This window comes from Mauremys reevesii, linkage group 5 (assembly GCF_016161935.1).
Source record: "Mauremys reevesii isolate NIE-2019 linkage group 5, ASM1616193v1, whole genome shotgun sequence".
Taxonomy (NCBI): Eukaryota; Metazoa; Chordata; order Testudines; family Geoemydidae; genus Mauremys; species Mauremys reevesii.
In genome coordinates this window covers 81,754,393-81,826,481 of record NC_052627.1, presented here as the reverse complement: position 1 = coordinate 81,826,481, position 72,089 = coordinate 81,754,393, and positions in this window count along the sequence as shown.

The window sequence follows — 72,089 nt, the reverse complement described above, 5'->3', positions numbered from 1 at the left end:
GATATTTACTTTTGTGGTTTACTAGCCCTACTCCCAGTTTGCTTAGGACTTTGGGAACTTTGTTTTCCTTAGAATACTGTATCATTTGAGATATGGCCCACTACTGCTAACACTGAGGCTATATCTTCACTGTGGAGTTAGCCTGGGCTCCGCATTTAACACCTCTCTTATCCACACCCTAAAACCTCTCCCTCAAGTTTAGTGGCCCTTTCAACGCTGTCTAGCCTGCCTAGCTGGGGTGCAGGTTACAGCCAAGATTTCCCTCTCACTCAGGCTGGTAACCCCCCCACTTTGCAGTGTTGACACAGGCTAAATCACCTGAGAGTATCAGGGGGTAGCCATGTTAGTCTGTATCCACAAAAACAACAAGGAGTCCGGTGTCACCTTAAAGACTAACAGATTTATTTGGGAATAAGCTTTCATGGGTCTGAAGCTTTCATGCATCTGAAGCTTTTATGGGCATAGGCTTTCATGCATCTGAAGAAGTGGTTTTTTTACCTATGAAAGCTTATGTCCAAATAAATCTGTTAGTCTTTAAGGTGCCACAGGACTCCTTGTTGTTTTTTTGAGAGCTAATAGTCTTCCAGTGCCTTCTCAGAATTATTTCTGTGTGATCAGAAGAAGAGACAGGTTCCCCCCTATTGACTGATAAAGAATCAGAGCAGCTCAGCTTATTACAGCACAAAGAATCATGGGATATGCCCTCAGGAGTGCTAGCAGGGAGTGCAGCACTCCCGATGACAGAGTAACTCGAGTGTGACTAAACAGAACTGGGTGTTGACCACCCAGGCAAACTCTGCAGTGAAGACATACCAATACATGGTGAATTTAACTCATGTGAATAGTTCCACTGGTCACTGTCACAAACAGGATACAGAGCTTGATGGACCATTTGTCTGATCCAGTAGGGCTGTTCATATGTTGTTAAATTAAGTAGTCCCATAAAAGATAAACATATGTGTAAGTGTTTGTAGGACTGGAGCTTTAATTTTAAAATATCCAGTCTGGGCAAACAAATAGCAATAAATTGCAACAGCACAGTAGCAGATTTTTTAATATACAGGACAATATAGACTACCCACCTGAGATCTACACATGTGGGATTAGCTGCTTGTATGACATTTAATTGTTTGCCAAATTAGTGAACAACAAGAAATTTCCACTGGGCATATTGGCATGGACTTTGGGGAAAATTATGCTTTCATTTGGCACACTCGGCTGGAATTAGCATTTGCCTAAAATGGACATTTCTCACTTGGATCCTTATCCAAGTGCGGAATACTCTCAACAATCATTGAATTAAACTGACTGGGAATTGAGGGGTCTCAGCACCTTGTGGGTTTGGAATATTGATCGGCTTTGTTCTGAAGGAAAGGATAGGCATTTATGGATATTGGTTCACCTCTCTCTTATTTTGTTTATGTTTGGAATCTAAGCCTTACAGGTACAGCACATCCCAATATGCAGAGAGGTACATGCATAAATCCTTGCTGAAAGAGATAAATATAGTGGACCTTAAAAGGTATAACATGATTACAGTATACTTCGTGGGAATCTAACAGTTAGAGCATGAAGTATTGTGTAATGCTTTTGCAGAGACTGTCTCAAGAATGTGGAATGTGACAATGTGATAAGCGAGAGAAACTGGCATTTTCTTTATAACTTGCAACATTCTTTCCAGCTCTTGACTTAGCTTCTGGAAATGTTTGCAAATTGCACTACCTTGAAATGCTGCTATTTAAATATGTACCCCTTAAAATTGCCAACTTCCACAGAAAATGAATGGAAAGGCAGCAACTTAAAACCAGCAAACATTTTTATAAGTTAAAAAGAGACACCAGCCTGACTTAAATACGGCATTTCAAGAATGTTAAAAATCGTCAAAAAAGAGAGATGGACAAAACTTCTAAGAAAGCTTTCCCCTTACTATTGCTACTGCTTAATGGTCTTGGGTGGTCTAGTAATGGAGAAAAACTACCATCTTTTCTGAAATCACTAAATTTTTGTTTACATGGAGAGATTATGTTGCACATTGTCAACCTTGTTTGTTTCAAAGCCTTTTTAGACTGAATCATACATCATAATATTTGCTAAGCACAAATTCTAGTTTCAGGAAGGGCATGATGTAGATATCTTATGAATCTTTAAAAAATATTTGCATTATATAAAATGGGCGCTATTAACATTTCATTCCTAAATCTTTTCATACGGACTTGTGATTTTTATTCTCAAAACAGTGAGTTCTATCAGCTGTTTACAAGCATTAAAATAATCAGTGTGAATGAAAATCCAATTGTGTAAGGGCTTCATGGGCTTAGTTACATCCCTTTATAATTTCTATCAGCTGCAGTACTTGGCAATGAGTTTTTTCATTTTCTGAAAAAAGTCTGTGTTTCCACTCAGCACTCATCTGTCCCAGTAAAATAATGGAATTTTGTTTTGGACAAATATACAAGGGCAGACAGTGATATTTGTACGTCTGAAGAGCAGTATAAGCATTTGTTATGCATTTGTATAATTTCACATATGTATGAAACATTTCCAGGTTCCCTGTAGCCTCACTGAAAGATAAAATGGATGACCAGTTGTCAACAGTGCATCTAGTACAGTTTTCCTACAGTAGAATCATAAAATATCAGGGTTGGAAGGGACCTCAGAAGGTCATCTAGTCCAACTCCCTGCTCAAAGCAGGACCAATTCCCAACCAGGGGCGGCTCTAGACATTTAGCCACCCCAAGCATGGCAGCATGCCGCGGGGGGCGCTCTGCCGGTCGCCAGTCCCACAGCTTCGGTGGACCTCCCGCAGGCGTGCCTGCGGAGGGTCCGCTGGTCCCGCGACTCCACCGAAGCCGCGGGACCGTGGACCCTCCGCAGGCATGCCTGAGGGAGGCAACCTGCCTGCTGCCCTCCCGGCGACCAGCAGAGCACCCTCCCCCCCCCCGCAGCATGCCGCCCCAAGCATGCACTTGGCGTGCTCGGGCCTGGAGCCGCCCCTGTTCCCAACTAAATCATCCCAGCCAGGGCTTTGTCTAGCCTGACCTTAAAAACCTCTAAGGAAGGGGATTCCACCACCTCCCTAGGTAACCCATTCCAGTACTTCACCACTCTCTGAGTAAAAAAGTTTTTCCTAATATCCAACCTAAACCTCCCCCACTGCAACTTGAGACCATTACTCCTTGTTCTGTCATCTTCTACCACTGAGAACAGTCTAGATCCATCCTCTTTGGAACCCCTTTTCAGGTAGTTGAAAGTACCTATCAAATCCCCCCTCATTCTTCTCTTCTGCAGACTAAACAATCCTAGTTCCCTCAGCCTCTCCTCATAAGTCATGTGCTCCAGCCCCCTAATCATTTTTGTTGCCCTCCACTTGTCTCTTTCCAATTTTTCCACATCCTTCTTGTAATGTGGGGCCCAAAACTGGACACAGTACTCCAGATGAGACCTCATCAACGTCGAATAGAGGGGAATGATCACATCCCTCGATCTGCTGGCAATGTCCCTACTTATACAGCCCAAAATGCCATTAGCATTCTTGGCAACAAGGACACACTGTTGACTCATATCCAGCTTCTCGTCCACTATAACCCGTAGGTCCTTTTCTGCAGAACTGCTGCCTAGCCATTCGGTCCCTAGTCTGTAACAATGAATGGGATTCTTCCATCCTAGGTGCAGGACTCTGCACTTGTCCTTGTTGAACCTCATCAGGTTTCTTTTGGCCCAGTCCTCTAATTTGTCTAGGTCCCTCTGTATCCTATCCCTACCCTCCAGCGTATCTACCACGCCTCCCAGTTTAGTGTCATCTGCAAACTTGCTGAGAGTGCAGTCCACGCCATCCTCCAGATCATTAATGAAGATATTGAACAAAACTGGTCCCAGGACCGACCCTTGGGGCACTCCACTTGAAACTGGCTGCCAACTAGACACAGAGCCGTTGATCACTACCTGTTGAGCCCGACGATCTAGCCAGCTTTCTATCCACCTTATAGTCCAATCATCCAGCCCATACTTCTTTAACTTGCTGGCAAGAATACTGTGGGAGAAGGTATCAAAAGCTTTGCTAAAGTCAAGGAATAACACATTCACTGCTTTCCCTTCATCCATAGAGCCAGTTATCGCCTCATAGAAGGCAATTAGGTTAGTCAGGCATGACTTGCCCTTGGTGAATCCATGCTGACTGTTCCTGATCACTTTCCTCTCCTCTAAGTGCTTCAGAATTGATTCCTTGAGGACCTGCTCCATGATTTTTCCAGGGACTGAGGTGAGGCTGACTGGCCTGTAGTTCCCCAGATCCTCCTTCTTCCCTTTTTAAAAGATGGGCACTACAGTAGCCTTTTTCCTGTCATCCGGGATCTCCCCCATTCACCATGAGTTTTCAAAGATAATGGCCAATGGCTCTGCAATCACATCCACCAACTCCTTTAGCACTCTCGGATGCAGCGCATCTGGCCCCATGGACTTGTGCTCGTCCAGTTTTTCTAAATAGTACCCCCATTACAGTCTATGATCATTTGATTCTGTACACACCCAGCTTTGAAGCAAAAACAATTGCCAGAGCAATTTTTCAATACGTTGACCTTCATTTTTAAAGTTCCTCATGTACATCAAAAGGGTCTGTAGAGCTAAACAATGAAAAGAGATTTTTGTTGTTGTTCATTTCTATGGAGCTTAGAATATGCATGATTCCCATACAAAATGCAAATAAATGGATCCATTTTGTGATTGCTCAATCATATGAATTAAGCTAACACTTAGCTCTGTATTAACTCTACTCTCAGGTAACCATTATAATTAAAACAGCAACCTTCAGAGCTTCAGAATGTTAAGCTCTTCAGGTGGATTACCATCTGAAAAGTGCTGTTTTCAAAGACCAATTAAGACTGCATTATCATTGCTTTTCACCAAAGAACAATGATAATACCAGCATTATCAAGGTCTAGTCCAAAGCTAATACAAGCTGCAAATTAGGATCTCAACAGATCTCTTAATGTGTATTATAAAAGCAAAGACTCTATGCCCAGACATGTCCTTTTAAACATACTTCATCATTCTGGCAAGGGAATTTAAATGTGTAGCAATAATGATGAAATTTAATTGGTGACATGGAGCTGCAGGTAACTACAATTTTTTTTTTTACTTTCTACTCTGAATGTTTCTTTATGTCACTTATGTCATAAGATTTTTCAGTTATAACTTAGCTACAATATTTTGTCAATTTAAAATATTTTAATTGAACTTCAATTTCCAAAAATATGCCAAGGGCCCTTAATCTGGGTAGAGAAAATGTGGATAAATGAGGATGAAAGTGTCAAGGTGGCAACATTTTCTCCTTCCAAATTCATGTTTATTGGAAATTATCATGTGCTATGGCAATCTACAAATGGAAAATATAAGGGGGCAAATCAAATTCCCAGATCTGTTACTTAGCTGATTTGTATTATGTAGGAGTTAACTTACTCCTTCAAACCTCTCTGAGCTCTGCAGAAAATGTTAGGGGATTTATGTGATTTCACTTACAATAGAACACAGCTGCATTTAGATAGTGTTTTTTTTTTAAAAAAAAACTATATTGTCCAGGTCCTTGTCATTATGCATTGGCTTAAAAGACAGATGAAAATACTATCTGGTTATGATTACCTTTTAACTGTGCCTTCCTAAATAATTATTTGCAAACAAAGACTAAGTGGAAATGGCTTTGTGCAAACTTTAGAATTAGTGGCACAGAAACACTTGTGTCTGTCTCATCCATCTCATGTTGTAGTTTTTCAGTTTTATCTGTTTGGTGTTTTTTTGGGGCGGGGTGGATGCCCTTCCTTCTTTAACTCTACATCTTAACCACTATTGCAGAGATGGGTAAACTTTTTGGCCTGAGGGCCGCATCGGGTTTGGCCTGAGGGCCGCCTGGAGGGTCAGTTAGGGGAGGGGAGTCGTGGCCCGGCTCCCACCTCCTTCTGCCCTCCCCCCCCCAAGACTCCTGTTCCATCCAACCCCCCCCATTCCCTGACGGCCCCTCTGGGACCCCTGCCCCATCTACACACCCCAGTTCCCTGTCCCCTGACTGCCCCCGGACCCCCGCCACCCCATCCAACTCCTCTTCTCATTCCTGATGACCCCCCCCAGGACCCCTGCCCCATCCAATCCCACCCCTTCTCTCTGTCCCCTGACTGCCCCTGGAACTCCTGCTCCGACTTCCCCCTGCTGCCCCATCCAACCCCCCTCCTTCCTGATTGCCCCCTGGAACCCCTGCCCCCATTCAACCCTGTTTCTCCCCCGACCACCATCCACATCCCTGCCCCCAACCATCACCCCGAACTCCCCTGCTCTCTATCCACCCCTCCCCCCCGCTCCCTGCCCCCTTACTGGGCTGCCTGGAGCATCGGTGGCTGGTAGCGCTACAGCCGTGATGCCCAGCTGGAGCTGGGCCACACTGCTGCCGCTGCCACCATGCAGCACAGAGCACTGGGTCAGGCCAGGCTCTGCATCTGGGCTGCCCCCGAAGCTCACATCCCCGTCACCCAGAGGGACAACAGGAGAGGGGCAGGGGCAAGCCTCCTGGGCCAGGAGCTCGGGGGCCAGGCAGGATGGTCCGGTGGGCCGGATGTGGTCTGCGGGCCATAGTTTGCCCACCCCTGCACTATTGGCACAGTTCTGCTAGCAGGAGCAGGTATGAACCATATAGCTAGGAATCCTGTAAGCATCGTGGTCCAGATCCACAGATGAGCAGTAACATGCCTAGGAAATCAGTTGAATAACAATGGGGATCTACAAAGCCTGAGCCTAGGATCCCCATACAATGACTGGTGAGAGATAGGCACCTAAGAATAGGATGCACAAAAGCTAGTATACTAGATGGGGAGCGACTTAAGACAGACAATGGGAGATGCTGACGAGAGTGGTGTTACCTAAGCCTTGCTGCTCCCAGGGAGTTCAGGGCTTAATGCCAGGCTTCAAGAAAGTGCCTATCTCTGCTTGCAATCCATGGTCTCCTGGAGTCAGGTAGTTTAGCTGCTTAAGCTGTTACTTGCAACAGAGAGTTAAGCATGTGCGTGCCTCCACACAAAATGGCATGAGGGAAGAGTGAGAAGGACAAATCTCCCTTATAACCGTTAGTGCCATGATTAGGGTACAGAAAGCAATAACCAAACAGGAGGTTTGTTAAAGAATTTCTTCAGTATGTAGCAGACTTTTTATATGCTGAGCTACTGTAGGTGCTGATATCCAATTTTACATCTAATGGAGATGCAAAGTCAAGAGTTTTTGGTTTTGCTTCTGTCTTTGGTTGCAGCATTCTGGGGACTGGAGCTGTCCCCCATGTTGGTTCCAAGACGCAGATATTGTTTCTGGGCTAGATCTTTAGCCCTCTATCCAAGTACCCTCTGCTGTTCAGGCAACACAAACTGACCTGAAAAGATGGGTATCTGGGGATTCCCCTAGCAAAGGAGAATCTTCAAGACCTGTAGAGCTGTTGTAACTGGTGCTATGCCACCGCCCTAGTGTAGGGGGCATATTGGTGGTTGTCTGGGGCCTGGGTTTTATCAGTCCCAGAGAAACTTTTTTCTGCTCCTTAGATCCAGCACCTCAGTCAGTTTGTGTGGGGTCCTAAGGAGGAGAGTCCTTAATACTACTAAAGAAATATCTGTTTTCTATGGCTTATCTAGTTCAATACAAGTTTTGATATTTTGTTTGTTTGTTTGTTTTGTTTTAAATTGACAGAGAGTAAAGCACCTTGGGACATGTGTAAAAGAACTGTTTGTATTTGCACTGCTTTGTTTACCTGTGAGCAGCAATCAATATTGCATGTATTTCACCCTGTTCATCTACCAAATGTGCTCTTAGAATATCATCTTTCACTATCTTTCCCAAATGGAGATTCTATTGAATCAGATATGAAATCAAATAATAAAAGCACTACAGGAGCCCTTATATTATGCTCTTTTAATATCACGTTATGTGGTCCTCACATTTTCCATTTTTAGTATGCCCCAGATTGTCATTTGGAGGTTTCTTGCTAGATTTGTAATCAGGTTACCAGAAAGGCCAGATCCAAAGCAAATTGATGTTAACACAAAGACTACTGTTGACTTCAGTGAGCTTTGGATCCGGATATTATTGCACTTTCAATTGCCCCTAAATCTGTTATCATATTTCAATCATTTTCTTGAAATTATCATAACTCAGGCATCATTGTTGCTAATATTTCATGAACATAAATGTGTACTGAGAACAGTTATGAAAAAGAGACTAATCCAAAAACCCTGCACTGCTGAACACACAGAAAATCTGAAGAACTATCCCTGGTGGGGGGGGAAGTCTTAGCGCAGAAAGAATAGAGGCATGCGAACGTGCAGAGAATCCTGACCCTCTGGATTTCCATGTGGAATGCCAGGTCCTGCTTCTCCACATGCTATCCTAACCTCCCTCATTCTTGTAACATGGTCAAATCAATGGCTCTGCTGTCATTGGTCCCTTAGTCACTGGCCACATAGTACAGTCCCCTCCAAAGATGGTACAGGCCACAGATACAAAATTCATGCTAAAGCAATATTAATTTATACTACACTTTTCACTGCATAATAGTCCGTTACTGAGGTCAGAATACCACCTAGAGCAGTGGTTCCCAAACTGGGGTTCATAAAATGTTACAGGAGGTTCTCGGGAAACAATTCCCTAATTGCGGACAGAGTTGTCCCTAGGGACCTCGGCACAGGGCCAGCAGCCCGCAGCCCCTGAACTTTCAAGAGCTAAGCAGATCAAAGCAAGCATATCTATCACCCTGAGGAGATTTAAACTTCAAGACTCCTTATAAGAAATGGAAAGGGAGGTGGATATTTTTTGCTGTTTTTAAAATTAAATCGGCAGCTAGTATTGTTTTTAAAATTATTATGAAGAACAAGTTTAAGCTTTGTTGTAACGTGCACTGTTTGCCTGGACTGCTCAAGACCTGAATGCTTGTGTAGGAGGAACTCTTTGAGTTGGCTTCTTAAATACCTTCCTGCTGTTTCACATCTGATACTCCTTGATGACACATAGGAGCCTTGTCTTATAACAGGCTTGTTCAAAGTGATACAAGCTACGAAAGTGAGATCTTGGAAGAGTGTTGCCGTTTTCATAATGTAATAAAAATACTGTAATGATAACTAATAATTAATAGCAAATAGTGTGTCATAGCAAATTTGTCATAAAAACAAATGTTATATTTCCAAGATCACTGCTTTTATAATTTATACTCAAGTAAAGGAGAAAATCCCTGGAAATATTCATTTTTAGGAGGGGGTTCATGAGACTTGACATTTTATTGAAAGGGGTTCACGGGTTGTTAAAATTTGGGGACCACGGACCTAGAGCAACTGACTCGCAGTGCTTCCCCTATCAGCGACTTCCCCCTTAGATTTTGTGGAGATTCAGATGCGTGTTTATGCACAGCAGCAGCATAAAAGGTTGGTTTTTTTTCTAGTCTCCCCCCACTTATCACACCCTGCCTCATTTTTCATGTATTTACTTTCCTCCATGGCTTGCCACAGAATAGAGGGGAGCATTTGGCCCTATATGATCAGAACAGACCTTTCATAGTTTCAGAGTTAAACCTGGGGCTATTATTGAATAAATGTTTTCCCTGGAGAGTTTGGGCCAGATTCTGACCTCATGGACACTGGTGTACATCTTGTGTAATCCCACTGACTTCAAGTGTGTCACGCTTTGTAAAACTGAGATTTGATAATAAATACAAAAGACGTATGAGAGAGAAGGATGTTAGCTAACCTACAACACTGCTGACAGAGACCTTCCAACCCTTGATTTGTGCACAAGAGCCCCGGATACTGTACCTGTTGAAATCAATCGAAAGACTCCCATTGGTTTCAATGGGTGCTGGATCGAGTTCAGATTCACCAGGGAGCTGCCTTGTTTTAAAGTCTCCCTGAGCCGCACCACCTACAGCACTGGGAGATGATGATGTGATGTCTCTCCCAGAATGATTGTTTCCTGTAGTGATTTAATCTAACATGGCCAGGCAAGTCAAGCATCAATTAAAATACACTTCCTGTTGGCTTCTAAGCACACATGTGATTTGCTGAAATTAACTGAAGTTTGCTGCTGTTCAGATGATCTGTCATATAATTATTATTCTAGTTTAAATAGCATAAATTAGGCAACATTTTAGTCAATTTCATATATCTCTTTTAGTCCTGTTTCCTCTGTTTATTTTTATCATTTTATTGTCTCTGCCACTATTGTCTGTTATCCCAGCCCTGTGCCTCGCACTGTCTGCCCATGGCCACCATAACCTTTTTATTTCTAGCACTTAGCTGATCCTATCCTAAATGCCTTTTATCCCTTGCTGAATGTAATCTGACCACTTAACTTCCACATATCTATCCCCTTCTTCTGTCCTCTCCTTTTACAAGGGTATTGACTCCCCAGTGTTTTCCATTTCACTTTTACTATGTGCTTCTTATTTCCTGCAGACTGAAAAAGGCCCCTAGGCAAGCCATAATCTGCAATCATATTTACCATTTCCAGTGTTTGTTTTAGAAATGGTTTTTTATCTTATAGCCAGCACATTGACATTTATTCTTTGTTTTTAACGTTACAGATTTTTTTTTAAGCAAACTGAGATAGCTGGCTTGATGACAAAGAGCAGCCTGTCTGCCACAGGGCTGCCAACAAGGGGACTTAATCTTAACCCTTGGGAAGGGAGCATTCAGGGTCTGTTTCAGATCTCACATACATTGGTAGAAATCAGGAATAACGCCAGCGAAACCAATGGAGTTATGCTGCTGTAAAGCAGGTGAAATGTAAGATTGGAATCGGGCCCTTTGGACGGTTTTGCTGTGCTTATACAAGCCACAAACTAATACCCCTCCTTCCTCATTCATAAACTTCAGGCTCATTGAAGGAAGGTGCAAGTCTAGCCAGAGAAATGTAGAACTCTTAAGGAGGAGAAGGGGCAACCCCAGGAAAGAAAGACTTGGCAACAACTCACAAATAGAAGCCCAGTGAGTAGAGCTTGTTGGAAATGTGACAAAACATCTTTCTGTCAGAAAATTCTGCTTTTTCAAAAGGTAAATGCTTCATGGAGACCTCTCCGTTTTGATAATATTTTTTTCCAGCAGGGAAAAAATGAAAAAACAAACAAACTTTGATAACATTTTCAGAATGAACATTTCAACTTTCCATTTCAAAATGACTTTTCATCCAAATATATTTAAATTAATTTGTATAAGATAACATAAAAATGTTTCCAGTGGCCCAAAACACATTTCTTTCAAAATTTCCTGAAAACCACATTTAAAATGTTTGACTCTGGTCAGTTTTGGAACAGAAACATTTTCAAAATCATGGCATTTCCTATTAAACATAAAATCCTGTTCCTGCCCAGCTCTATGAGGGAGCATAATGGGAGAGAAGGGGAGAGAGTGAAGGCTAAAGGAAAATAACTTTCCTGACTTTTCCATCTTTGAGGAAAGTGGAGATGATTTAATTTTATTACACTCAGATTCAAAAACTTGGGCATTTTTAAAAATGACTGTTAGTTTCATACCAAACCGCAGCACATCCCCTGTGAGAAACTGTGTTCATTTGCTGTAGTGTCCCTCAGATAAATCCTCCCTACAGAGTCTTCTTGTTTGGGGAGAACAGAGTTAAAGTTATATTAAGTGAAGAAACAGACTTTCTGGATTTGTTTGGCAGGAATTATTCATGCACCCTGACACAGCTTAAAAGGTTTGCAAAGTTCTAAAATGAATAATTCTGGAGATGTCTCTTTGGAAGGATTAAGAAGCAGAAAAGATTCAGCTTCAGTTTTTTAATCAGTGAAGCATCATGCACTCCTGCTTTTAGGGACTTCTTGTAATCTGCCTTCTCTTTCTCAATCTTGTTCATTTGGTACAGTGAATCTTTCAGCTCTATTAGTGATAATTTACTTTTTCTCTTCAAACGGCTACCACATTTTTCTCATTTTCTGATGCCCATGCAGGTGCACAGTGTAAATGAAGGGGGGGGACCATGATTCAGCAAGACAGCAACTCATGAAGAGCGTACACTAGTGGCAACAGGACAAGTGTATTTATAATAGTTATGACCTTTGCTCTAGCACAGTAAGCCCTTTTATTTTATTTTAAAAGAGATGGAATATGTATTCCTGCCTAGGTACGAGTTTGTTTTCATAGACCAATGGGAGGTCTTACTGTGGCAAAACTCAGTCAATGAATTCCTTTAATATTCCTGTGCTCAATGGATAAGAGAGAAACTATAATTCTGGCAAATGCCTTGATAGGGTTTTCAATACAAGATGTTTTTTGCAAGAAGTCGCTATATAAAAGTGCTGTCTTTAGAAGAGTGCTCCAGAACATTTAATAAAATATTTGCACATTTCATACCAATCATCCATATTTTTTAGGAACTCATTCAAAGTACTCAGCTACTTGATTATTATAATTACTGTACATTCCATATCTCTGAAGAGCACCATATCCCTAATAAGGAGGAAGAAATCTGTCTAGAGGCATGTTCTAACAAAACAATGGAAAATAGCCCAATAACAATGCCCTTTTCATGGTGCTTACCATGCCTGACTGCTGTGTAAGCAAAAGCACAGCAAACTTTTAATGTGAATTAAGAAAATTAACTTGATACTTGGGAGCTTAGGAGGCCAGAAAGAAAACTTGCCTTGTGAGACAGCTTTGCACATAATTGAATCCACTTATATGTTTGCTGTCAGAACAATGCACCAGCCTACACTTTGTTCTTCTTTAAAGTAATCTTCCTGAAAAAACAAACTGACTTTATTGTTAGTCTTATTGTTCCTGTTGTAATACTTCAATAGAAGTTATAAACTATTTTCCTTTTTTTAATTTTGTGAGTAAAAGATAGTTAACATTACTGTACTCAGAAACTAAATGTTACATTTATATTTTCTTTTGTTTTCAGCAAAAGTTTGCACCCGTAATCAGTCCTTTTATTTCAAACAATATTACAGCAAAAATCCTAACAAGAGATGTGTGTTTTCTGAAGATATTCCTTTTGAGCCTACAGTCCAACTGGATTTTCTCTGAAAGCTTTTTCTTCTTTCTAAAATATAAATGTATTGACGTATGTGCTCAAAAAGGTACTGGATTGATAGTTCTGGAAATGTAATTCCTTTATGCCAAAGAGGGACACAGGAACAGTACAAATTGCCCTACACTGCCACCACCAATTTACTTCAATGCTAACACACACAGCAGTGCAGGGGGGAGCTGGAATGGGGCAGGTGTGTAGCCAGGGGCAGTGGATTCAATGTTATGTGACTCCTCCAGGCCAGTGCCATGTTATGGTCTCCAAAGCCTACTTCAACCAATAGGATACCCAAATATTGAGCCTGGGCACAAACATGAGGATTTGGTTCTTAGTACAAGTTGTTTTTCCATTAGTGTTGTGGGAGTTTTTGAGCTAAGCTCTCTATATTTCCATATTAGAAATTGTACTGAAACCTTTGAATCAACACATATGTGCAACTGAACATAGTAACGTATTTGGTTGCTACCAAAATGGACTGGATTTGAACTGATGTACTAGGTGAAAGGTTCGTTACCAATCCCCTAAGTTATCCAGCCCACAGCTACCTGGAAATGTTGTTAAATGTAATGAGGTATATTCTGCTTTAAGTGATACCTTGAAACCCTGTTGACTTCAGTAGACCTGCAGCTGTGTCATTGTGAGCAGAATTGTGCCCTCTGATTCATCCTAATGAGATATAATTATTTAATTGCCACAAGCAATTTTTTTGTTTGTTTTTACTACAGTCAACTCTACAGATTCAGAGCCACTTTTGCTACAGAGAACTGTATTCCATTCTGTCTTCACATCATCATCATCTCCAGAATAACCAGCTGAGCTTGATTTCCATAATCTTTTATTCCAACAACCACCGCTCATTCTCATTCATAAGGGTACAGACTACAATGCCCTCTCCTGGTGGGGTGGGTAGAAAACAAAGGGAGAAGCCAAGCAGGAGATGTGGGTTGGTAACGGTAGCGGTCACAAGGAGGAATTAGGACTTTGAGTAACAATCATCTCCCAGGCCTGTTGCTGGAGCAGAGCTCAATAGAGTCAATTCCAGGCAGGTTGGTTAAGATTTATAAACATGATTTAATTTGTATCAAAGACCAGGATCCCATTGTACAAACGCAAGACAAAAGATGGTCCCTTCTCCAAAGACCTTATACTCTAAGTAAAACAAGAGACAACAGCTGGATATAAACAAGGGAGCACGAGGAAACTATGAGACAGTACTGGTCAACATGATAGGCAGTAGGTTCAGCACACCAGTGGCCAGTTGTTGATTTTTTTTTATTATTATTATTATTATTTTAGGCATCACGGAAAAGGAGAATTTTAAAGGAGGACAATGAGGTAGCTTTGCAGATATTTCTGGGGAGCTCCTCCTGAGCATGAGAGGCTGCATAGGAGAAAGCACTAATCATTGATGAATTTAGTGACATTTTGGCTACAATCTCATATTTCCTAGCTCTGTGAGCCAAGCTGTGTTGTTTCTAAATCACTTAAGGCCAGATTTTGTCACTCTTTCTCACACGGAATAGTATCTTGCCCAATAAGCAATTCTGTTGATTTCAATGAGCTTTCTTGTACAATTCGCTGCTCATCAGTAGGACTAAGGGGTTCACGATTTAGCCAATATGAGTATGTGTTGCAGAATCAGACCCCTAGTGTTTTTCTAATATTCTTTTTAATATGAATACTGTGCAGAAACTGTAAGATGATGACTTACCAGGACTATATAAATATAGTACAATATTTCTGTTTTAATATTTCCAGCATTTCTAAATAGAAACATTTTGCATACATCAGATGATGTCACTCCTGGGGTAATTATGGATAACATTCTTCTCTTTGATCTGTTATCTGCAATGTGGCTCTCTGTTCCTCATTTTGCATTTTTCCACCTGTGAAATGAATACAAAATGTATAATACAAATTTACGGTAAAGATCAGAGCAGAAGTTTTCCCTTTGTTTTTGTTCATTATAGCTTCAGTTACTTGTCATGCAACCAGGATGAAGAATCACAAACACAGTTGTCTTCTAACACCAAACAAGAAATGTTACTAGAATAAGAAAATAGCTTACTAGAGCTACTTCCTCTGTGTCTGTCTCTCTGTTCTCCTCTTCCTATCTATAGCATGCTTTTGACTGTCTTTATAGATTTAAAGACACATTTCTTAGTACTATTTTCTATTTTATTCTGATGAGCACAGAGGCCCAGATCCTCAAAGGTATTTATGTACCTAACTCCCATTGAAATCCACTGAAGGAGTGTAGCAAAGTGAGACTCAATGGTGCGGTGCCTCCTGCTGGTTATCCTGGGAATTAGCTCTTTTCCAGCTCCAGAGCGCCCTCTGCAGGCAGGTGTCTCGCCTGCCTCAGGCCCCATGTCCCTCCCAGACCCAGGTGCCCTTTACCTCGGGTTTCAGCCCCAGCAGTATCCCACCACACTCTGGGTCTCCCCTCCCAGGGGAACCCCCAGTACTCTCACCCACCTTGCCTCAGTGGCTACTGCCAGTCGTCATCTAGCCCCTGCTCACTGGGGCAAACTGCAGTCTGTAAAGGCCGCTCATCATTGGCAAGGGGGTTGGACAGTTGCCTCTGCCTAAGCCCGGGCTGCAGCATCTGCAACCCCAGTACCTGTTTTGGCCTTTTAGCAAGGTCCACAGCCTGGGGATTTACCAGGCTGGAGCTCCCCAGCTCCTCTTGCCTTTCCCCAGCCCTGCTCTGTTCCCTGTACCCTGAGCTCCCAGGCAGCTTGGTCCTTCTCCCTCCAAGGCTGGAGAGAGCCTCCTCCAGCATCTGGCCCACAGCCCTCTTATCAGGGCCAGCTGGGCCCTAACTGAGCTGGCTACAGCTGTGGCTGCTACTCTAATCAGCCTAGCTTGGCTGTTTTAACCCCTGTTCTCCAGGAGTGGGGCAGCCACGCCACGACAAGGTGGTAGACATGTACCTAACTTTGAGGATCTGGGCCACTGTATCTAGGTGATAACTATATCATATTGTAAATTATGATCAAATATTTGGGGCCATTTCTGCTCACTTTAACAACATGCCACTTCATGGGGCACATTGTTCATGGCAAAGGGTGTTCTGCGTGAAAGCACTGCAATTGTAGACATTTGGAACTAAATTATTCTCCCTTAAGGGGGTGGCCCAGGTATAACGAGAATCAGCATTTGACCATGGATGTTTTCTGAAAGTGCTGTGTATCCTCAGAGTACTCTTTTTCTTTAATAAGGGCTGCTCAGTGGGATAAAAAATATGCAAAAGAGCCTATTAATTAACATTACTCATCTTTGGAATATAACAATATCAAACCATCTCCAAGTAGACTTTTAGTAAATTGAAACTGATATTGTAAACAGAGTGTTTGACAGCAATTAGCAAAGCTCTGTGAAGAATTCAGTCATTGAATGCTATGCCAGTTATTCACTGAAGGTAGACCTCAGATGTCTAACCAGAAAAAGATTATGATGACAAAGTTGAGGATGCGTTAAATTACATCAGAATATCCTACAAAAGTGTGAGAACAAACTGTAGCATTTTGTGTAAACACATTACTGTGAACAAATTATTATTTTGTCTTGATTTTTTTCCCCCACAGACTTTAATGAGCTTAACAAATAATGAGAAGTTAGGTAAAAAATATATTAAAAACACATTTTCCTTGGAGAAGTACAGCAAACAAAATTCTGCTTGTAATAAAACAGACTATGGCTAGCTATTGCGTAATGTTCATTAAGGGCTGCATTTTTAATTGTTTTAATAATGATTTTCTAGATTGTTTTCATGATTCATAATGGGCTCAGTCTTCCAGTTCATGGGCACCCAAAGCTCCTATTGAGGTAAAGAGGAGTTTAGATTATACCGGTATATGGAATGGAGGACAAGGTCTAATATATGTGTTCTCTTCATACTCTTTGCAAAGGACAAAGTCCATACCTTTTCTTTTTGTATCATGATGACCTCTGTATAAACCTCAGTTGGCCCAGTCCCAAACTCCACATTCAAGGTCCAGACCAGCCCCTTATTCTCATGGGGCTAAATCACGTATCTCATGCAGACTCATTGTTTGGAGAAAGAGTAAAGTGCTTCCCCGACCTTGCACAGCCAGTGTAAAGGAGGTCGAGAATCACAGCTTCTGTGCTCAAGGAAATGTAGGGGTTACTATCCAGCTAATCCTCTAGGAGCAACTTGCCAGAAAGGGGGAGACAAGGAGTAAGTGGAGTGATGGCTCCACCCCTTCTAGGCATCAGGCCACAGGCATCAACCTGGCTGCATCATGATGAAGGAGGAGGAGGCAAATTGCTCTCCCTTGGCACACCAGGGAACTCCACAAAGTATTCTGATCCAGGATATCCCCATATAACGTAATAAGGAAATCAGTAATGGGCACACTGGACTGAGCCCTCAGTTCTTGGTTGGCCAAAACTCCCATTGACTTCAAAGGTAGTCACGATGGAACGGCAGGATAGAGCTGAATGCAGTTCTGAAAATTCCATAACTGACAAATGATATTACCTTTCTTTAGCATTGTCAATGGAAAAACAGTCTCAACCATTTGTTTCCTGATCTTTTAGAATTCCTCCTGAATTGTACAAATATGATTTACAGAGAGTAGGGAAAGGGATTCCTTTCCATTTGATAACAGTTCCATAGATTATGCTCCAACGTCTTGGAAAAACCTATGGTATAAGTGGCTGAATAATATACCAGACGGGTTTCTGTTCCTGTGAAACTGAACTACGCTTGACCTCAAAGATAATTTTGCCATATTGTAGCTATTGTGACAACTAGAAGTTTCAGATGAAATTATACTGATGTCTGTGATCTACATAATCAGTCATTTCAAGTTTTATAAATAATTTCTGCTATGCTGTGAGTGTTTGCCACTTTCATTTCACAATGTCTATGGTAAGACAATTAATATTTCTGGAGAGGGGGAACTAGATTAATTATAATTACTCTCCTAGAAGCATGATTTTATTGCTATTTTTTCAATTTAGTGGGTAATTTGCAGGACACATCTTATTTGTAAAAAGAGAAACATGCTCTAAGGGATCCAATAATAATTCCTTTCAAACTAATTGGGGTTAAAAATACATTGATGATTGGTTAGGAGTAATGCTGTTAGTGTAGAATCTGTCAAACAAACGATAAGCAGAGTAAAAATGCTACTAGACCACATGTAGCCTGCATTTTTCACCTCTGTAAATTGTAATTTCAGCATCTGAAACATTTTGAGTACAAATGCCACAGGCAATAATATCTAGCTTAAACTTTTTCATGGTACAGCTGTTTGCAACAATACCTCCATTCATAAGCCTCAAGAAGTAAAATGACAGCTACAAGTGCCTTGAAGGAATATGTGCTCCTCTTTGCATTGTCCTGCAGGTTACTCCTGAAGTGCATTAAATCTGCAGTATGGTAACCTCAATTTAAAAGAGAGCATTATGCAAAAAATTATGTGATGGCATCATGGGATAGTATTATTTACATTTGGAGCCCAATCCTGGTCCCATTGGAGCCAGTGCAAAACTTCAGAAGGAACAGGAACCGGGTCTTGCTGTAAACACTTCGCTTTTAATTAGCACAGTACATGTATTTGTTTAACCAGTTCAAAGCACTCGCTCAAATTCCTAGGACACCGGATGAAACAATATTTGTCCATGTTAAGATGGAGGGCCTGATTCTCCACTGCCTTGCAAGTTGACTCTGCATACTCATTTAATCTTGAGTGCAGCTTCTATTTTGCTGAAGTCCTTGACTTCAGCCCAGCACACTCAAATCACAACTGCCCCCTTCTTCATGCCTTCAGTTTGGTGAGGCAGGTGGCCACCTGCCAAATTCACTTGGCTAGCCTCTGAAATTCACAGATTAAATAGACCTATTCAGTAGGGTCAGTAAGAACAGTACAGAGCTTCTCAGACTCGTTTGTTAGGCATCTCTTAAACAAATGTCTATTAATTTTTATCTGATAGCATAACATCAGAAACAATTCCAGAAATCATGCTAAATTCATTGTTCAGTGATGGATCCAGGTAAGAAATGGGAGGAATAGATTAGTTTCTTATCAAGTCTGATTTTCAGGGATTAACATTTCTAGGGGAAATCTTCTGGGGCTAGAACCTGAGTAGTTTTCAGTATCAGAAGTTATTCTTATTTTTTACGAAAAGAAAAAATAATTAGGGGAGACACTCCTAGTCCTGGTTTATAGGAACTGTTTTTCCCCTCCTCTAACTCAAAAACAGACTTAGTTTTGAAAAGGACATGTGGCAGCAGAACATTGGTTCAGTGTCAACAACTTGCTTTATATTGTTTTAGTATCTTAATAGTAACTGTTCCCTCTCTTGTATGAATGGATATTTTTTCTTGTTAAGGAATTCCTTAATAATACTCACGTGATGCAGACATTTTCGATTCTGAAGACAGTGGTTTAAAACATTATAGTCCCACTAAAGTCATTTGGCAAAATCCTGATTTGCAATGATGGAGCAATCAGTGAAGCTCAGAAAACGAGGATGCAAATGTGATTTTAAGTTTCCTTTTTGGTCCCACAATCCTTGGCCAGTATGTGCAGGGCCAGCTCTCCCATGCTACTTAGAACAGCCAGAAATTGTGCTGGCTGCAAAAAGCCATTTCAACAACTGGGATTTGCCAGAGCACAGGGACACCTTGGCCAAAACCCTTTTCCTTGGCCACAATCCAGGCTGGTTGCAGGATTCACCATTCAATTCACCATCCAAAGAATCCTCCAGGAAATACAAAGAAATTTGCCCTAGCCTAGGGTCTGTCCCAATAGCAATTTGGGCACTGACTTCAGTAAGCATAAGATTTGATCCTGCTATTGTAAGTCCATGATAAAGCAAAGAAAGATGCACTTTAAAAAGTTGCAGAATATGGCTATGGCAGTAAGCACATGGGAGTCAAATCCTGTGCTGTGCTGTGCCAAATCCTGCTCAGTGTTGCATCTGATAAAAGCCACTGAAAAAAGACATTCAGCTGTTGTTGAAGAAATAGGGAATTTTATCACTGACTTCACCAGGTACAAGAGCAGGTCTTAAGTCACCCATCAGAGGTTTTGGTGAACTGCTCAAACATGGAAAATCCACTATCCATCCAGGATCAGACAGCTGTTAGCACATAATCAGCTGCTCTGCCATCCACGCTCATCAAGTTATTTAAACCAGTATTTCTTTAAAGCTCATGTCATCATATTATTTAGCCTCATTCTAAGCAGGATTTGTTCCCAAATGGTCTTCCACAGGTTCTTTTTATCTTTGCTATTTATTTACTTGATTAAGTAGCTTTACTTTTTTCTTATATTTTAATTTTTTTTGTTCTTCATTCTTCTCATCTATTATGTGTCAAAAGCCATAATAATAATAAATACCTAGCTCTTGTATACTGATTTTCATCTATTGATCTCCATATGATGAGTTTCTTTTCAATGAAATCAGTCACTGCTTGTTTGCCGACACTTTTATATGGAAAATGTGAGAACATTTGTAAACACTCTCTGTACCTCTGCAGGTGCTGTGGCCTCTGGTCATTCTTAGGGTACATCTATACTACCCACCGGATCGGCGGGTAGTGTTAGAGGTATCAGGGATCGATTTATCGTGTCTCGTCTGGACGCGATAAATCGATCCATGAATCGACACCCATACTCCACTTCGGCAGGAGGAGTAAGTGGAATCAATGGGGGAGCCACAGCAGTCGACTTGCCGCCATGAGGATGGCCAAGTAAGTCGACCTTCGACTTCAGCTATGTGAATAGCGTAACTGAAGTTGCGTATCTTAGTTTGAACACCCCCACACTGTAGCCCAGGCCTAAGATGATATAATCTTAAAGCAAAATAATGCCAATGTTCAGCAGCCTCTCTACACTTGCCAAAAACACTGCTGAGCTCATTTTCACTTTTTTAAAATATTTTTGTTTTGCAGGCTAGGTATTTTTGACAAAAAGCTGGGTTTGGTTTTAATAGCTGTTATTCATGTAGCCCTACAAAACTGACACCCACTACTTCTAGTTCCAATGTAAGGCCTAACTGAAAGCCCATTGAAGTCAGTGGCGAGATTACCCTGCAGTCCAATGGACTTTCACTCAGGCCCACAAAGCAGTTTTGAGAATTTGGGGGTATTTTATGAAAAGAGATGGAATATTTTAATTTTATCGATAGAACCAGTCTGACTTCTTACATCCAAAAGGAGCAGATAATTTATATATTTGACATCTGGGCCCTGATGCTTAGATCTGGATAGGCTGTGCTTGATTCCGGGCCTGCGTGGGGGAAGGCAAAAGTAGTCATACACTATCTTTGTGCCACCCCAATTCCTAGGATTTCTAGTATCTGGTTCGTACCTGGCATAGATTAGACAACCTTAGGACTTCTCTAACCTCCAGCAGCCTACCAGGGCCATTTGAGGGTATTCTGTAGCATCAGAGAGTCACTGAGCTGCTGTGTGCAGTAGTCACATCCCCTCCAACCTGACATGTCATGCCCTCTATTCCAGGGGCACTACAGGAGCTAGCAATAAGAGTTTCCCCACTGCCAAGGGGTTGCCCAACAAGCAGCTCAGCTTTAAGACTAGCTACCTAAAATGGTCACTTACCTTTTAAAGTTGCTTTGGGTCCCCTGAGTGGTGATGAACTGGTCTCAGAAATGCAAGATTCTTGCTATAAAGAGCAGTCATTTGTAGGGTACAATAACAGCCTGTTCAGATAGCACATAGTAGAGAAGACCAGCTGGACTCAGATCCCAGAATGAAAAAAATTGTGGAGTAAAATTCTCTCAGATCCATGGGGCAGATCTCAGCTTTGATATACTGCTCTCCCTGTTGTACGTGCACACATGTCCAGTGAAATATTAAAATAAAAATTTCCCATGAGAAAGGAAGCTCAGTCAATAAAAACAATTTATATTGCCTTCATCGCGGGATCCAAACACAAAGGTAATCACTTTTTTAAGAGCTTTACAATTTCACTTAATAAAATTCTTCTCCTCTTATAATTTAACAAAAATAACAGGAGTCACTGTCTAAGAACCCTAACATCATTGTTGTCATCATGCAGAAGAAAAACAATTCTCAGATGTAGAAATGCTGGGTCTGATTATTCTCTTACTTCCACCAGTGTAAGTTATGAGTGAAATCATGGAAGACAATAGAATCACACCTGTGTAAAATGGTGGAAAGAAAAAGAAAATCAAACTCACAGTACCTCTCTGCTTGTTTTTCAATTCTTCATTTTCCGTCTTTCAGATAGTGCTGCTGAAATTATATCACCATTAGTTCTATTTTTGACTAAAGTATCTCATCTATATATATATATAGCAATGTATAGTTTATATCCACCCATTCATTTAACTTTTCATATCAGTTTGGACAGAAGTAAACACTTTTCTCTCCATTATCCAAGAATAAAATGACTTAGGCCTTTTCTACACTAAAGGGAAAAGTTGATCTAAGCTACGGAATTTGAGTTACATGAATAACATAACTCAAATCAATGTAGCTTAAATCTACTTACTGCGGGGTTCACACTCCCATCGACTCCCCTAACTCTTCTCAATCTGGTGGAGTATAGGAGTTGATGGAAAAGCATTCTGCAGTCGATTTAGCAGGTCTTTACTAGACCCGCTAAATCAACCGCCGATGCATCATGCGTCGATTTCCTGGTAAGTGTAGACAAGCCCTTAGATTCCATATTTCTCAGCAGTGTTGTTCAATGAAGAGTCACATTATTTGTCTAGAAGTAGCTTTAGTACTTCAAGAACTTTTAGGTATCAAAAAATAGCCTTAGCTACTTTCCATATACATAGACACAAATATGATATGATTAAATGTCCTGTGATTAAGAAAGAAGTAGGAGAGATATGTTCATTAGCAAATATATTGGTGTAAAACTAAATGAAATAGACAGTAGTAGTTAAAGCACAAAAATGCTAGTCAAGACTTCTGAGCTCTTTTCTCAGCTTTTCCACTTATTTATTGTCTGACCTTAGTCTAGGCACTTACTGTCTCTGAGATACCCTTTCTATGGATGGATAAAAAACATAGTAATAACTTCTTCACAGAGGTTTTGTGAATCTAAATATATTAGTTGCAATGATGTTTTTGTGATCCTTGGATGAAAAAGGAACATAAGAATGGCCAAACTGGGTCAGACCAATGGTCCATCTAGCCCAGTATCCTGTCTTCCAGCAATGGCTTGTGCCAGATGCTTCAGAGGGAATGAACAGAACAGGGCAATTTATCAAGTGATCCATTCCCTGTTGTCCAGCTCAGCTTCTGGCACTCAGAGGTTTAGGGAGGTTAAGTGCTGTAACTATTATTATATAGATATGTGACTAAACATATGTGTTACTTTACTGTCATACAATTGTACTCGTATCTAGAGGGAAAAATGCCATTGTACATCTGTGATGTAAATAAAGGACTGTTGCTTTTGAATAGAGGTGTGAACTGGTGCACATTAATACCTGCTATTGTATATATATCATCTTCAGATAAAGCAACAACTCTTCAGTTCAGGAAAATTAAAGGTTACAATATTCAATATATGCAAGATTTGCTTTTTCCAACTGTGCTGAATATTGCCTATATCAAAATGACTTTAATTATAACAGCATCACACTTTTTTTTATTTTGTTGTGACAAGCTCTAGTACAATTCCATATCTTGCAGTCCTAGTCAATTTGTCAGTTTTGCTCCACTATTTGAGTCTGGCCTGTTAAGTGGATGCTTCAAAATATGTTTTTTATGTTTTACTTCCACAAAGAGGCTGCAGTGAAGAACAGCAGCAAATGGGTTATCGTGTGTTTATTAAATGTTACTAATTTTCCATGGTTTGTAATGCATAGTTTTAGTTTCAGCAAGTTATGCACTCACACCAACACACATTATTTTCCTTCCTCATCCTCCTAGTACACACAAATATAAAGGTAATAAGGATAAATGGTATTTCTCTAATAGGAAAATACTAATTTTGCATACTTTAAAGGGTATAGTTGAAACTTATTCTACATTTGACAAGGAGAAGTCTATCCACATGAAAATGAAGGCTCCAAAATGAAGGCTAAAACATGCTTAAAATCTCAGCTGAGTTACCTTTCAGTAATCAATGCATAGGTGTTGCACCATTCCTCCACTCTCCTTGCTATTTTTAGGAAAAGAATATCAATACCTGGCCTACTCATGAAAGCAAAGCTAGAATGGAGAGTGAAGAGACAGAATAATGAATCCACAAGGCAACCCATGTGCCAGCGCTATGTACGTGTTCAGTATTCCAGCTCAAGTTTTGGGATTTAGCAATTCTACAGCCTTTACGCAATGGAAAGCAAGACATAAACACAGATTTGTTTGGTCCATGTGTTTCTATGGTACGGAAGAGACGTGGCGGGAGTGCAGTTAGGCAGAAAAATATGTGTGAAAACAGCTGTGGAACTACAAACTTCCCCTCAGATGCACTGACAGGGGAGATGTGCATATGAAGGAATCTGCATGGGCATGGAAATGCACACTGATCCTGAAAAAGTGTGAAAGAATCAATAGTAGTCCATAGCACATATGAGGGGAGGAGTGTATCTGGCTGCATGGAGATATAAGGGGCTAGGGCAGTGTTTCTCAAACTGGGGTGGCCGCTTGTGTAGGGAAAGCCCCTGGTGGGCTGGGCCAGTTTGTTTACCTGCCCCATCCACAGGTCCGGCCGATCGCGGCTCCCACTGGCTGCAGTTCGCCACTGCAGGCCAATGGGAGCTGCTGGAAGCAGTGGCCAGTATGTCCCTTGGCCCGCGCCACTTCCAGCAGCTCCCATTGGCCCAGAGTAGTGAACCGCGGGCAGTGGGAGCTGCGACTGGCCGGACCTGCGGACAGGGCAGGTAAACAAACCAGCCCGGCCTGCCGGGGCTTTCCCTACACAAGTGGCGACCCCAGTTTGAGAAACACTGGGCTAGTGTGTTTTGGTTGATTAAATAAACACTAGTAATTGCAAGCATGTGGCACAGGATCAATCACTACATAGAGTCATAGATTCTAAGACTAGAAGGGACCATTGTGACATCTAGTCTAATGTTCTATATAGCACAGGCCATAGCACCTTCCCCAAAATAATTCCTAGAGCAGAACTTTTAGAAAAACATCCAATCTTGGTTTTAAAATTGTCAGTGATGGGGAATCCACCACAACCCTTTGAAAATTGTTCCAGTTATCAATTACTCTCATCATTTCAAATATACACCTTATTTCTAGTCTGGGTATGTCTAACTTCAACTTCCAGCCATTGGACTGTGTTGTACCTTTCTCTGCTAGATTAAAGAGCCCTTTATTAAATATTTGTTCCCCATGTAGGTACTTATAGACTGTACTCAAGTCACCCCTTAATGTTCTCTTTGTTAAACTAAATAGATTGAGCTCTTTGAATCAATCACTAGAACGCACATTTCCTAATCCTTTAATCATTCTCATGGCTCTGCTCAGAACTCCCTCCATTTTATCAAAATTCTAGAATTGTTGGTACCAGAACTAGACACAAGATTCCAGCAGTGGTTGCATCAATGCCTAGGGTTACCAGATAGCAACTGTGAAAAAACGGGACAGGGGCTGGAGGGTAATAGGCACCTATGTAAGAAAAAGTCCCAACTGTCCCTTTAAAAATGGGACATCTGTATTTGGCATCTACCAATGCCAAATACAGAGGTAAAATAAACTCTACACCTCCCTGAGATGCATCCCAGAATCACCTTAGCTCTTTTGGCCGCAGCATTGCACTAGCTCATGTTCAGCTGATTATCCACCACAACCCCGCAATTTTTTTCAGAGTCACTGCCTCCCAGGATAGAGCTCCCATCCTGTAAGTATGGACTACATTCTTTTTCCCCAGATTTGTACATTTACATTTAGCTGTATTAAAATGTATGTTGTTTGCTTGTACCCAGTTTACCAGGTGATCCAGATAGTTCTGAATCACTAATCTGTCCTCTTCATTATTTACCACTTCCCCAATTTTTGTGACATCTGCAAACGTTATCAGCAATGATTTTATGGTTTCTTCCAGCTCATTGATAAAAATGCTCAATAGCATTGTGCCAAGAACTGCTCACTGTGGGACTCAACTAGGAACAGAACCCACCCGGTGACAATTCCCTGTGTACAGTTACATGATTGATCCATATGAGATGTGCAAGGTTCCATTTATCTGATTCTCACATTGGACATCAAATGCACCCAGTTGGTATAGGGTTGGTAAACTGCTCAACCCTTGTTCCAGGTAAAGTCAAGCTTCATTATTCTTGCCCTATTGTGACATAACCATATTGTCCTCACCATAGAATTGGGCTATTTCCCCAGCTAAAAATGTAGTTTGGAGAAGCATAAAATGTTATATGATCTTTCCACATCTTTCCTATGTGATTTCAAAGGCAAATGGCTCCTTTCTGAGGATTTGACCTTCCCCTTTACCTGGCCCTCTTCCCTTTTCCCCACTCGTAGTTCTCCATGGCTTTGCAATGCTTAGTGCTTTTTCCACACTTGCCTTGTCTGCCCATGATTTCATTAATCACTGTTTCCCCTGCAGTGCTCTGTCTGCAAATTTCTTTTCCATCCAAATTTCTCTACAATATTTTCCACGTAGTTCATAACATGGGAGCTTCCAGCACTGAGAGTCCATTAAAAATAGCATGCTTAAAGTTCACAGTAGGTTAAATGCTGAGCCTTTCAGTTTGACAGTGACTCCTTAAAGGTAAGATCCATGTAAGGTCTTTCTTTTTTAAATGACATGGACCAGAAGTCATGACAGAATAGAGCCCTTTGTTTAATTTAGTATTCTGTCAGGAAATAGCTTATTATAACATACTGAATGTTCTACCTGGTGGCACACTGTTATGGAGTATTCAAAGTAATGTACTGTTCATTTCCAGTCACTCTAACATTTGATTTTTTTTTATATAAGGTAGACTTTTTGTAAAGGAATTGAGTTGTTGAGCCAGATCCTCAGCTGGTATAATTTTTTGCTGCTTCATTGACTTTCAACCACCTGATCCCAGTTTATATCAGCTGAGGATCTGGCTTGTTGTGTTTTGAGTGTTACCTGGCTTTCACTGAAACACATGTTCAGTCTGAACTCTTTTTAATGTTTGTTTCAGTATAGCATATACCCTAACATATTCCAGTACCACTCCTCCTCTCACATTCTCCCCAAGCTTCATCATAATAAATTGCAATCTTTCTGAGGTGCATCTCATTTCATGGATTCAAACCTTGCTTAAAATATATAGCTACATTCAGCACAACAGACATACCATCATCTCTGGAGAGGAGGACAGAAAGTAACCAATGTTCCATATCATGTTCTGGTGCAGACGGGAGCAAAGAGCATAGGCATGTGAGGTTTCAGCAAGGTAAATTGCTGTGGTGACGATAACCCCAAAGCTGGATTAGCACTACTTCTGGCTGTAAAGAGATCCACGGTGTTAACTCTTTCATTGCCTAACAGCACACACAACGCAATGCACCATAGTCATAATGATTCCATATCTGCCATCTCTTCATGCTCAGAATCCTCTTTGAAGTCAATGGGAGTTTTGCATCAAGGATGACAGCAGGACATGGCCCTCAGGCTGTAGTTTTCTTTGCTTTTCCTTCAGATTCCAATGATTCTGGCTAAGAAAGCAACAGCAATAATTAAGCATGATAGCGTCTTTGACTCCAGACAGTCTTTGTTTTCCAGGCTAATTATATTACAAAACCTCTCTCTCCTATTTAATTTGCCTTGAAGCTTCTCCAGCTGGGCATGTTCTGCACGCATGGCATCAGACGATATAAGTTCCCCCAAATCAATTGGTACTTTCAGTCAGATAGCTTTTTCGTGATTCAAAGCTAACACCATAACCGTTTTCTCATTAATTATAGTAACAAGTTGGAGGGGGCTGTTGCTGAGCTTTGCAGCAGTAGGAACAAGTTAAAATCTTTGAAAAATTACGGTGTGCTTAGAGATCTGTTGTAGTAGCTACTGATTGTCAGGTAAAGAAGATACTCCCCACAGAGGGCCAAATTCTGCCCTGATTTATATAATAGAATCGCATGTTGTGTGAGCAAAAGTTAGCTAAGACTCTTCTTGATTGACTGACAGGTTAGCCACAAAAAAGACCCAAGTTGAAACTTTTGCACTAATTTATTTCCATATAGCTCCATTGAAGCTAGTAAAGTGGTGTGGGTGTAAATTAGATCAGAATTTGGCTGCTGTCTTCTCAACACATCTGTTCATCTAATGGTAGCCATTTCATTTTGGGGTATGTTGGCTAGATCAGAATTTAAGGGCCAAATTCAGATACCCTGAGGAAATTAATGGAGCCTAATTGTATGAGTGATCCCACTGATTTCAATTGGACCGTTCATGGATTATGGTACTATTCAGCACCCGGAAGGAGCAACTTGCATGTCCAAATGTGTAACAACGTAGCATAATGATACCCTGTGTTCCATTCATCTGACCTCACATCAGATGCACCCTGTTGGTATAGAGTGATGTAAATGGTATCACTGAAGGGCTGTTGCATTCCTAGGGAAGGTAGAGCAGAATTCAACTTGGAGGTAACCTGGCAGTGTTTACACTGCCAGCCACTCTTGGGCCTTACATTGGGTAAAGGAGCTTTCAATTCTGCTGTGGATTCAAAAGAGCCCAGGCAGCAATGGCTTAGGAGCAGATATGCCTAATTAGCACATCCCATAGTGTCTTAGCCACACACCTGATAGACCAGCATTGTCCACCTGTGCTGGTGCCTGAAGGTCCCCTGGCTGAGGGGATGATGCCTTGAGACACTAGACTGTTATCCTTTAGCAAATTATTACAGTGTTGAGGGCACTATGCCAGAGTGGCAGGAGTGGGATATCACAATTTCATAGAATTGTTGGTGAATCTGAGTCTCTTTGAAAAGCAGCTCATTTGAATTCTTCATGGATTGTTTGTTTCTGTGTAGAATTCATTACCTGTACATTTCTAATTAGAATGGTTGCACTGAAACAATTGCTTCACTCTCTCCAGTTGACAATTATTTCTTCCCTAATCAGCGTGCAGGACTTTTTTTGTTGGGTTGATTTACAATAGAAATTTGAACTGTAATATTTTTTATTTGTCCACTCTTTCCACTTACTCATACTTTTTTATGTCAAAAGTTACATTAAACAAATCAGCATTCAAACTTTCCTGCCTAAAAGCACAGGTTTTCCTTCCAGGGGACATTCTCACAGCAGCCAAAAGATTTGATTTTTATATTCATTTTTCCAGTACAGATAGCACTTTCCATCTCAAAAGTCTATTCTCCAAAATATATTAGCTGAATGATGTAATGATCATATGGTCTCTGCTCTTTTAATCTATTTGTCTTCCACATTCCATGCCAAATTTCGCCCATGGATCCATCTGCACTGAACCCCCATTTTAATAAGAATCCTTCATGCAACCCAGAACAGAATTTGGTCCTTTAGCCAACTAGTATGGAAAAGGCAATACTATTGTCCTTAAATATATAACACACACACAATTTTTCAAGCATTACAACAGGGTCAATCATTTCCTTTAAATGTTTTTACTTATTTTTATCCCAAGAGAAAAGTTATTGAGTTATTTAGGAATTGTTACTGTTGTCATGGGGAGAGAGCAATCAAACTGAAGAAAATATGCTGCTAGTTGAGGAAAGATTGTTAAAAGCGTAGACACGCAGGCATGTGCATGCACACACACACAAAGACATCAGCATGAAGCCCTATAGCTGTTAAAAAAAAGAATAGGTAGATATTTGAGCTCCACAAGGTAACAATGATTCATTTTAAAGCATTTCCTTCAACTGTTGGCTTTGAAGTCTGCAGAAGAAGAAAAGCAATGGCAATTTGTGCTCTTTGAGTGTTTAATTTGAGATAGCCAGAAGAGATCATTCAGCTGAGTTTGGGGCTTATTAAGGATGTGCTATCTTCCTTTCAGCTTTTGGTCTAGTTAGATACTACAAAGCACATTTTTGATATAACATTTTTTACCCTGGGATGCTTGTTTTCCTTGTGTGTAACAAGGGTATGTCCCTGTATCTCAGTTATTTAGGCATCATTTTACAATTAATTGGAATACTTGCTTGCATAATTAGAAATCAGCTGTGTGGGTTTGAGTTGCCTGCTGCACTTGTAACTGATTTGTAACATATACTAACTGAATTTCAGTCCCATGCCCTTCTATTATCGCTGAAACAAAATTAGACTAGCAATAAACATCAATATGTCACCAGACAGTTTAACTAATTACATTTACTTAAAATATATAAAACATAATTCATCTGTGAGATACACCATGAAGATTAAAATTAGCTTAACATAATAAGTACCAGCCTGCACCCCAGACCCTTTTTTAAGCTAACTCTGCTTTTTATGAAGATTTGAATATAACATCATTAAAAAAAAAACCTCTTCTCAAAGTCAATCATGCCCTGCTTCCCTCCTGCCATGCAGGCTTCTCTCCTTCCCTCCCCATTTATGTGGACAGGCTGCATTGCCAATGCCAACACTGCTCCTGGCTCCTCCCCTGCACCTGTGTCCAGACAGAGAATCTGACTGTGTATTCCTCTACCCAGCTTCTAGTGTGGATTTGCAGAGACTGCAGCCAGCATTTCTCCATCATAAGAAGTCAGGCAGGGAGGACCATCCAGCATGAGAGAGGCCCCTCTGTAGAATCTCTCAGGTGGGAGGAGGTGACTAGGCTCAGGAGCATCCATGCACATGAGGAACTCATTGAAATTATGCATATGGAGCTCTCCAAGGTTGAGAATGCAATATAGCTGGTGAGGACTGCAGTGACATCACCAAGCGATGAACAGCTCCTTCACAGGGAGGAAGCTGGCTGCTGGTTATTTCCGGCAACAGGCAGTGCTCCACCCCTGCTCGTAATGCACATAGAAATAAAAAAAAATGGTATGTTGTCCTGGTATCGAAGGATGAGGAATCTCGCCAAAGGTGGAGGAGTAGAAACCATATACCCTGAAGTGAGAAGGATCATGGCCAGCACTCCCAAGAGGTAATGAAAGATGGTGGTAGTTGGTGACTCCCTTCTAAGTGGGAAGAGGCATCCATCTGCCAGCCTGACAATGCATCTGAGGAGGTGTGCTGCCTCCCAAGGGCCCATATCTGAGACATTCCAAAAGGATTGCTGTGGATCATCTGGCCCTCTGCCCATTACCCCATGCTGTTCATCCATGTGAACACTGATGATACTGCAAGGTCTGACCCTGAGCAGATCAGAAGTGACTACAGGGCTCTGAGAATGAGAGTGAAGGAAGTGGGGGTGCAGGTGTGTTTTCATTGTTCCTTCCAGTCCTGGGTAAGAGCCCAGGCAGAGACAGATGCATCCTAGGGTGAATGCATGGCTGCCTGGATGGCATTGCCAGGAGGACTTTGGCTTCTCTGACCATAGAATGCTGCTCCAGGAAGAACTGTTGAGAAAAGATGAGATCCACCCATCAGGTAAGGGGAAAAGTATTTTCAAATACAGACTGGCTAACCCAATGAAGCAAGCTTTAAACTAGGTTCAACAGAGGAAGGAGACAAAAGCCTACAGGGAAGTTCAGAACATGGAGACCTGAGTGAAGGCTCAGAATCTAGAGGAAATATGGGCAATCACAGCAGGGACAAAGGAGAGACAACAGGGAATATAGGGGAAAATCTAATGATCATCTTACATGTGTGTATACTAATACAAGAAATATGGGGAATAAACAGGAAGAACTAGAAATACTAATGAATAGTCACAATTATGACATAGTTGGCATCACAGTAGTGGGATATTTCACATGATTAAAATATTGCTACAGAAGGGTATAGCTTGTTCTGGAAGGACATTCAGAGGAAAAAGGGAGGGGACGTTGCCTTGTATATCAAAGATGTATTCACTTGCACTGAGGTTAAGATGGATACAAGAGACAGACTTGTGAAAAATCTCCGGATAAGGATAAAAGTGATTAAAAAAAACCAAAAGTGATATAATGGTAAGGGTCTACCATAGACAATCTAACCAGGAAGAAGAGATGGATGAGGCTTTTTTAAAATAAATAAAATCATCGAAAGTGCAGGACTTGGTGGTGATGGGGGAATTAAACTATCCAGACACCTATTGGGAAAATAAAACGTCAGGACACAGATTATGCAACAAGTTCTTGGCATACATTGAAAACAACTTTTTATTCTAGAAGATAGAGAAAGTGACTGGGGAGAAGGAATTCTAGATTTGATTCTGACAAATAGGGAGGAACTGGTTGAGAATTTGAAGGTGGAAGAGCAGCTTGGGTGAAAGTGAACATGAAATAATAAAATTCATGATTCTAAGAAATGGGAGGAGGGAAAGCAGCAGAATAATGACAATGGATTTCAACAAGGCAGACTTTAGCAAACACAAAGAACTGGTAGATGAGAGCTCATGGGAAGCAAGTCTACAGGAAAAAGTTGTTCAGGAGTGTTGGCAGCTTTTTAGAGACCTTATTAAGGGCACAAGAGAAAACTATTCCAACATGTAGGAAAGATAGGAAGTCTGATAAGAGACCACTTTGGCTAACCAAGAGATCTTCAATTATCTGAAATGCAAAAAAGAGTCATACAACAAGGTCAAATTATGAAGGCTAAATAAAAAAAAAATCCACCAGCATGTAGGAACAAAATTAGAAAGGCCAACACAAAAAAACAAGGTTAAACTGATATAGGATAACAAAACATTTTACAAATACATGAGAAGCAAGAGGAAGAACAAGGACAGGGTGGGCCCATTACTTAATGAGGAGAGAAAGACATTAACAGAAAATGTAGCAATGGCCAAAGTGTTAAATACTCTTTTTGTTTCAGTTTTCACAAAAAAGGTTAGCAATGACTGGACAACGAACATAGTCAACATCAATGTAAATGCAGTAGGCCAGTGTTTCTCAAACTGGGGTCACCGCTGGGTTCGCTGCTCCAGGCCAATGGGAGCTTCTGGAAGCAGCGCGGGCTGAGGGACATAGTGGCTGCTGCTTCCAGCAGTCCCTATTGGCCTGCAGTGATGAACTGTGGCCGGTGAAAGCCTCGATCGGCCAGAACTGTGGACGGGGCAGGTAAACAAACTGGCCTGGCCCACCAGGGGCTTTCCCTACACAAGCGGCGACCCCAGTTTGAGAAACACTGGGGTAGTCTCTGAGATTAAATAGGTAAAGAACAAGTTAAGAATTACTTAGACAAGTTAGATGTCTTTAGGTTGGCAAGACCTGATAAAATGTATCCTAGAATACTTAAGGAACTGACTGAAGAGATCCCTGATAATTTGTGGACAATGGGAAAGATCCCAGAGGACCGGAAAAGGGCAGATATAGCACCCATTTAAAAAAAAGGGAAATAAGGACAACATATGGAATTATAGACCAGTCATCTTAACTTCGCTACCTGGAAAGATAATGGGGCAAATAATCAAACACTTTGTAAGAACCTAGAAGATAATAAAATTATTAGTAACAAATCATATCAAACCAACCTAATTTCTTTCTTTGATGGTATAAAAAATCTTGTGGTTCCGAGGGCAAACAAGTAGATGTGATATACCTATCGCTTTTGATACTGTCTCACCTGACTTTCTCATAAGCAAGTTAGGGAAATATAGCCTAGATGAACCTGTTATAAGGTAGGTGCACAACTGGTTGGAAAACCATAGTCAGAGAGTAGTTATCAGTCATTCACACTCAAGCTGAAAGGGCATATTGAGTGGGGTCCAGCAGGGATCTGCCCTAGGTCAATTTCTTTTCAATAGCTTCATAAATTATTTGAACAATGGCATAGTGGGTATGCTTATAAAGTTTGTGAATGATGCCAAACAGGGATGCCAAACTGTTCCAAAAAAAAAAAAAGGCAAATACTATGCTGGGCTGTATTAGCAGGAATGTTGTAAGCAAGACACAAGAAGTAAGTCTTCCACTCTACTCAGCACTGATAAGACTTCAGCTGGAATATTGTGTCCAGTTGTGGGTGCCACATTTCAGGAAAGATGTGGATAAATTGGAGAATGTCCAGAGAAGAGCAACAAAAAATATTAAAGGTCTAGAAAATATGACCTTTGGGTTTGTTTAGTCTGGAGAAGAGAAGACTGAGGTAGGGACAAGATAACACTCTTCAAATTCGTAACAGGTTGTTATTCAGAGGAGAGTGATAAATTCTTATCAGGGCTGTTCTTAGAGGAGGGGAAAGCCCAGGACAACACCTGCCGCCACTCCACCCATTCCCCCAAACCTTCCCCGTCCTGCCTCTTTCCAGCTTCCACCCCCTCGCTATGGACAGGACCGCTTTGCTTCTTATCCACTGAGGACAGGACAAGAAATAATGGGCTTAAATTGCAGTAAGGGAGTTAGGTTAATCATTAGGAAAAACTTTCTAATTCTAAGGGTAGTTAAGCTTTGGAAAAAATTACCTAGGGAGGTTATGGAATCTCCATTACTGGAGGTTTTTAAGAGCAGGTTAGACAAACACCTGTCAGGGATCATCTAGATGGTCTAAATATACATAGTCCTGCCTCAGTGCAGGAAACTGGAATAGACCTATCAAGGTTCCTGTGAGTCTATGATTCAAGCCTGTTCCATCTACCTCTAAAAATACAGTCCAACAGCCTATCTTCCAGCCCCTTTTCAATTCCCTGTCTTAAAATTTGGGATATATTAAGATTTTGAGTCATATCCTCAGTTCTATTAACTCCAGTGGTACTACATTGGTTTCCATCAGCTGAAGCGCTGGTCCTTTGTGTATGTACATCTCACTGCTCAGTGAGTGTTTGAGTGTGTGTGTGTAATAAAGTTCCCCCAGCAGGCTGTTCAGCTCAAGCCACAAAGAGTCATGTGCTCAGTTCTCGAGGCCTCTGTCTCGATTGTTGGTGTTACTCAACATAGCAGCTTCACATAATTCCATGCTTTAAATTGTTGGAGGCCCCTGATGGCTGGGGTAAGCTTCCTTTGTCCAGAGCAGGTATGTAACCTGCTGGTTAGCATGTGTTCTGCCTGTTTCTTCTGCCTGATCCACAGAGGAAGAGTCTGTTACAGAGCCAGGCTATTTAGTTCAAGCTGTAGCGACTCATGCTTTTACCTCTGTAGGTCCTTGGTTCAGTCTCTAGTGTGCCAGCCAAAATGGCAACTGTCAAATATGCAAGAGAAAATGTTAACTCAAAGAAGGCTTCAAGGTACTGCAGCATGACCTCAAATGAGTCTTGAAAGGCAGAGCAACAGGCCGAGCAATTAATTACTGCCCTATCTTGGGGGGATGGATGGAACTGCACTGTACCAATAAGGCCTCCAGGAGGCACTGTGTCTTATTGTTGTGCCAATTATTTTCTTAATCCTTCCAAAATATTGGTCAAATCCTAACAGTTTGCAAGAGAGGGAGGGTAGATGACTATGTTGTACATTAAAACTTAAACCTACCAAAATCTTGCCTACTCAGGATAGGATGCTACATATTGTCCTAGCATACCGCAGTGCAAGTCACTTCTTGCTGCTCCTATCTGCAATATAAATATGTTCTCAATGACATGTGCTGACACACTGTGTACGTGACAGCATGTTCTGTCATTACACTTTAGCTGGTTTGTGGACCAGTCAGGTTTTTCCTCCTGCAGCACTAGACTGGTATAGTCATGAGGAGCACATTGTTGTGCAAGAAGCTGCATGCTCTCCGGTTGACTATGTTACATGCACTGCTGCTTAGACCCTTTTTACTTTGTAAACACTTGTACATGGAAGGATTTAGAGCTATGTTCTTCTAGCACATTCATGTTACCATTCCACATAATTTCATTAGCTGACACCATTTTAATAATAATACAGCATATAAGCAGAATTTGTAACATTTTTCTTCTTTCCTTTTCTTGTGGTGATTTATTCTTAATTTTACTGATATCCTCCATTTCCTTTGGCTTTGATTTCTGAGGGACAACCCCCCCTCCCATTCCTCCTTCTTTGTCTTCCTCTGGATGAAGACAGAGAAGAATTGGGGGGGGGGGAGGTGAATGGAAGATGTTCTCTAGGTTAGTAATTTGGCTGTAAAATGTTCTTCCTTTTTTTCCATCTATCTCTCCCCTTGTATCTAAATTAGGGTGCCCACCTTTTCAAAAGGCAAAAGCGGTATACATGAAAGAGCCCTGCCCACTCTGTGGCCTGCCCCTGCTCCTCTTCACACAAGGCCCCACCTCTGCACCTCCTTTCCTGCCCCTCCTCCCCCAATGCCCTGTCTTCTGGCTAGGCTGGAAGCAGGAGCCGGGCCACGGTCAGAGTCACTCAGGAAGCCCAGGCCACTGTGGGGAGCCCCAGATCCTCCACCTGCCCTGGGCAGGGTACTGGGGTCTCAAGAGCTGCCTCTGACCTGTGTCCCCACCCCCTGGGGTGTGCCAGCCAGGGCAGGTAAAGGGTCTGGGGATCCCCACAGCAGCATGGCCTCCCTTGGAAGCTCTTACTACTGCCCAGCTCTGACTTCTGGCCTGGTGGGGCCTTGGGAGGAAGAAGAGGATCAGGGAGTGAGGCCTCCCAGGGAATCTGGGACAAATGCTGTCTTGGAGTCATTCAGCCCAGGACTGGGACTTGAACTTTGCATTTTAGGACTGTCTCTCCCAATTTGGGATGGGTGGTCACCCTAGTCTAAATTCTTCTTTCAGTCTTCACTTTCAGTACTCAAGTAAGCTAATGGCAAACATGCCTTCACTTTACTTCTGCAAAAATTTCCCATTCAGTGCTGTTGCTCCCTAAAAGAGGAAGTTACAGCATTACAAAACGTTGTTTGTCATGGATGAAAATAAGTTGTTCTGCGCTTGGCTTCAGCAGCCTGTGTGTGGCCCTGGATTCCCTCCAGGGTGCAAACTAATAACAGAAAATGGGGAGAAAGAACAGCCTGTTCACCAGCAGAGGAAGAAACAGAGTGAGTCAGGGAAAAAACCAAACACTTAATTTGCAGGTATATTAGTTGCATTAGCAGAGAAGGAGCTGCATTTTGCAATTAACTTTCTCCTTGTGGTCAACAGCCTGAGAAAGTGGCTATTCCAAGTTCAACATGCCTTCTGTGCCATAAAATCTTTTTATAAAGTAGAAGAAGGAAATGTATTTATTACTCACCCAGCCAAAAGCTTTTGAGTGCTAAAATATATCTCCTTCTCATTATTTATTTTTTTCCAATTTGTAAATAATGTTATGAATAATACAAATAGCCAGCACACATCAAAATCATTTCCCCACAGGCCCAGGACCAGCCCTGCTTTCAATTACGCAAATGTTATGCATCAAATTTAGACATTGCAAAGCCAAAGCTGGGGCAGTTTGGGTCCAGAGCTCTTTTTATTTAACACTCACCCTTCCCCACCCTCCTAAAATTGGGATTCAGATAAATGGCTCTGGGTTTGGTCCATATTTATTTTTTTTATATCTGAAATATAAAAAGTATAGGGGAGATTTGGTGCCATCCAGGATTATACACAGTTTGGAAGGGAAAAGAACACTACTTCTGTATAAGTAAAAGGAAAAACAGAATGAAACCCTGACCTGGTTTCATTGCCATTGACTTCAACAGGGTCAGGATTTCATCCAAAGACTTCAGAATATCAAATGTAGGCTTTCACTATTGTGATGCTCAAAACAAATCCAAGAAGCACATGTACCCAGTCATCTCCGTAACAATTTTTCTGAGTTTGTTCTATGATTAATTATGTTTTCTCCAATCTCTGTCACCTGTGCAAGTAATGAATACAAATGATTGAACAATAATTCTTTTCTAGAAAAGTTTCTGAAGTACAAATTTGTAAACTTGGGATTTAAAAAGCCTATATCCATTTCACCTTAAATTCTGATCCTGTCAATCTCCCAAACTGAGACTTCTAAAGATTAGATGCAACAGGAAATGGTGCTGATCATTTAGTAGGTGGTACTCATTATTTTGAATCATCACTGAAATAAACACCCAGCATGGTATTAGGAACATCCGTTAGAGGTGCCATTTTTCATATGGGACTTAGAATTGATGTCCTGACAAATTCTCATTTTAGATCACACAGTACATTTCACTAAGTTCTAGCCTATCTAATTATCTATGCTTATATGGCACTAATCACCCTTCTAGCTAGTATTAACCTTAGCGTCCTGGATAAGTTCCAATTTAGATGAATACATTCTATTTACCTAAAGTAATTTTCCCCTTGAGTTTCAGATGAATGAATTATTTTGCTCTTCCTGTCCTAAACTATTGTGTAGTGCTGTTATGTGTTGTTAAAAACACAGGACCACATTCAGATCTGATGTAAGCAGAAGCAACTCTGTTGAAGGCAATGCAAATTCACTTGCTTACAGTAAATATGAGTTTGCTCTGTGCCGTTTCTCACTCCAAAGTGTATATCGATTCTTCAGGATGAAAGACACTATATAAAGTAAGATACTATTATTGATCTCCGGTGAGGGATCACATTTTATTTCCAAAACGCTAGCCTCCAGTAAATCCAATTATCTCCTCTTAAGACTCAGTAGCCTCAAGCCCTTCTTTAATGCCTAATAGCAGATGATCCTTACCTGTAATGCTGTTTTCAATTATTTCAATTGTTTCATTTTTAAACAATGTATTATCTTATATTAATACACCTGAGGCTGCTGTCAGGCTTCTGTTTCTGTTTTTAATACAATGTTGAGAACTTAGAGTTTGAAGATTTTCTTGTTCAGGGTGCTCTCTAATGTAAAGATCCATGCGTCAAAGATTTTTTACTCATGATTTTCCTCTATTGTTTGATAGCCAACAAAACCATTCCATAGAGGCCTCTATGGACTGTTTTAATTGCCACAGAAGGTTATTGTGTATCAGCACCAAAGTGTGAGAGACACTGGTGCACTGAGGTGGAAGATCCATATGGATCTGTAACCTTCTGTGCAAGCTTTCTCAGCCACCTGAAGAGAGTTCTCTGGGTCTGCCCCACAGACAGTCCCTGAGTCTCTAGCATTGTCCCCTTCTTATGTGCCATTGTAACCACTGTGCTTTTTGAAAATAAAGTGCAAAGAATTCTGAAACACACCCAGATGTCTCTTCTCTTTTGCATCCTATCATACAAAACAGGTGATCCTTAAGTTATCATGTATGGATGAGCAGAGATGTAGTGCACTATTTTGTAACTGGTGGTAAAGAGAGAAAAAACAGAGATAACACCTCCAAATAAAAACTAAGTGGATGCATATTTTACATTAACAAAGCTGGACATAATGTCTGCAGTTGATACACAGTGAGGAAAGCCTGCAAGCTTAAAATATATGCAATAGGCCCCAATTCAGCAAAACACACAAGCATCTGCTTCAGTGTTTTGCTAAATTTGGTCCATATTCCCAAAGCGCCACTGTGAGAAAGGTGGAGGAATATTTCCTCAGGCTGCAGAATCACTCCAGTGAGCGTCTACTGCACCCTAATGGTCCTTAAATGTCCTCTCCCTGCAGGTCACATGATAGAAGGATTCACATGGCACTTCTGGTCTCACCTCTGGCTCATTCATGAGTGATGCTCCACACCAGACAATGGTGCCCCAGCATTCAGCCCTCCCTCCATGGCAGAATTGTACCATGTCAGCAGCTTGAGGTCTCCCTGAAGCTGCAGTCGTGGGGGCTGCATTTGCCATAGAAGTGGGGAGGGAGGATACTGAATAGGAACCTAAAAGCCAAAATGTGCTTGCTGGGAATTAAAATGATAGAGCTGGGGACATAGATTGGTTCTCAATTCTTTATAGCACCACCTAGCATAAGCAATATACATTATCATCTGATCTCTCACACAAACTGAAACAGTTAAGTAGCATGACAAGTATAAGATTAAGATTGTATCCATCACAGATGAACATAACACATGTATTCATAATTTATTCATTAATTGATTTTTTGGAAACCAAATCCTAAAGATATTGTTGGTATCACAAATCTATCTGGATCCCCTAAGAAAGCTTTAAATTCAGATCTCTTAATTAGATTACAGATATTTAAAATCTCATGCAGGCAGTTATGGTTATACATTTTGAAGTTTAATTATAAGTTATTCTAACAAAACTTAGCAGTTTCAGCAGGGTAAGAACAGCTTAATTCTTTTGCTAACAGTGTCCACCTTTCATTTAAACATGCCCCAGGAGAAACTGCCATCGTAAATATAGAAAACATAAAGAGATGGAGGCTTGAATTTTCGGTAGTTTGTCAGAACACTGGAAAATAAAAAAGACACATGGATGCTGTTCTCAGCCACTAAAATTGTTATTTTTTTTTCCTTTTTGCAGGTTTGTGGGGCAGATCTAAGAGTAGGATTTTCCCCAAAGGCTTATATTATGTTCTAACATATGTTCTATATAATATGGGCTAGAGAGGATTGTGGAACGCAAAGTTAAGAAGCAGATCTGTATTCATACACAAGCTTCCCCAAAGTTCATGAGTGTTCAGACGTGGAGTTTTACTTCAGGTCCATTGTGTGGGCTATATACCACTTTCCATTCATATACCTGGCTCTTGTTGATGTCAATAACCAATCCATATGAAGATGGTATAGCTCTATAAGAGATGTTCATGATGGGAATTTCTCTTTGGATAGTCTAACAAATATAGAATTAAGAGAAAAATTCAATGTTCCATTTGCATGACTTGCCCCAGATATATCCTGCAGTGCAATACAGTACATAACTGACAAGCATATAAATTGTGTGCAGTGCTGTTGTAGCTGTGTTGGCTCCAGGATATGAAAGTGGTAAGGTGCAGGAGGCAATAACTTCTGTTTGTGAAACAGACAAGCTTTTGACATCCACAGACCCTGAAGAAGAGCTCTGTAGAGCATAAAATCTTGTTTCTTTCACCAACAGAAATTGATCCAATAACATATATTACCGCACCCACCTTGTGTCAAGCATATAAATTGTTACTTATACATTTATACTTTTCATTAATTACACCCATATGTAGAGGCAACAGCAGGGTGGGGTTTGATTTTGTTTGTTTATTTGTTTTTAAACATTAGCAGAAATTCACTTTACAGTCATTTTGTTTCTTTTGGCCAGCCCTACATGCTTTGTGTTTTTTTTTTCATATTCATGTGTTGTGGTCAGGTTTTATTACATGCAGGTCATGAGGCAGCTTGATAAACCAAGAAAAATTGGAACTTACATAGGAAAAATACATTCTGTACTCTTCTCATGCAACTCTGCAAAAATGTTATCAGACAATTAATTTTTTCATTAAAAGGGCCCACAATATTCCTTGGTTATTTCTCTGTTATCAAAATGATATTATATTCCTCAGCAAAATAAACCAGTCTCCTATTAGCTTCACAAAATGAAACTTGCCTGTTTGTATTTATTTATTTTAGCATTTAATCCATAATTTTAAACCTTTGTTCATTTTTTTTAATATGCCACTTGGTATTTTTATATGAACGTCAAAGACTCGCCTCTGTTGTTTAGCACAGAGAGTAGCAAACATATGTAAGTACAAGCCAAATGTGGCTGACAAGTTCAAAAGGATACGGTAGCCATACTATATACTTGCCTTGCTCCCAAAGCTTTCCTATGATGCTCAGTACTGTAGCACCTAAGCACTTTACACTTGTTAATGAGTGTATCCTCACGTCACCCCTGTGAAAAAGGAAAAGTGTTATCCACATTGTACAAAAAGGGAAGTTAAGGCATAGAGAGAGAAGTGACTTGCCACAGTTTGCTAATTGAAGAAACAACTGAGGGGGGAATAAAAATAAATTGAGAAAGGATCATATATTGTCAGCACTTCAAATATTTAGGGCTCGATTCTCAAGTCTGCTACATTCATTTTGCACTGAGAATGCAGCGCAAGTGAACATACACTGCCTAGACACTCCCCTGGACAATTCCCACTGTGTAGGGGGAATCTTCAGCTAGTATAAAACAGGTAAAGGCAACCAGCTGCATCACCCATTCCTGTCACCTGGAGCATAAGACATTAAGTAGTTAATGAAGAAAGAATTTATAGTCTCATAAAAGAAAAAAACAGGCCAATCAATGCAGAGTCTCATAATTAGTAGTGTGGGTTGTCCTTCTGGATAATTCAATACATGACATTTTGTATGTAATATAAATAAGATGAGACTCTACTTTTACAGCATATTTTCCCACACTGATCATTTACGTGGTGTCCTTTGCTCCTGTTTTCTCTGCACTAGTATCTCTTTCAATGGTTTTGTACTTGTACATTTTTCTTGCATAATAAAGAACTGGTGTTTGTGGCTATCCTGTGTTTGAGATCCAGTGCACACAAATGCCCCATAATGCCCTCCATTTGTCCTGTATCCAATGCATTGGTCAAAGTGCATATTTCATCTCCAATTATGTTCTGTGATATAGGCAATGTTCTTTCTCTGGAAAAGAGTTGGTGAATGTATGTGTTGGATTTTGTGTGCCTGTGCTGGATGGGGTTAGTAGACTATGATATGCAGGAGGTCAGAGCAGATGATCTGGTGGTGGTCTCCTCTGGCTTTAAACTCGGTGACTCTATGACATGCCTTAGGAGAGCAACACAGACCTGCACAAAATATTTCCATGCTTGTCATCTCTCATTTTTGCTCCAGACCTTTTTGTTCATATTTCTAAGTGTAAGCCTAAAAGTCATCAGAATTCCTAATTAGATTAATATAACATGACATGTAATTACTTTTTTGTACCTGTTCATACATACATATATCCTCATCAGCGGAGAGTCCATTACTGGGCTTCTAGATGCAGATCTTTGTAATTAGCAATTCAAATGCTTTGTTATTTCATTTCCTCTTTGTTAAATTCTTTTGATATACCACAGTGACTTTGGTTTCACATACCTTTGTTCTTTTCTATCTTTGTGTGTCTGTGATTTGCCATGGTGATTTTTAGAAAGGGTGCTCATAAGGAAAGGGGCAAAATCATGGAAACACAAGATTGAAAATGTCCAAAGTCACAGGCATTATTCTGTGTCTGAAATAACTTTTATCTTTCCATGTTTAGGGTGAATTACAAGAATAGCATGTTTTGTGATAATAGCGAGTAATTTAGAATACAGGAATTCACAGACCACAGCCTATTTTTTGTAAATTCAACCAAAGACCCCACCTTTAGATAGATAGAGGGGTCCTTCTCAACCCTTAGGGATATAAAGTTTTCAGAAAGAGGTCTAGTCCTATATTTTGTTCCCCTGTTGTTACTGACCATTCTTGTAGCCTCCTATGAAACCTAAGATTTAAACAGGAGACTTTTGACGAATGTTTAATGCCCTCACATTCACTCACTTGTACACAATAATGTCAAGAACTTAGAGAAGCATGACAATCAGTTGAATCCATGACCTTCTACGGCAGCTGTTAGAACATTTCTGCTTAAGTTCTAAGATATTTAAAACAAACTATAAGATGTGTTCACTACCTCCACTCCTCTCACTGGCTAAGAGTGGACTTAACCCTGGCTAGTGCTAGTCAATGCAAAGTAGACAGCTAATGAACTCAGCAACATCCATGATTTCAGGGATTTCTTGTATAGCCTAGGCCTGCCTGAATGACTAGCATGACATGATTTTGGCTTACCATTTTCCAGCATAGCATTCAGATCAGCATGAGCCTAAGGAAGATCAGGGAAGGGGAGTAGCTGTACTTTCTGTCTCTGTGGTGTAGAGGCTTCTTCATCACGCCATCAGATTCCTAGTCCTGCATTTGTCTGGCCTGCTGTTATTTGTTAACAAATACAGCCTATTTGTGGTTTGCAAATGATTTCATTTAACTATGTCTTTAACTTTTTTGTATTTGCTATCCATTATTTGTGGTATGTGACTGATCACGGAAATTAAATGGTGGTATTTCTGTTAATTGATTGGATAACAAACTTTATAAACAGGCAAACGGTGAATGATGAATAGTGAATAATAAATAGCAAATAATGCATTTCCAGGATAAATTTTCAGGACTGGCAAATATTTTCATGAATACAATGACAGTCATCTGAACACTCATGAACACCGAATAATATGGCAAACACAACATGTTTGCTGCTTTATTTCCAAAAATATTCATGAACCACATTTTTTACTATTTACGTAGCTGTGCTTTCCACACTTCCACTTTTACTTTTCTATTTATATTCATGTTTGTTCCCACATGTGATGCATCTAGATTCCACTGTGATAGGTGCTGGTTTCCACAATGTGATTATTTCCATAATATGAGTATTTCTCACCTTGATTCATTACCAGTTCACTCACTGGCCTTCTCTGTAACTCTTTATCAGAGGGACTCCAATCTGTAAGTTAGTGAGTAACTGTACTACAAGACAAAGTTGCAATATGTCCAAGCCAGCAGTCCTCTTTCTCCAATACTATCAGACACAGATGCTAGCCAGCTCTTCTGGCACACCTCCTTGTTTGTTATATAGTGGTACTATCTCACATTAGCTAGGCATGTTAAGCTTGTGAAGTTGAATGCATCAAGGTATTTAGCACAGAGAGATTCTGAATTATTTCATCTTGCCAACCTATTACACATAGATCATCACAATTATATGTCCAAAAGAGTAAAATCCTCCCCTACCTTTATTGCTTCATTACTATTAGTGCATTCTCTCTGTTAGTTTTCTACCTACTTCAAATATTGTATTATCTCTGTTGGGACTCTGTAATGTTTTCTTTGTTTCGTGACACTATACAAACTCTATAGGACAAATCCTACCTCATGATGTATATAGATGTATATCTGCAAACCTATGGCTGGCAGCAGAAATATGAGCCAGAAATTAGCTACGCCAGTTTTAAGTCTTCTTAAATACAGTGCTGGTGATCTCCAGTTCTCTGAGACAGGAGTGAAGAAGGGTCACGATAGGGCATAATCAAGGGACCAGTACATGATCCACATATTAATTTGCCAATATTCGCTGAACTAGCAATGGCTGCTGTGCACATCCATCCATGCAGATAATTTCTGCTTTGTAAGGGCTGTTCTGATGTAGGGAGATATCAGAAGTATTTGAGGGCAGGTGTGGGCTATTGGGCTGCTCATAAAGATGTTAAGACTGAGTAAATTGTCAGAACAGTAAAACAAAGAGTCTTTCATAAAGATGGCTTCCCTCCAAAATCTTTATTATCCAGCTTGTGGCATTAACTAAATTTAAAAACAAACAAAACACAAAGTGTTTATAACAAGCAGAAAAACAAAAATCCTCACTCATGTTACAGATAAAGAACTACTTCTCCATCTGATGTAGTACTCAGCCTCCTCACAGCACCAACCCAGGTAACCTAAGAGTTCTTTTTATGGAGCTTCCTGGATTACCTTGATCTCTTTAACTCCAAGGATGAAGGCCGAGATATCCCCTTACCTGCCAGTGGTACTGTAGGGACACTGCACTCTGTCACACACTTTTTTTTCAGTATCTATGTGTACTGGTTTGGGAGCACATTATACCACTTTCCCCCACACTCATCAGAGTTTGGCGTTATGGTAACAATGTAGGGCAGGTTGACAATTTTCAATTTAAATGAAAAATTGGTTTTTTACTAAACTAAATTGTTCACTAAAAGTGTACAATTTCTGCAGAAAATGTTAATCAAAAAAAAATCAGTGCCCAAGCACCAAAATACTGCCACAGTGTCTCATGAGAGACGTAGTCCTATTGCCTCATGTTCCCATTCTCCTCCACAGGCCAGGCTTCCCAGCCAGACCACATCCTCAATGATGCACTATGGCCAGAGACTCCATTTATGGATGCTGCCACTTCTCACCAAGAGGGGAAATGGCGGCATGTCATGGGAGATGTAGTCTTATTGGGAAGTCCAGTGTATAGAGGAAAATGGGAGCATGAGGCACTGCAGAGGCATTTCCAAATCAAATTATTTCAAAGTCTTTAGCCAAAATATTTCTGGTTTTTATTATTCTCCAAAAAGTCACAATTTTCCCAGGGATGGGGATGGCAAATGATTCTGATCAGTTCTACAAAAGTGTTCAAATGCAGAGGCCTAATGCTAGTCACTTAAATCCTCATATAGGCACATCAATAACTGGCCTGATTTTTTTTTTCAGAGTTGCTGTTGACACTGAAGTGTATGAAAGCTGCAGGTGCTCAGCCCTTTGACATCTCTTTCTTGACAAAGAAATCCCAAAGAGAAAATGGAGAGAATTATTTCTAAAAAGCAAAATTAGTTTTAGTGCTTCCTAGCAGAAATGGTCATATTCTGTTATAAGTCATAATTATACTGATATATACATATGTGTATATGTAGATAGATACTCTATAAGGTTTAGATGAAGAACACTACATAAATATACCAAAAATATATACCTGAAATGGCAAGGCTTGTGCACATTTGCTACTAGAAATTGTTGTTGATCATACAAAACGGTTCTTCCTCCTTCTCACCTTTCTATATATATTTGGACACTCATTGTTCTCCCCTTATGAATATGTAACTCCCATTGGGCTATATTCTGCCCTACTTGTGCAAAGAGAAGCAAATTGTGCCTGCCTGTCTTGTTCTGGCCTGCGCCTCTTAGTTATGGGTAGCTTTAATCTCCACTAAGGGCTCAAGTCCTTCCTTGGAAATTTGCTAAGGAGATGAATAACGCAACATTTCTTTCAGCTGCCCTGTACATGCCCCCTCCTTGACTGCCCACTTTCTGGGCTACACTGACTGGCTGCAAGCCCCTGAGGGGAAGGGACAGTTTGCAGGCAGCCTTCCAAAGCTGGTACGGACCCTGGGTGAATGTGGCCCATTGACTTCAATGGAAGCAAGATCAGATTGTAAGAGAAGACTAGGGGTACGTCTACACTACGGGATTATTCCGATTTTACATAAACCGGTTTAGCAAAACAGATTGTATAAAATCGAGTGTGCGCGGCCACACTAAACACATTAAATCGGTGGTGTGCATCCACGGTCCGAGGCTAGCGTCGATTTCTGGAGCGTTGCACTGTGGGTAGCTATCCCGTAGCTATCCCATAGTTCCCACAGCCTCCCCTGCCCCTTGGAATTTCCGGGTTGAGATCCCAGTGCCTGATGGGGCAAAAATCATTGTCGCGGGTGGCTCTGGGTAAATGTTGTCAGTCACTCCTTCCTCTGGGAAAGCAATGGCAGACAAGCATTTCGCGCCTTTTTTCCCTGGATTGCCCTGGCAGATGCCATAGCATGGCAATCATGGAGCCTGTTTTGCCTTTTGTGACTGTCACCGTATGTGTACTATATGCCGCTGACAGAGGCGATTCAGCAGCGCTACACAGCAGCATGCTTTTGCTTTTGCATGACAGCAGAGATGGTTACCAGCCATACTATACCATCTACCATACCATAAATTGGTAATAAGATGATCATGGTTACCAGTCCTTTTGCACTGTACCATTTGCTGCTGTCGTAAGTGCCCCTTGCTGAGATCAGCCAGGGGCGCAAAAGCCAAAATTGGGAATGACTCCCTGAGTCAATCCCTCCTTTTTGGTATTTAAAAATAGAATCAGTTCTGCCTAGAATATGGGCAAGTGTACTAGAGAACCACTGTATCATAGAACCAGAGAGCACAGCTGCTCTGTGTCAGATCCTGCATAGATTATGAGCTGTATGCTACTCACAGGGGGTGCTCCTGCAACAACCCCACCTGTTGATTCCGTTCTTCCCCCAGCCTTCCTGGGCTACCGTAGCATTGTCCCCACACTTGTGTGATGAAGTAATAAAGAATGCAGGAATAAGACACAGTGACTTGTTAGTGAGAAATGAGTGGAAGGCAGCCTCCAGCTGCTATGATAGTCCAGACAAGACATTAAGCAGCGTGGAGAAGAGGAGCCCAGCATCCCACTGCTAGTCCAGGGGCAATTGAATCTTTTCTTTACACATGAAGGGTGGGGGCTGATGGAGCTCAGCCCCCTGTTGCTATGATGAAGACGGTTACCAGCCACACTGCACCATCTACCAGGAAAAATTAGGAGCAGGCGCCCTTGATTGACCTAACTGATGCTAGTCGGCATGGTTACCAGTCCTTTTGCACTGCCCCATGTGCCAATAGGCTGATGATGACGATGGATATCAGTCATATTGCACCATCAGCCACCCATGGCGGGGGGGAGCAAGGATGTTGGTGTTGAGTGCTGCAGCATCCCGTCTATCTGCAGCATTCAGTAAAGATAGGGTGACATGTAAAAGAGTCAAGAGAGGATTGTTTTCCCTTTCACTTCTGGGGGTGGGTGGGGGGGTGCGTAAATTGCCAAGCTATGCCCTGACCTACCGTGGACACTGTGTTTGACCCATGAAGCATTTGGAGCTCAGCCAAGAATGCAAATGCTTTTCGGAGACTGCAGGAACTGTGGGATAGCTTGAGTCCTCCAGTCCATGAGCGTCCATTTGATTCTTTGGCTTTCCATTACGCTTGTCACGCAGCAGTGCGCTGAGTCCACTCTATGGCGTCTGTCTGGAGATTTTTTAAAAATGATTTTGAATTTCGTCTTCTGTAATGGAGCGCTGATAGAACAGATTTGCCTGCCCTTACAGCAATCACATCCACATGGTTCATGCTGGAGCTCTTTCTTTATTTTGATTTTTAACTGCATCGCCACCCGTGCTGATCGGAGCTCCACGCTGGGCAAACAGGAAATATTCAAAAGTTCGCGGGGCTTTTCCTGTCTACCTGGCCACTGCATCCGAGTTCAGATTGCTTTCCAGAGCGGTCAGTGGTGCACTGTGGGATACCACCCGGAGGTCAATACCGTTGATCTGCGGCCACACTAACCCTAATCCGATATGGTAAATCCAATACTAGCGCTACTCCTCTCGTTAGGGAGGAGTACAGAAATCGATTTAAAGAGCCCTTTATATCGATATAAAGGGCCTCTCAGTGTAGACGGGTGTGGCGTTAAATCGGTTTTACGCTCCTAAAACCGGTTTAAACGCTTAGTGTAGACCAGGCCTAGATCTTAACTATAAGGATGTAGATTTTATTTTCACACAAATATTTGCTTACTACAAACCCGACATTCATGCAAATTGCTACATTCCAAAATTTTCTCAGCAGATTAACATTTCATTATGCGTGGGGAATATTTTGAAAATATAACCTCCAAAGTGTTTTCTCTCCTTTTATTTCTCCCTCCTCCCCTTATCAATTTAAATAGTTTTCACATCCCAGCTGAATTCTTTCTATTTTCACTTTCTGTCCTCTTCAGGTTTGCTCTTATCACATTCGCTATTCATACTTCTTTACATGCATACTGCCTTCCTCAAAAACGGTCTTATTTTCCAAGGCGTGTCACAAATATGTGAGAACTGAAGCAACACAAAAGAGTAAAATAAATAATATCTGCTTTTGCATACAGTGTCATTTTAAAATGTTAGTATTTGAAGGATGATAAAATAGTGAATGGGGATTTTTTTAAAAAAATTTAATTTATAGTTAATTAAAAATAGCAAAAACCATCAGGCTTTTTTAAAAAAACCTAATGGATGATACTTTTGTGTGTGTGTGTGTCTGTGTGTATGTGTGTGTGTGTGTGTGTGTCAGGGAGTATAATGAAGGGCTCAGAGGACTGGCAATGGACTAATAGAGTCTCCTATCTTTATATCACTCATTAGCTGAAATCTTGACTAAACTGGCAAAGAAATTACTAACAGATTGCAGTGTTGTTATAGCTGAGTTGATCCCAGAATAGGTGAGGGACAAGGTGAGTGAGGTACTATCTTTTACTGGACGTACTTCTGTTGATGAAAGAGACATGCTTTTGAACTATACAGACTCTTTGGAAGAAGGCATGATGGCATAACACAAGGTCCTCTGAATAATGGTATAAGTCATGTGTAATTGCATAGAAACAATGGGAGTCTTGTAAACTGTAACTTTTATCAGCTATTTCAGTGAGCCATTTCAAATATATAAATGGGGTCAAATTTATCCCTAGTGTACATCTACTGATGTCACCAGAAGGACACTGATGTGTAAATCCATTGACAACATCAGTGTCTCTCTAGTGATGTCAATAGATTTACACCAGGGATGAATTTGATCCCTTCTATAAAATGTTCAATATGCATCACTGTCTTCCACCATAGATTTCCAAACTTTTCAATAAATTATTTGCATTTTGGACAATAATGCAAATCAATCCCTGGTTGTACACAAAGTGTGATGATTATATGATTCTCGTGCCTTTGTGTTCAGAGAAGAAAGGCAGTGACTGTGCTGTTCCTGAAAGTCAAAAAAGTGCTCTCGAGCTAATATTATTGTCTATATCAATAGCAGCTTTAGTAGACTGATGTGATGCTAACATACACACCAGAGATTACATTAGAATGACATCAGTTAAAAATACTAGTTTGCAATCTATTCAAAGCTTTGGTGTACATTTTATTTAAAATATGATAATATACAAAAGTACCATAAAAGTACAGATGCACAAAAATATAGTGCAGGCCTGATTCTTCACTGCCTTGCACATTGTGTAGGCTTTTACCTTTGTGTAAAGTGAGTGTTAAGTAAAGGTCCAATCCATTCTCACTTGGTAACATTTTACACCCACTTAGCATTAACTCTGCACCGGGGCAAGGATATGAGAGGCAAATAGATGCTGGGGAAGAAGGAGCCTAATTTTACAGATGTAGAAGCAGAGGAACTGAGTAGCTTAATCAGTGGCTTAGTTGTGTCCCTGACTGCTCTTGGCTGACTAAGGGCCTGAGTGCTATTGAAACTGCAAACTGGGCAGCCACCCTTTTAATTACACCCATGTGCCATCCACTTGAAGACCTCTACCCCCAGATCACTCAAGACTCAGGAGAGTTGGGTACAAATTGTTTAGAAAATCACCTGAAGTGATTCTGAAGTTCACAACAGGTCACCTGTGCAAGCACAAACTTTTGAACATCCTGGCTCAGCTCCTATAGCCGTGCTTACATTGCTCCCAGGCCCTGATTCTCTTGACACTTACACCAGCTTTATGCCATTACATCTCCACTGACTGCAATGAAGTTATTTCTTGTATAACCAATGTACATGAGATCAGAATCAGGCCCTCAGTAGTTGATCATGCTGCCACTGAAATCAACAGCAAACTTTCCATTCATTTCAATGGGAGCAGCATTGGGCTTTACGTGATTTTATTGCATATTGAATAACACACAATCAAACCTGATATCTGCCATGTTTCATTATAGATAAGGGGTATGGCCCCAATCTACAAAGGGACTTGGGTGTTGCGATGCTCAACATCACAATCCCTATCTTTGTGTCATCTAGAAAATGTCTGGAACAACAATGGGATCCACAAACCCTGAGTTAGGTACATAGGCTCCCTATACAATGAATGGGGAGAGACAGGCACCTAGGCATGGGATCTACAAAAGCCAGCATGCTAGGTGGGAAGCTGCCTAAGGCAGCCTATGGGAGATGGTTATTAGGGAGGGCGTGTCTATACTAAGGCCATCCCCTCTCACAGAGATAGGCGCCTGAGTCTGGACTGTAGGGAGGCACCTATCTCTGCTTGTGATCCACAGCCAGAACCCCCTGTGCTAGAATAAGGCAGTTCAGGATCCTAAGCTGTTTCTTGCATGAAACACTGGAGGAAGAGCAGGAGCTTCTCTTACAACATTGAGTCCAGTGGGTAGAGTGCTTACTCAGGATGCAAGACACATGGGTTCAATTTCCCCTTTGCCTCAGGGGGAGAAGGATTTGAATAAGGGGTCCCCCACCTCTCAGGAGAGTGACCCAACAGCTTGCACTATGTAGTATTCTGATGAGAGTTCTCTCTCAATCTCTTCCGTTACAGCTGCTCCACAGTGTATAAATAATTAAAAAGTCATTGGAGCGGGATGGACTCTGGGTCTCCCGCTTCCCCTTGGGAAGTTCTAACACCCAGCCAATAGAATTTTTCCTCTCTTTGGCCCAATGGCTATTTAAATATTTTCCAAAGTGAAACAGCTTCAACGGGAGAGACTGAGGGAGATCCACAGCAGGGGTTTTGTGAATCATCATAGTGCCTACATCTGGGATTAAGGAATTTAAATCTGGTGTTTAGGCACTAATTATCTTTGTGGATCTGGGCCCAAGGGCCTCTCTCAAGATCTGGCTTCTTCATGCCATATGAAAGTGCCACAGCAGCATAAAGGGACTGTAAAATGCCTGTGTGCAGCTGCAGAACTCCTCCAGTGCAAGTACTGCAGAAGACAATTATAAGGCTACCTTCTGAGGACCCCCTCACAAACCCTGCCAGAGATTCCAGGGAGCACTGCGTCCCTTGGGCAGTCCAAGGAGGTTGCTGTAATTTAGACAGGCCTCCAGGGCTGTTTAAATTATGCGGGGGCCCTCTCCCACCTCCAGAGCACCTAGGTGGTGAGTTCTGTGATGCACTTCCTAGAAGCACAGCATAGAACGTCACTTAAGAACTTGTCATTCTTGACCTGGGTTCACCCCTTAATGGAAGCTGGCAAAACCCATGCTGTGGGTCCCACTCAGCAGTAACTCCTGCTCTATGCTGTCCAGAACTCCTGGAATTGAGAAAAAGGCAGTGATTAGCTAGTGTTGACCCAGATTTAAGCAGAGTGTTTTACTCATTCGGTACACTTATTAGGGAGCCTCTATAGGCATGGCTTTATGAAGCCATACCACCTATTAAAACCAAAAAAAGCGTCACTTCTCCATAGCTGAACTCCTGGGCATGGCAGCAACAATACTGCCACCAGCCCTACCCCAGGGGTGAAAGTCTCTGACAGCATAGATTCCCTATTAGGCTCAGGGGTTAGAATTTACACACCCATGCCATTGGAGGGAGAGGCAAGACAAGGAGTCAATCTGACTCTTAACAGAGAAAAAAAATTGAGCTCTAAAAGTAAGCAGCAAAATCTACTGGCGATGACTCATCCAGGGCCTGATCCTCCTCCCACTGAAGTCAATGGGAAATTTACCATTGACTACAGTGAGATTACGGTAGTGCTCTACAGTTGCTACATGCGTAAACCTGCTGTAAAATACATTCTATAATCTGTCTTCCATTAGTGGGGTCACATAAACATCAGCTATGAGCATGTTTATCAGAGTCCTTTTTTTCCCCAGTGCTTTAAAGAGATTATTTATCTATGCCATAAATCTCAACGTTTCCAGCTCAAGGTCACATACAGTGTTAAAACGTGGTAGAGTATCTGCTCACCAAAGAGATGGTCAGAATCACACACAAATGAAATGTAAGTATCATGCATGCTTTTAAGGGATTTGCATACTTATGGTTGAACTGCTGGAGAAGTATATTTTCTATTAATCAAAACGTGTGTATACACGCAAGCCCCAGACATCTTAAAACAAGTGTAGCAGTGTGTGCCATTGCAGCCACTCTAAGAGAAATCTTTGGCATAAATTTTGCTCTTTTATTTGAAGAATTGTAGGTCCAAAAGTAAATATCAAAATTTAAGACAGATTGCCCAATGATAGCTGCTACAAGCATAAGCCTGATTCAAAATACGTTGCATAATCTGTCTTCCATTAGTGAGGTCATTAGTACATGTTGTAAACACCAATTCTAAGCCTATTTACCAAAATTATTTCCCTCCCCATTGATAAAATAAAAATATTATTTATCTATGCCAAGTTGTTTTTTTTTGTCTGTGAAACATGTCTTTTTCCAAAGAAAAGACGCGGGTTATAAATCTTTACTTACATTAGAATAAAATACAACTTCTTATTTCTTATTTCGTTGCCTTCTGCTAGAATTAAAATGGTTGTGGGCTATCTAATTGTTTTAGCATTTCAAACTCAGCAAAAAGGGGTGAGAAATGTAAACCACCAGAAGTAAACTAGTATTCTGAACTTGTTAGTTTGTGTATTTTATATATTTGTTTGCATTAACTGCTTTGAACTAGGATGATGTGATTTATATTGAACTGCCTTCTAGAAAATGTGCTTTGTGAAGTGATTCCAAAGTAGGCAGCATTTTTTTTCTTTGATAGATTCACCCCATTATTTTGTATTCTCTCCCTTCTGCTTAGCTGTTCTATAGAGTTGGGGGGTGGTATTTTTGAAATATTAACAGAAGCACATACACATACACACCCTCTGAAGCCCATTGAATGTATACTGAATGACTGAACTCTTACACTAAAAAATATTGTGCATTCCCTATTTTTCTCTCTTTCTGCCTTCATATCTGTTTTACTTACTATATTTTTTCCCTCTGAGATCACTAGGTCAAGATGAACTAATTGGTAGCCAATCCTCTCCTAATAGTTTTATATATGGAACAATCAGTTCTTATCCCTTGTTAATTCCAGAGCTTGGGCAGCTGGTCAGCCCCACATAAAGAGCCAGATCTTCAGCTGGTGTAAATTAGTCTTACTCCATTGATGTCAATGAACCAATGCCAGTTTTATATCAGCTGAGGATCTGGCTCATTGTTTTTTTTAAATTCCCGATAAAGCCAGCAAAGCGCAATCCTCAATTCTGAAATCCCAAGGCAATTTAAGCAACCATTAGACTATTGGTTAGTTTTGTTTGTTTTTTCTCTCTTTCTTTGGTTTTTTTTATTAAGAAAAAGAAAGATGAATGTGTTAACATGTATCTTCTTGGCCTCAGAAAATTTTATATGCTCATATAGACAATTTGATGCTGTTTTCAGAGGCAATAATAAGAAAATGTAGTCTGCAAATTATATTTTATCCACTCAGTTTCATGTTCTTAGTATTTTTCTAATAGCTAGAGGGATTAAAATTGCGGGTATATAAAAATTAAAAATTCTCCACATTTTGCACACTTTTTATTATGCATGCTATAGGCAAGCTAATAAATTTAGATATGCCAATGATTAGGAATGAATACATTATTGCTGTATTATAATGCACAAACAGGTTTTATGTTCTTCTGCATAATATTAGAAGCTCAAATTTATTGAGTCACAGCATTCTTATCATCCAGCTTTTAAATTAAGGCAGCAACCATTGATTTATATCAGACATAAAGAAGTTCTCTTGTCAAGGTGCTTGCTGATCCATAGTGTATAATTCTGATAAACCACTGGAGTCTGTGACTGGGTCATTAAGAATTTACTTGGATGTGTGTTCAAAAAAAAAGTTCATTTTTACTGTTAATCTCTTTAAAGTAGCATCCTCCTCTTACCTGCTATTATCTGCTATGAAATTGTAAACATTCACCAAATTCACATGCACAGTTTTTCACTTCATAGAGCTTAAAGATAAAATGAAACTGCAAGATAAAACATAAAAGGGTGATACATATCTGCGACAATGGGTTGTAATATATTTTGAATGAGTAAATATTATTTGGTAAACGATTTAGCTGTAGAGACTGTTCTGATAGCTAAACAATCATTCACTCATCCAGTTAGCAATGATTAAGGATCTCATCCTGTCTGTTTTCTTTGAAATAAGCAGCAAAACTCCCATAGACTTCAATGGGATAAGCTAAAGGAATGGGTGGAAGTGGCTGTGCCTGTTCTTTCTGTTTGTTTGTTTTCATGGACCTTATCCTACAACCTGTACATATGTGAGTAGTCCCATTGATTTAAATTGGACTATTTTCATGATCAAGAGCTGCAGGATCATGCCCCATGTTTATATGTGCATTTTTGGACATTATTTATGTATGTTTCTCGAGGATAGTTTGTGAAATCCTCGGTCATGCTGAATAATACCTGAAACCATTAATAGTCTCATTGAAGTCAGTTGAACTGTTACTACTTGAGGAGTAATGTACTACTCAGTATGAGTAAGAGCTTGTCTACATGATGAGGCAATGCTCTCTATGGAGGACATGATTTCTAAAGCATAGTAACATGGTGCATTTATTGGTTCATGTAAATTTTTCTGGTGTGCACAAAAGATTCCCTGGTGTGTCTTAACATAGTACTGTTACAAACAGCACTACATTAAAGCACATCAGCAGAGTCTACACAGACTAGTTAATATACAACATGTTAGTGCACTTTAGAAATCACCCCACTGTAGGCTGTACCCCGTCCCCCACCTTGCAGACAATCTCTAAGTGTATCACAGTCTGTCCCTTTAATGCTAAAAGAAACAGAAGGTCCAAGGAAAAGACTTCAAACAGGTAACTTTGCCTATCTCCAGACATTTTGAGCTAGATTCTTCCAAACAAAAATGATCTACTATTTGTTTTTATTTTAGATTCTTAGAAAATTAAGAACCAGTTCTGCAAAACATTCCTCACATGAGTAGTCACATTGACATCAACAAAACTATTCTCATGAGAAAGGACAGCTTGCACAAGTGTTGATATTAGGGTTATTTCAAATTTGAACAAATAGCTTCAGTGAGAATAATCAAACTTCTGTAGTGAAGGACAAGCAAAACTTCATAAATACTGAATTAGGCTAGTATATACTGCAAGTTATTTCATAGTATTACATTGTCTCTCAAAAAAGGTGAAAATCTATGCATTCCAGTTTGTCAACAAAATATAAATAACACTGCTGATTATGTGAATTTTATCTGATACTTTCTGTGTTTATACACATCAGATTTGATACCCATATGTGCTGTCAAATCTTCCCTATGTACCCTGTCTACAATATAAGATATATCTTTATTTAAAATGCAAAATGGACTCAGCCTGATTGCTGAGATGGATTTAAATAACGTCTCTGGTTATTGAATGTATATACACTGAAAAGAAAACAATCCCAGAAACATGCTTCCATCTTAAAGATTTGATCCTGAGAACACAGGCTACCCCAATTAACTTCAGTCCTCAGTATTTCTCAGGATCCGACCATGAAGTGCTTCAGGAATCACTGAAAATATTACAAATTATGTAAACATGAATGGGATACATTTTATGAATTTGCCGATGTGCCAGTTAGATTTTTAAAGCTGTAATCTAACAAATTAATAGGCCTATCATGCTGACTAATACTGTATCATTGGCTCCTTATACTCCTCTGTCTGTGTGTTTCCCTCTGTTGGATCATCTTAGATTCCAAACTTTTTGGAGCAGAGACCAGCATTTGTTCAATGTTTATACAGCATGTAGCATGATGGGGTCCTACTGAATGACCGGGGCTCTTGGACAGTATGGTAACACAAATAAAAATTATCGTTATTTTAATTACAAGCAATGTACTTTAACTACAAAAGTCTGGTACAGAGACTTCATTGGTATATTTCCTAATTTTCATTCTTCATTTACACCTTTTCTTGCTTTTTCAATGTCCCAACAGTTAGTACTTTGCTTCCACTATGCAAGAGACTCGAGATCCACGTGCAGGTCTGGAACCTGATTCTCTTCTCACTTGAGGAGGAAATAAGGGATCTTTTATGAAGGATCCTTTTAAAAATTAAGAACTCTCACTACTACCTATCATGACTGCTGACATAGAACTTAGCTGAGCTGTGAGTTTTATGTCTTTTGTTCCCTCTGCCAGATTTTGCTATCTTCCCTTTGATAGTTCCAAAATATTTCAAAGGAGTTTACAATATTATACCCATAAACTGTTAGCATTCTAGATCCAAGTCAAAATGAGATTATCCTGGGTATGATACAGAAGTTCCAATTTGACACAAAAAGAATACCTGCACACAGCCAAAAAAAAAAAAAAACTTTCGCAAGGAGGATAAATCCAGTGCTTGTAAGTTATCACATGTCACTCAGCTGTAACTGAGCAATTTAATTTCTGGTGTCTGGCCAATTTAGAATCTATAAGAGAAATGTGGCTATTGGGCCTGATTCACCCTTCACTTATACTAGGTTACCCAGGCGTAAATCCATTGATTCCAATGGAGTTACTGCTACTGATTTACACTGATGTAAATCAGACCTGCAGTTTTAAATCAGATATCTGTCCAGTCATTAACTCTTCTTCTAATTTAACTTTGCACATTTCTGCTATTAAGAGAGAAATTACAGAACAAAAGAAAATTATTTACACTACTAACTTACCTAACAGAAATCAAGCACTTACTCTGCCGTTGGAAGCAACACCTTCAGAGCCACATTCTTTCTAAATTGTTATTGGAAGCTTTCACAAATATGGGAGCCAGAAGTTAAATAGTCTCAAAGATTGAAAAAAGCCAAGATGCAGAAGAGGTAGATGTTATGTGTCTGATTCTGATTCTAATTCAGTTTGAATGCATTTATGCTGGGATAGCCATTGAATTTCAGCCTCAAAAATATTTTTTACCCGAGCTAAACTTGCTTTCTACAAACATGAAAAAAAAATTAATAACACCCAGAAATGTAAGTAAAATTCCTGACTTAAAATCTAATTTAGCTTTCTAAATTGCATAGAATACTACTGCACTATTTTAAGAAATGACAGCAGGTGTATAAAATTTATAGGAAGCAGAGGTGAAGGGAGAGTTATTTTACTACATTTTTGATAGAGGTTATGCAAACCAAACTTGTATAAATATTCTTATTAAATTGAATTTTTTGACAAGTTTTGTCATGGATGGTTAGGAAAATGTGTAGGAAGCATGCTGAATGTGTAGAAAATAATTACAGAAATGACTCTATTTTGGTGCATTTCTGCATAATTCAAATACAGTAGATAGTATGTTACATTAATATGTAATAACCTACAATCTAAGTCATCTGTGGTTACCAAATAAGTCGCTTGTAATTACTATTGATGTGGCACATTCATGCTTCTGAGTGAATTGTTCCTTCAAGATTTGTATTTGATTAAACACAGATAGGTAGTAGGGGATCATATAATATCTTTTAGTGAAATTACACAGACCCAGCTACAACAATCACATTTGAAAAATGACAGCTTTTAGAAGGACTGTCATGCTTTGTGCTTTTGAAAAACTTCTTAGACATTTGCATGAAAACCACAGGTTAATAATGCAGATTTTAATTGTTCTCCTTTGATTACACTTTTGTAGGTAATACAGTATGCATGTTAAAATGAATCAAGGAATAATGTTATCTGTCTTCATTAACTTAATTTCTCTCTAAATTTTGGGTCTAGGTCAATAAAAATATAACACCCTGTATGTGAAATATCCTCCGATGATGGAAGTAGCTGCCTTAAAGAGTAGGAAAGATGTAAAAACATGAATTATTAAGCCTGACTTTTTTTCACATTCCTAACAGACTAGGTCAACAAAGAGTATTTAGGAAGGAATGAACTTTTTTTCTCCCTGCCAGATATAATTCCAGCATATAGTGGACCATGCTTTCCTTTTAAAGCCAATCTTTCAACTGTGTTCATCTGTGTCAATACACATAATGCCTAAAGCAATGAAGGAATTAAAAAAAATGAAACCCATTAACAGAGTGAGGCTGGACAGCTGTTATTTTTGGTTAAGGATATTATAGTTTACAGGAAAGCTCCCAGAAAAGAATGGAATGTTTATATGCACATTCTTTTGCAGATGAAAGTCGTTTAAGAATGGCTTGGGTGGTAAAGCCCTATAAATATGAATGTAGTGATTCTGGTAGTAAAGACAATTGTATATTATCACAATCCCCAGGAAACATTTGTTTTAAATGTGTTTATTATACGCTCATGGAAAAAGAAATGAAATGGGCCTGATCTTGCTCTCATTGAGCCCAATAGGAATTTTGTCACTGACTTTAGCAGGAGCAAAATCAGGAGCTATAATTCTATATTAAAGAGACAGATCAGTTTATGTACCTCCAATCCAATGTAAAAATTTACGGTATGGCTCTATGCACCCAGCAAGAACACACGTTAAAAAGAAACTCCTTCTGAAAATTGAAATTCCATTCGTTTTAAAGATTCTTTCATACAGGTGGCAAAGAGATTTTGGTAAATGTGAGTTCTTTGACAATTTTAACTAGTATGCATAGCAGAATAAACAAGATAAATTAGTATAGATAAAGTGACCATATGTTTCTGATCTTATGTAATAACAATAATTGTCACTTACATAGTAGATCTCATAGTATTTTATAAAGCACTATTATCCATTCCCATTTTATACGGATTTGAAGTGATGCAGCAAGTAAATGGCAGAACCAGGAATAGATCCCCCTATTCCTGATTCCCAGTGCTATAGTTGCCTTTCTGCTAGACCATAGAGACTTCCCACTACTTTGGTTACGATGACTAAACGTGGCATAGACATCACAAATGACACCCTAAATGTAGCTAAGGCACCTTTTTTCTTATGATGTATCTATTTCAAGCAGTATCTATAGTTAATTATGATTGAGCAATGGATAAGTCAATTACTGGCATCAAACTGCCTTTCTGTGTTGGAAATGAAGGCAACCAATGTCAGACCTTAGGAAATCTTTGACTAATAAATAACATATGGTCAGACAATTAAATACTGTAAAGGTTTGGACCAGTGCACTGAGATGAAGAACCACTTAGAAACCAGGTACAGAAGTAGTCAATGGATATTTAAAGAGCAATTCTGTGAGAACTAATTTATTATCCTTTCAGCATTTCCATTTCCAGTCCTGGCTGGAAACCAGAATGGCACAATCAACAATTGCCCAAATTAACCTGAAAATTAAGAAGTTAAAATAAGGACTATAGATAGGATGAAAAAGGAGAAAAGTTTAATATCACTTAGAGTTTTGATAGTACTGCTAATAAACAGGTTATGCATCTAAATGTAAGAAAAACAGAAATTTGCACTTAAACATGAGATGATGAAAGACTTTAACTGATGCTATCAACTGACAAGACAGAAGAGTAGAAACACATCATCCACAATACGTAATCAATATCACAAGGTTGAAGAAAGGGACTAGTAGCAGGCCTTGTCGTGATAGCTTTAGGGATTCCCATAGGCCAATTTATAATTGTATAGTTGTGTATATACTAAGTTTATATCTAGTTAAGTTGATAAACATGTTGTCTAAGACTTCTGTTGCAAAAGAATGGATCTGTTATTAAATAGAATAAAAGAAAAGAGCAATGAAATGGGAAGAAATTAAAAAGGAATATTTTTCAAATCTCTAAATGGGTTGATTTTTGTTTCAGCTCATGCAAAGATTGGTTTCAGTTCAGTTCACCTACGATCTGTGATTTTACTAAAAAAAATTTCACTGTTAAATCCCACATCTTTTGGGGAGATTGAATGGAAAACTGCCTGTATACAGAGTCCAAAAGGATCGTCAATATAATACTCACAAATTACTGTCTGAGGGTCAAATTCAGTTCTCCTGTTGGGTCAAATTATTCACTGACTTGTACTCAGTGCAGCCTAGTTGAACAAAGTGGAGTTGCCCACAGTGTAAATCAGTACAGACTCAGATATGGTCCATTGTCTTTAATGAGACTGAGCACAACAGAATTTGTCTCTTTATATACAAATGTGCAAGTCTTGTTGAACTGAGTTCCAGTTCATGGTGGATTTTCTTTTAAATCATTTTTTTTCGCTGCTGGCTTCTACAGCCTCTATATTATCCATAAGAATCCAGGCACTCTTCCAACAAAGACTTAGCAGAGTGCTTTTTAACAATATTTTTATACTCATGGTATGTAATAAGAATTTTCTTCCAATCTTGTAAAAATGCAATATTGTGAACATTTAGACATCTGATGTGGTACCAAATCTCTTACACTCATAAGTGTACAGATACAAACATAAGAGAGGAAGAAGATGAAGAATAATATCACTTACTGTTTAATTAACTACAATGTATTTTGTTTGATTAGCCAATAGGTTTGTCATATTGTTCATTGTGTTATATTATTCTTGGTTGCAATGATGTTGCTTTAACAGAGATTGGCGTTATTACTCAGAGAAGGGGAGAGAGGGCTCTAGCATTCATATTTCAAGTCTACTTCTTCGATACAGAAACCTCTGAGTTTCTTCTGTTATAAGTAGATGTTACCAAGCCAACTGTTTAATAAAATAAAAATTGTATTTAATAATAATAAACACTAAGCATTTACCAGTACACAATACTTTGCAAGCATTAAGTAATTAATCACCATGATGTATCTGTGTGGTAAGTATTACTATCCACATTTTACACATGGGGAAAGAAAGACCACTAGGATAACTGATTTTTCCAAGGTTACTCTGTGAATCAGTGACACAGCTGAGATTGCATGATACTGTATTGTGCTTAGACTTTTCTTGCTACCCACCACCATCTTCCAAATCTCTAATCTTGATTAAATGCTAATAGGCTTTAAAGACAAAGAAGCAGATACAATAAGTTTAATCTCCTCCTATCCTTTAAGAAGGACAATAAGGGCCAAATTTTAAAAAGACATTTAAATTAGGCATGCAGAAATGTAAAAGAGGACAGAAGCAGTTAACTTTACAATGAAAATAAGAAGTTCTGCACAGAAAAGCAGGTATGCACACAAGTTAGTATTTGCAATCACTTTTTTTGTGTGCCCAAATCCACATATGTTTCAAGAACAACTTAGGAGTCCAGTTTTGAAAACTTGGGCTCAATTGCCCAGCAAAGAGACACTCAAATGGCTTTTGAAAAACATAGCAATGCATTTGTAAGGCAGAGCTCTAGCCTTATACAAATACTGAAGTCTTTTCCAGGAATTGGCCAAAACACTCTGAGTACTATTATAATATGTAGGGTAACATTTTTCAAAGTTCCTAAGCAGGTTAGATTCCTAAGATCAATAGGAGTTAGGCACCTCACCTGCTTAGGCACTTTTGAAAACCACACCAGGCTCTGATTTCTCTCATCAGGCACCTAAAATGCCTTTAAAAATCTGGCCCCTAGTCACTTTTGAAAATCCTCCTGGTGCCTATCTGCATCTTTAGGCACATCAATACCTTTAAAAATCTACCCTCAAAGTAACATTGAGCTAGACCCACTAAGAGATTTAGGCACCTAACTGCCACTTTAGGCACCTCATTCACAAAGTTTAGATCCTCAATACCTGCTCAATTGAAATCTAACCCTATAGGCACCTACATTTCCATAAGTAAAGTCCCTGGGTACATTTCTGTCAGTGCTCATTCACAAAGCTCCCTAAGGCCTGACAGCACCAAGCTACATGGCACCTAGCTCATGCCTAAACCCAGCAGGATTCAACACACTAGATGTTCCCCTGCCTATCCTGCCTGATCCAGTAAGTATTCTCAGAGAATGGCTAACCTGCACAAAAGACAGGCAAGGAGACAGTGGTGTACTACACTCTCCTTTTACATAAAAGAGTCATAGCACTCACTTGGGGGACCCAGATTCAAATCCTTCTCTTCTTGATTTTCAGTAGGGACTTGAACCCAGGTGAGTGCCTTAGCTAGTATTAGGATATTTGGAGCTGGCATCAAATGCTCCCATTGAAGCTGTTCCACTTTTATAAAATACTTTAAATAGTCACTGGGCCACAGAGTGCGTGAGAATGCCTCTATAGCCTAGGGGTTAGCATATTCACTTGGGGACCAAAGTTCCAGTCCCTGCTGCAGGGAATATTTATATAAAGTGGAATAGCTTTGACAGGAGAGAAACCCCAACCCTAGAATACTGTATAAGCCACTGGTTAAGGCACTCAGCTAGGAGACCTGGGTTCAAGCGCTGGTTCTGAATCAGGCTTATGTGGGAATCTGAAGCTAGGTACATCCTGGGTGAGAGTGCTAACCTCCACCACTATTCATTGTGAGAAAGGGTTTAGACACCTAAATCTAGGATCAGGTTTGTGGCTGTGAATCCTAAGTGGAGATAGGCACCTCCCTCCAGCCTGGGGTTTAGGGGCCTAAGTTCCCTTGTGAGGCAGAAATGTGGACCTACCCCTCTCCTTGGCATTTACCACTGGCTATCTTAGGCAGCTCCCTGCTCAGCTTGCTATGTTCTTTGAATCTCATTCCAAGACACCTAATTCTGCCTATATACTGCATAGCGAGCCTGGGCACCTCACTCGAAGCTCGGAATTCTACCTTATCACAGGGTGCCTAAGGTTAGGTATTGCAACTCTGAGCAGAAGTCCCCTTTGTGGAGATAGTCCTTAGGTACTTTGGGAAATGATACTCCCAGTGTTTTGAACCAGTATTGAAGAATGCCACAGTACATTTGAAAAGGGTGAGTACGATTATCTCATGGAAAAGGATAAAGTAGAGTAAGTTAATTTAAGTTAATACTCAATGAGTTTCTAATCAGATACTACTAAAGTGATCTTTAACTTTTCTGCAAACTGTGTTAATTGTCATTGGGACAGATCCTCAGGTGCTGTAAATGGATTTCAGTGGTGCTACCCTGATTTATACACTGAGTATCTATTCCGAAATTTTTATGGTCCTTCCCTATTCCTTTTGCCTTCATCTTTCTTTTTAAGACCAACAGCATCTGTCTATTGACAGTTATATAATATTGTAACTGGGGAATTAAATTAAAAATTTTAATCTCAGGAGATAATGACTCCATTATGTGAGATGCTACTTAGGTCTCATCACGAAGCAGCAGGAGCTGATGTTAAATTGGAATAAAGGCTTAATATTGAAAGGTGGCTTAATAATTATATACAAGTATATGTGAGGGTGAGGTGTTGGGGAAAGGGAAGATATGAAGTAGGAATTCACTTGCTTTCAGTACAGTATTATAATAAAATTCAGGGGAATAAGCTAAAATGATAAAACAGATATTTACCTTGGGTTGTAAAAAATAAATGTTTCATCCAGAGTGTTGTTGATATATAGAAGAGTCTTCCAAGGGACATAGTTAAAGCTAAAAGCATCAGAGAATTTTAAACTGATATAGATGAGTATTTGTAGTCCCATCACATTTTGTGATATATTTGCTGAAAGCCAAGTTGAATCAGTGATAGCCAAAAGGCAGCACATGAAGTCCAAGAGGCCTGCAGTGAAATACAGGCACCACCATTGAGCACTCCTCCCTAATTTCAAAGATGAACTTGGGACCCAGCTGTAGCAGTGTTGGATATGGTACCTTCCTGTTGAATTGCTGCATATTTTAGCACTCAGTAGACTCTGGGGTGTTCCAAATCCCATGTGAAACCAGATTGTGTGACACAAGGCTCTGCATATCCCAGAGTCTTGCGTGATCTGAAGCACAACACTTTGCTTATGAAGTGGCACCTCAGGCCCCAATAGATATGCATGGATCTCAAGATCAACAATGTAGATAAGGAGGGTCCACTAGAGATCACTACAGAGGAAAAGAGGAAGGAACAATGTAAGAGAATGCCTCTTGTGGGTTTTGACTGTAGGATGGAGTGATCCAGCTCACTGCCTCAATCTGTATCATGTAACTGCGCTCAAAGTTTCAAGGCAAATAGGTGCTATTTATCTTTAAAAGAACAGCTCACCAGAACTACATTATTTTGCATCTATCTATTATTATTATTGTTCTTGACCTTTTAAATCACTAAATCATCTCCATAGCACCACATATTAAATAGAAATATTTTTTGAAGTAAAGCACCAGACACAAAATGCATGTGTAGGCCGCAAAGTCGAAAACATCCCACATTACATGGTGCTGCTGCTCCAAAACCAAAAGAAATGTTTTCAAGCACTTGCCCAGCTTCTAAAAGCTTTTAACATTGTTATTGCCACCAGAGAACTGATGTCTCTTCTTGCTAACTGGAAAATACAACTTTATAACTGCATTAAAAAGCTACTGTGCAGCAATGATCCAGAGATGTGTCTAGAAGCATTTGTCAAGTCATTATTTTATTGTGTGGCATTATATGCTTAGGGCACCTTTCATGACAGGGACAAATGAAAGATTACATTTGGATGGTCAAGGATACCTACAAAAATAACAATAAGAAATCTTGAAGTGCCTTTTCTTTCAGGCTATTGCTGTGGTTTTGAGAGGGAGAAAAAGGCTTTAAAGACGGTGAGTTGTACTAGGTAGCTTGGATCTTATGACCCAAATTTTTTGGCATCAAGTTTAGGCATCAAGGATCAATAGGGAAACAGTAGGATGAAGTTAAAACAGAAGTATTTAATCTTTCGGTCTCATGGCAAGTGGTTTTGAAAACTTGAATTAAAATTGACTAATTAAAACGAGGAAACAGATTTTTACCCTGTGGGCAAAACAGAACAAACGGCAGATTAAAAAACTGATGTCTGACATGTTAAGCCCTGTGCAGGTACCAGCTCTGAATCTTCACAACAACACTGAGGGCCCAGTCCTGCATTCCATGCTCATGCCAAACTTCTTTTGAAGTCAATGCATCAAGAAAATACAGGACCAGACCTTTTGATTGGTGTCATCATTTTGCAGTGTTTATGCTAGTTTTAATTAAATGCTAATACAAAAGCCTTCTGCTATAGGGTAATTAAAAAAACAAGGCTTACCTTTTCCTAATTTGCTCTGTTTGGTAAAAGGAATGTCACTAATGTAATTCATTTCCTGTAGTGTACACCACTGGCCTTCCCACATTAAACATTGTAGCTCATATCTTTAACAGAAAAAATTAAGACATGTAGAAACACAAACCTCTCTTAACAATTACACTTCTGTTAGGAGAAAAGAAGACACGACATAACACAGCAGAGCAGGTAACATGCTGCTTCTTTCTTAATGAAAAATAAACTGGTTTGATTGTTACTGATGTAGATAGTGGAACTACGCTGAAAGGTACAGAAGAGGCTAGACAAAAGTATGATTGACCTGAGTCTTTTATGCAGCAATTGATCGTGCTCAGGCATCAAAAGAGCTGTGTTATTATGCTGCTTGTGACAGATTCTAGGGCTGGCAAGTAAGCCCCTTCAGGATCTCACAGACTTTCACATGTGAATCAGGAGATGAAGAACATGTGAAAATCATACAAGACTAAATTGTGTCCCTCCTCCCCCATAAGGAGGAGCAACCCCATGTGGGTGCTCAGTGGGAGAGATAGGGAGAAAGGAGTTTTCTCCTTATGTAGAAAAGAGGCCCAGAATTTCAACTCTGGGTACTAACAAATATCACCTCTCTGGGAGCAGGCAGAGCTATGATTCTGTTTTTATTATGCATCAGTCAGCAGAGCCAGCCAGCTGAGGGGCAAGAGAAGAGATGTTTTAGACAGCATTCCCTCCCAGCCTCCTGGTGCTGTCTCTGATTATAGTGCAGCTCTGGGCCTCATGGTGTTAGCATAATCAAACCCAGAAAGTCAAATGTGTGATAACTTGAACAGATGAGAATAAGGGCAGCATGAACTGAGCCCTGAAGATATGGCATTGTCCCTATATGAATTTCAATAAAGTATCCATACAGAAAGGAAAATACAGGAGAAGCCATTCCCTACTGTGACAGGGTCAGGCCAGATGGCTACAAAAGAGTGGTCGAAGGTAGATACATTAGCTCTAGGTTAAGCAGGTCCCTTTTCCCTGGGTAAGATAACAGGGACTATTCCAGAACACTCAGGAACTTTCTAGAACTAATTAAGGCAGGCAGGCTAATTAGGACACGTGTAGCCAATTGGGAAGTTACTAGAATTAATTAAGGCTAATCAGGACACCTGGTATAAAAAGACTTTCACTCCAGTTAGTTAGATATGCATAAGGAGCTGGGAGTGAGAGGACATGCTGCTGGAGGACTGAGAAGTACAAGCGTTAACAGACACCAGGAGGAAGGTCCTGTGGTGAGGACAAAGAAGGTGTTGGGAGGAGTCCATGGGGAAGTAGCCCAGGGAATTGTAGCTGTTGTGTAGCTGTTCCAGAAGGCACTCTAGACAGCTGCAGTCCACAGGGCCCTGGGCTGGAACCTGGCATAGAGGGTGGGCCTGGGTTCCCCCCAAAACCTCCCAACTCCTGATCCAACACAGGAAGATCTCTGAGGCTAGCAAAATCTGCCAATAAGCGCAGGACCCACCAAGGTAGAGGAGGAACTTTATCACACTACATAAAACCAGACTGTGTCTTGCCATATCCAGGCACCTGAAATTAAGGAGGGGAGAAGTCAAGTGAACTGAAACTGGAAAAAAGATTCAAGTGAACCCACTGCAAACCAAAACAAGCAAGCTTGGCATTGGCACTGCTCTGATTTAGCTGTTTGAGCTAGAATGAAAAGGCCAAATTGTGAGCCACTACTCACAGGAGTATAAGAAAGACACATCCTATCCTTAAATATGTAGGAAGAAATCCTGGCCCCAATGAAGTGAATAGGAGGGTGTATTTTTTTCTCCATTGACTTCAATAGGAGCCAGGAGTTCACTCTTGTTTTCAGTTTGTATAACATTATAGTGTGTTTAAATAACCCCTGGGGCCAAATTCATCCCCCGTGTAACTCAAGCAACTTCCATGAAATAAGACCATTTCCCTTTAGTGAACTGATCCTAGGAATTGTGTTGTAATATCTGAACTATGATATTTTAAGGACCAGAGGGCAATGTCGTTCACAGCAGCTATGGCTCCTCAAGTTTAAATAAAGACCTGACAAACAGACAATGCTGGATCTCTGTATGCAAAAAGTCAAAAAAATATGAAGAAGTCATGCTTTGCTTGTATTTGAATAAACCTCATTATCTGTAACCTTTTTACCAAAAGGTATCCTTCAAATAACAATAACTGAAATATGTTTTTATAACTACTCAATATGTTTATCTAAAGGAAAACTGAGAGGCTTAATACGAGGGGCAGTCAGAAAGTTTCTAGCCTGACAAAGAAAAATACATAGTTTGGGTTCAGTTGTTTTATTTTCAGTATATATCCTCCCCCCTTGACATGAATGTAGCAGCTGCAACTTGACTATGCCTATTCTGTACAAGTCCTTGTCCTGCATATTCAGAAATTTCTCAGCTGATAGAAGCACCTCATGATCATCACTGACACTCTTCCCTCAAAGGTCTTCCTTCAACTTGGGGAACAGGTGGAAGTCTGAGGGAGCCAAATCTGGTGAATAAGCTGGATAGGGAAGCAGCTGAAAGCCAGATTTGGTTGCTATGGTCACTGCAACCTGGGATGTGTGAGGTGATTCATTGTACTGGAGAAGCAAAAAGTTCCAAATGTTCCCTGAAAAGGTCAAGTCATTCTCTAGTCGGATCATCCCTCAACATTCTGGACACCCAACTTGCTGACACCTTTCCCATGCCCACTGTCTCAGCTATGTGTCTGACTTGTTGATCTTCTGTCATTCATCCCCATCTTGTGAACTGCATCAACTTTTTCAAGGGTAGTGGCCTCTCTGAGGTGTCCTGACCTTGACTCTTTCTCAGTGCTTATTCTCCATATAACTTAAATTCAGCAGCCCAGTTTTTTTACTGAGTCATATGAAGGAGCATCACCCTCTGTGTTGCCACCATGTCTTCACAGATTTTCTTTGGGGAAGCTTTTCTTATGGAAGTACTTAATCAGCACTCTGATTTCATTCTTCTACATTTTTCAAATCTTCAGTGACTGGCTCACTGGGATACATCCATGTACAAATTCTGAACAGATGGAAAAAGTGACTTCTAACAAGGAAACATCAAAATATCAGTACTCTAATCTGTGAAATCTGATGGGCCCTAGGATATCATTAAATATATCTGCTAGACCCTCAGTAACTTATCTATTAATTTTGTTAAGCCATTTTGCTTTCCTGTGTAACTATAGTTTTACTTTAAAGGTATATAGTTCAACTTCAAAATTAAAAATCAATTAAAAGTACAGTAAAGAATTTTATGTCATCAGGGACCATGGTCATTCTGGATAGGCCCCCAGATGTACTCCCTTATTGGAAGGTAAATCCTATGAAGCATTCCTAGAGGATAAGGATAGCAACAATATAAAGATAATACTTAGCAATTATATAGCATCCTATATCTTGAAAGCACTGTGCAAGCATTAAATAATTAATAGAGCTGGTCAAGTTATTCATTGCAAATAAAATATTCAATTAGTTCATCCCTTTTTTCTGCTTCCAGACTATTCAGCATTTAATTCTGATTAATGCAGTGAAGGCAGCTTTATGCAACTAATAGCTTATGTGAAAACATTTCAGCCTATGGATTGTCTGCAAACTATTCATTCCCTGTTCATTATTCCTGGTGGTCACTTTAGTCACTAATACACATATTAGGTTTAGATATATGTTCCCTGTGTATATGGACTGACTGAATATAATGTGTGTATATGGACTGACTGAAACTGAAATAGATTAGTAAATTAATAATAAGTCATCCACGGCATTTTTATAGACTTTTTTGTCAGGCCTTTGATTCAGTGCACTGAGCAAACTTGTGGGAGCTGATGAGGCAATGTGGTGTCCCTTGGGAAAATTATGCCATTGATCAAAGAGCTCTATAATGGAACAGAAAGTTGTGTTTGTGTTAATGCTAGACACATGGCATGGTTTCCTATTTCCCTGGGCCTTCAGCAAGTCTGGTTCCTGTCACCATCATAGTTCAATATCTGCATTGATTGGTTGATGATTAGGTTTGAGGATGCAGCTGTTGGCGGTGTCAAGCTGAATACCATTTTGTTTCAAGACCTTGAATAGGCCATGATATTGCCTTGTTGGTTCCGTTTGGTGAATCACACCAGGTAGTGCCTGATCTGGTCGGGCAAGAAGCAGCGCAGATTGGTCTGGTTATTATTGTGGATAAAACTAAGTCCATGCCCATGACCATCAAGCAGCCTCCAGCTCTAGATTACAACCAGCTCAGTATTAACGTGTCCAGATTGGATATTAAGTAGACGGCAACCATCAAATATTTGGCAAGCATCATAGACATTGCTGGAGAATGCTAGAAAGATGTGGCTGCTAATGTAACAGCAGCAGAACCATTGTCATGTTCTGGGCCCTTCAGAGGCTTCTGTGGTGACATTGTGACATCAAGATTGCTACACAGCTATATCTATATCTATCTATATCTATATATCTATACCATGATTATACCTGCTTTATTGTATGACAGTGAAACATGGGCAGTGAGAGGGGCTAACGTGTGGTGGATTGATATTTTTGATTTTCGTTGTCTTCATCAGCTTCTCCATTTTAAGTGGCAGGACAAGATCAGCAATAAAGATATTCCTAGCCAAACTTAGCAATCAGCTCCATCAGCATTTGTTCAGTTTCGGGGGCTTTCTTTATAATGGACATATTATTAGTCTGGAAGACTAACAAATTACGAAGTGTGTTCACCAAGGAATGCTGCTACACAACCAGTGATCACATTGTCACCAAAAGCTTCAGTGGCACAATACAATTACCAGCTATGGATATAGACTGAACAACCAGCCAGACCAGCTTAAGGTCTTAGCTAGAGAACAATCTGGGTGGCACTTGATATGCAAATAGTCTATGTCCCTTTTGGATTTGTCATGATGATAATGATATACCTCCATAACTATGGAAAACTAAATATATTGGCTAGTTCTTAGAAAAATATTTACAGATGATTCCTCTTAGAAATCAACCTGTTGGTAAAAATATTACAAATATTATGATTTGTACAAATAAAACATTACTCAGTTATGTTTGTTTGACTCTTCAGACCTGCTTACAAAGATTCCACATTGTCGTTTTGCAGTATCAAATTCTTATTCCTCTGTGAGGTGCTGGATATTCTGATTTCCTCGACTTTTCTTTCCCCTTTGATATCACCTTATGGTTTCTAAGGATCTTCTTCCTTTTAATTAAACCTAAAGGTATATTAGCAGCTGAATATAGGGTTTTCTTGCTTTCATTTACTGCAAAATTTACTTAGTTGATAGAGAGACAAGGTGGGTGAGGTAATATCTTTTATTGGACCAACTTCTGTTGGTGAGAGAGACAAACTTTCAAGCTTACACAGAGCTCTTCTTCAGATCTTGGTGACAGAGACAAGCTTTCAAGCATACACAAACAGAAGTTGGTCCAATAAAAAATATTCCTTCACCCACCTTGTCTCTCTAATATCCTGGGACTGACACAGCTACAACAACACTGCATACAACAATTAGTTGATAGGTGCATTCATATCAATTTATCTAATACATAATGGAAGCTGCCTACACAGTTTTCAATTGAAAATCACACCTGCAGAGGTAAGTTATTGCTTCATTCATTCCCCATTAATCTTTGCATGGTGCAGAAACAATTGCACATGCATGTGACTGCCTATCTGACTGCCCTCTTCTTTGGGGAAAATCTGCAGGAAGGATCTAAGGGGAAGGAGATCTCTGAGAAGCTGTCCTCACAGAGATTTCTCACAACTTGGCTGAGGAGACAAACACAAGGGATCCCAGGAAATCAGAGCCAT